Genomic DNA, 72,089 nt, shown 5'->3' on the forward strand with positions numbered 1-72,089 from the left:
CACTCAGTAAAACACACAGAAACTACAGCACATCCGTATTAGTGTTTTTCCCCCTATAAAATCCTACCGTCAAAGCCTTTTGACATCTGCCAGCATGTTCGCAAATATTGTCAAAAGGCCAACTTAGCAATGCTCCAGCCTTTGATGCACATGGCTGAAAGTTTTTTGTTTGTATCGATGTGTTTATTTTGTGGGGTAGCTCCCTAGGGTATTAGGGTTCAGGGAAGCGTATGCATGATAAACCCCGGGATTAAGATGGCCACAGGCCACCCAACCTGATCCCCAGTTTCACACAAAAATTTCATTTTCCCTATAAAACCTGTCCGAGATGGTCATGGATGGGCACATGCCTGCCCTATTTAGAATTAGGAGAAAGAGACAAGTGACATAACTGGACTATCTGTGAGTCGGTCCACTTTAGGGAAAAGGTCTTTACTGTTATGACGTGTGCTGCTCTGGGAATTGTGTGACATTTCACATGAGCATTAGCTCAACATAGGAGCTGTGCCGTAACTCATCAGCTTTATTGTAGGTTAGGGTGTATTTTACTGTTGAACAGGTCATGGGTCAGTATTAGAATCATTGGAGATAGTATCTGTTTGAATGTGCTAGTGCTCAATTCATCCGAGATCCCAGCAGCTACTGTATAGCACTGTCTCATGGACCATTACAGAAATGATATTCTGCCTTGAGCTGCATTCCCCTGAGAGATTGCAACATGAGGACAAACTGCTCAAATCATTACCCTCACGTCTGCTAACAGTTCTCACTGTCTGTTTATGAGAGCCTGCCTGCCTCACTCAGCCAGCAGACAATACTACTGTAGCTAGCTAGCTTACTAATGCTAACCTCACAGAGTACATTTTATTTTGGGTGGGGGGGTTACATGTACATTATCCATTTCAAATTATAAGTTTATAAAACATGTACCCGTAGGCTGCCACTCAAAAGAAGAAGAAAAAACATTAAGAAATACATATAGAGGTTAAGTGATAAGAAATGCAGTATAACAGGTAAAAGCTAATTCTTAAGTCTTATGCTAAGCTAACATATTCATACCTTTCAACCCATGTTCACTACTAAACCTTACACCCTACTAATCTACACGGTGACCTGTCTGTTAATGCTCACATCACATAGCCGGGCCTGCCTTTTTTCTAGGAATGCTTATATATAAACTCTGGCATCCCTGGTACTGTAATGCTAAAACTCTAGTTCTGACTGCCTGTCTGTGTTTTATCCTCATATTGGCTACAGTTAATTTGTTTTACTATCTTCTTGAGCTCCGGATAATTTCCATATCATTCAGTCAACCTCTAAAATTGGCTACTTTGGAGTAAAAAATGAAATAGATTAAATTGGTTTGAGAAACATTTATTTTATTTAACTTCAATAACAATTCATGGCTGGTGATCCCTGCACAGTGTCCTCCTCCTCCTCCCACCTTCCTGAGCTAAGCCCTGGACATGGCGAGGAAGGATTTCCCATCTCCATAGCCTTTCTTCTCCCCCATGGCTCTGCTCTGGAAAGATTCCTCTCTTCTGACCCTCCTCTCTCTCACTCTGTTTGTGGCGGAAGGGTAAATGCTACTCAACAGAAGCCCCCACTGCCCCATGCTCCCAGATCCCTGCTTATCATATTAGCCCAAGCCCTTGAGCTTCTCTGTAACAGGGTCTTCCTTGAACCGAGCGGGAGAAAACAGACCTGGGTGGCTAGATGGCCATACCATAAACCATGTAGACTCAAATTTGAAGAAACAGTAAATGTCCTTGGCTTGTACACCAAGATCACCTACTGTAACAGAGCTTCTGGAACACCTGTAAAGGAGGCAGGCTTGTGTCCCTTTCATTATTTAAAGTATTCAGGGGGATAAAACGGCATCTTTCTGCATCTAAACCTCTGAGCCCCACGAGAAGCAGTTTAGAGCATCTGAGGATAGGATTACCAATCGCTTATACACAGAGCCCACAATTTCCATCTCTCTCTCTCTTTCACCGCTTATCAGTGAGCAGTGGGGGGACTGAAAACAGCGCACATTCATCACAATCACCACAGACACACATTTAAGGGCATCAGACGTTCTAAGAGAAATTGAAAGTGACAGATATGCGCAAGTGAAGAGACCGGGGTCACCCACAAGTGGGGCGAAGAGAGCTTTGAAAAGTCCCATCGGTATTCTTATACAGTCACCTCAAATTATTGGCAGCCTTGATAAAGATGAGCAAAAAAATACTCTTGGGTTTTATAAGTTAATCTCTTCTTAAGAAAATTGTATTGTGGCCTTCCATGGCTTCAATGCGCCGAATACCACAGGTGTAGACCTTACAGTGAAATGCTTATTTACAAGGTCTTTCCCAACAATGCAAAAAAAGAAAAAAAAAGAACCCCCTCACCCACAAAGATCAGAAATAAAACACACAAGAATGAAGGTATATGCATTGACTACCAATACCATATCAATGTGCAGGGATACGTGGTAGTTGAGGTAGATAATTATGTATATGTAGGCAGGGAGTAAAGTGACTAGGCATCGGATAGATATTAATAAGAGTGAAAGTAGCAGCAGTGTACATTTTATATGTATGTATACGTGTGTGATCGTTTGTGTGTGTGGCGCCAGTATGTGTGTATGTGTGTGAGTGAGTTATGTGACTGTGTGACTGTGCATGTGTGTGTGTGAGAGAGAGAGTGTCAGTGCCACTCAGTACCTGTGCCACTGGGGTATAAAAATCAGGTAACACGCATGTAAAATCCATTTGTCATCCATCCCCATGGGAAAAGGCAAAGAATTCACAAACGAAAAGAGACAATGCTTTTTGACCTTCATAAATCAGGCAATAGGTACAAAACTTAGTATTTAATATTTTATTAGGAAAAACAACAAAACGATAGCTAACAAACTGCTATTTGTGACCGACCGCCTCGATTCGGTCTTAAGTAGCAACATTTGAAATGTGTTTTTTACATTGGATAAAAGTAGAGAAAATGGTATATCATAGACTGCAGTTGAGGAACAATGGGAAAGTAATTCTGCTTTGAAAGTTGATAAACTCGTAACCCCACTTTTGAGAAAATGGACCTTGAATGTTTTGGTACACCGAATGGAGAGCGATTCCTTGTCTACACCCATTCAGCATCGTTCACACCATCTTAAGCCTTAGCCCCACCCATCTATTTAAGGATTCACATGTTAGGCCATGTGGTAAACACTATATAAAATAAAATCTAAGTTTATTTGTCACATGCACAGGATACAGAAGGTGTAAACGGTACAGTGAAGTGGTTACTTGCATAGTAGCAATATCAAAAACAGAAAGTGTCCAGATAAAAAATATTGTATAAATATGTTATCATTATTAGATGACGCTTACCCGACACACTTGTCTAAATTGATGGGTCATGTGAAGGAAATGCTATAACCACCCCCCTGCCACATCTAGCTAAGTCGATGGGTCACTATTGTCTAGACATGTACACTTGTTCATGAAATACAGTAGATGGCCGTAATCACCCCCAGACACACCTGGTTAATTTGATGTGTCATGTAATAATCTGGCCGAAGTGGAGTCTTTTGTTTAGACATGTAGCTAGCTAGGTAGCTAGATAGATAGCTAAACAATGAACTGGAATAATCCCAACTCATACTACTACCAATACAAACATTGTCATAGCTGTAGTATGAACGTATATCTGAAAATGTAGCTAGACTCTTACCTGTATACATGGATGAACGCTTCATGGCAGACTGGAAACATTTAACTCTGTTTTGTTTGTAGCTACATCTTGTTTGGCCAGCGTTGTGTCAAGTCACTCCGGTTCACACTGACCGTGATGTGTGCAGAAAGTAGCCCATCACTTTTTCCAACTGATCTGTCGATAGCGCCTGCTAAATTCAGGGCATTAATGTTGTTGAGAAAAGTAGCAAAATTATTGTAGTTCTTGATGACTAACGTTATATCTTTCAAAAACATATACTGAACAGCTCACATTTTAGACAGAAGCATGCTACATGGCAGACTAATCCAAACTCATCTCCCGGCATGTCCAGCCCATCCATTATCTCAGCCAATCATGGCTAGCAGGAAGGTTCCTGTCTTTTTACATGGCTAAACCAACTAGGCTAGTAATTTAACAATTTTATTTGTATTTATGGATGGAATACAAGTTTGTTATTAAGGCACATGAAAGTTCACATTTCTGCCAAAAAACGCATTTTGATAAAAAATAAATGTTTACTTCAAATGCTGCTCCTGTGAAGTAGTGACGTGCGACATATGCCTAGTTTCCTGAAACGAGTCACATTTTAGCTATTATTTTGGGTACAAAACCACTTACCACTATTAAGGCAATAATTAAAGGCCATGAACAGTCAAAATCATGTTTTTCATGACATTTGATGATATTAGAAGGAAACCATATCAAAGTATGATGACCAATGTATGAAAAATGACAGTTGCTTCTACATGATAAAGTTTGATCATAAAGTTACTGGTCTCCTCCCCCATGTCAAACACTTGGATTCATTATTAAGGGGACAAGGTGACATCACCTTAACTCTCATTTTAATACACCAATGGTAAGATGATATTCTCTTACCTAATTTAAATAAGTACCGCCTTGTAATCAACATCGGAGAAGGCGTGTTTGAAGAGGGGTGTAGATTATATAGCTAGATAGCTACTCTACTGGTGCCAAAATGTGACTTTAGGGTGTCAGCACATATAATTAAGAGTTTACCCTATTAATCTATGGTGTTAGCTAGTTACTGGCTAGCTAGGTCTTCAGCCATTATTAACAAAAGGGGTGGGAGGGTCGTTCAAAACTCAGACGTAGTTGTCAACTCAACACATCCGTCAGTGCGGCTGTGAACCACATCACAAGAGACATGCCAAACAGGAGATCTATAAAAAAATACACACTACCGTTCAAATGTTTGGGGTCACTTAGAAATGTCCTTGTAGACATTGTTAATGTTGTAAATGGCTATTGTAGCTGGAAACGGCTGATTTTTAATGGAAGATTTACGTAGGCATACAAAGGCCCATTATCAGCAACCATCAGTTCTGTGTTCCAATGGCACGTTGTGATTGATAATCCAAGTTTATCATTTTAAAAGGCTAATTGATCATTAGAAAACCCTTTTGCAATTATGTTAGCACAGCTGAAAACTGTTGTGCTGATTAAAGAAGCAATAAAACTGGCCTTCTTGAGACTAGTTGAGTATCTGGAGCATCAGGCTCAAAATGGCCAGAAACAAATAACTTTCATCTGAAACTCGTCAGTCTATTCTTGTTCTGAGAAATGAAGGCTATTCCATGCGAGAAATTGCCAAGAAACTGAAGATCTTGTACAACGCTGTGTACTACTCCCTTCACAGAACAGCTCTAACTGGCTCTAACCAGAATAGAAAGAGGAGTGGGAGGCCCCAGTGCACAACCGAGCAAGAGGACAAATACATTAGAGTGTCTAATTTGAGAAACAGACGCCTCACAGGTCCTCAACTGGCAGCTTCATTAAATTGTACCCGCAAAACACCAGTCTCAACGTCAACAGTGAAGAGGCGACTCCGGGATGCTGACCTTCTAGGCAGAGTTGCAAATAAAAAGCCATATCTCAGACTGGCCAATAAAAAGAAAAGATTAAGATGGGCAGTCTGAGATATGGACCTGTGAGGCGTCTGTTCCTCAAACTAGACACTCTAATGTATTTGTCCTCTTGCCGTTTCCAGCTACAATAGCCATTTACAACATTAACAATGTCTACAAGGACATTTCTAAGTGACCCCAAACTGTATTTCTGATCAATTCAATGTTATTTTAATGGACAAAAAAATTGCTTTTCTTTCGAAAACAAGGAAATTCCTAAGTGACCCCAAACTTTTGAATGGTAGTGTATATCATTGATGCAATTTCAATGTTATTTGAGTTGCTTTGTGCATCACCAAATTAGCTTGAGATGAGTTTACTGCAACACTGCTCACTGCATCCAAGTTGCTTGATATAGGCATTTCAAAGAGCTGTCATTCAAGGTGAGCTCATGCCCACTCAGCCTGTCTTTTCAAGCTTTTAAGGACCTTTAATAAGTTTAAAACCACTGGAACAGTGGTAAACTTGCCTGGTGGAGGACGCATGTGTATCTTGTGAGGAAGATGGTTCTGTAGGCAAAGAAAAGTCCAAGTGCCACAGTTGGAGAATTACAGAAAGTGGTCGCATCTTGTGGTCACCAAGTCTCTTAATCTACAATTAGAGGCCACCTCCATGCCAATAGGCTCTTTAGAGGGGTTGTCAGAAAAAAAGCCTTTATTGAGAGTAACCAACTAATGTAAACACCTGTAGCTTGCTAAATGGTAATGGCACTTGGATTGAATCCAGGTGCTATGGTGATATGAGACAAAAATAGAGGTCTTAGCGGTGGGTTTGGTGTCAAAAAATGGATGCATGTGCAGAAATGAACCTCAAACCTACTGTAAAATATGGTGGATATTTGATGTTATGGGGCTGTTTTGCTTCCACTGGTCCTAGGGCCATTGTTAAGGTCAACGGCATCATGAACTCTACTAAGTACCAGGACATTTTAGCCAAAGACCTGGTTGCCTCTGTCAGAAGGCTGAAACTTGGCCACAAGTGGATCTTCCAGCAAGACAATAACCCCAAGCACACATCAAAATCCACAAATGGTTAGCTTAATTGACCACAAAATCAACATTTTGCAATAGCCATCTCAGTCTCCGGACTTGAACCCCATTGAAAAACTGTGATTTGAATTGAAGAGGGCCATCCATAAGCGCAGACTGGAGGATACCAAGGATCAGGAAAGATTGTGTATGGAGAAATGGTCTAAGATCCATCCCAGTGTGTTTTCCAATCTCATAAAACATTGTAGAAAAAGACTAAGTGCAGTTGTCTTCACAAAGTATTGAAAACAGGGATGCCAATAATTCTGACACCCTATATTTTTTAGAAAAAAATATGACTTGTTAAACTAAATATTTTTATCTGAGCAATTGTATTAGTATAAAAAAAATTATAAAGAAAAATTGGAGCATACAATATAGCTCAGTATTTGTATGCTTTATTTTATACAGTCTTTTTTTGCTCATCTTTACCAAGGGTGCCAATCATTTTGGAGGTGACTGTATGTACAGTACCAGTCAAAAATTTGGACACACCTACTCATTCAAGGGTTTTCTTAATTTTTTACTAGTTTCTTGTAGAATAATAGTGAAGACATCAAAACTATGAAAAAACACATATGGAATCATGTAGTAACCAAAAAAGTGTTAAACAAATCAAAATATATTTTGTATTTGAGATTCTTCAAAGCAGCCACCCTTTGCCTTGATGACAGCTTTGCACACTCTTGGCATTCTCTCAACCTGCTTCATGAGGTAGTCACCTGGAATGCATTTCAATTAACAGGTGTGCCTTGTTCAAAGTTAATTTGTGGAATTTCTTTCCTTCTTATTGCGTTTTAGCCAATCAGTTGTGTTGTGACAAGGTAGGGTTGGTATACAGAAGATAGCCCTATTTGGTAAAAGACCAAGTCCATATTATGGCAAGAACAGCTCAAATAAGCAAAGAGAAACGACAGTCCATCATTACTTTAAGACATGAAGGTCAGTCAATACGGAACATTTCAAGAACTTTGAACGTGCAGTCGCAAAAACCATCAAGCGCTATGATGAAACTGGCTCTCATGAGGACCGGCACAGGAAAGGAAGACCCAGAGTTACCTCTGCTGCAGAGTTACCAGCCTCAGAAACTGCAGCCCAAATAAATGCTTTACAGAGTTCAAGTAACATACACATCTCAACATCAACAGTTCAGAGGAGACTGCGTGAATCAGGCCTCCATGGTCGAATTGCTGCAAAGAAACCACTACTAAAGGACACCAATAATAAGAAGAGACTTGCTTGGGCCAAGAAACACGAGCAATGGACATTAGACCGGTGGAAATCTGTCCTTTGGTCTGATGAGTTGACATTTTAGATTTTTGGTTCCAACTGCTGTGTCTTTGTGAGACGCAGAGTAGGTGAACGCATGATCTCTGCATGTGTGGTTCCCACCATGAAGCATGGAGGAGAAGATGTGATGGTGTGGGTGTGCTTTACTGGTGACACTGTCAGTGATTTATTTAGAATTCAAGCCACACTTAACCAGCATGGCTACCACAGCATTCTGCAGCGATAAGCCATCCCATCTGGTTTGCATTTAGTGGGACTATCATTTGTTTTTCAACAGGACAATGACCCAACACACCTCCAGGATGTGTATGGGCTATTTGACCAAGAAAGAGAGTGATGGAGTGCTGCATCAGATGACCTGGCCTCCACAATAATAATATGCCATTTAGCAGACGCTTTTATCCAAAGCGACTTACAGTCATGCGTGCATACATTTCTGTGTATGGGTGGTCCCGGGGATCGAACCCACTACTCTGGCGTTACAAGCACCGTGCTCTACCAGCTGAGCTACAGAGGACCACAGTTGAGATGGTTTGGGATGAGTTAGACCGCAGAGTGAAGGAAAAGCAGCCAACAAGTGCTCAGCATATGTGGGAACTCCTTTAAGACAGTTGGAAAAGCATTCCAGGTGAAGCTGGTTGAGAGAATGCCAAGAGTGTGCAAAACTGTCATCAAGGCAAAGGGTGGCTACTTTGAAGAATCTCAAATATATTTAACACTTTTTTGGTTACTATATGATTCCATATGTTTTATTTCATAGTTTTGATGTCTTCACTATTATTCTACAATGTAGAAAATAGTAAAAATAAAGAAAAACCCTTCAATGAGTCGGTGTGTCCAGACATTTGACTGGTACTGTATGTGAACGTCTTTATATTATGTGTGTGCACCACCTCTGCCGCCTCACGTGCAATGCTGTCACTTTTTCTCTCATGAGACTTGCTATACAGTATATGTGTCATTTAGACTACTTGATTATTAGCATACTTATATAACATAATGGATCAGGTTCAATCTCCCATTGTCACGATCGTTGAGAGACGGGTCAGACCAAGGTGCAGCGTGGTATGCGTACATGTTTATTAGAACGAATAAACACTCGACAAAAACAACAAAAGCAACGTAACGTGAAGCTCACAATGGCTACACACACACAAGCCAAAGAAGAGTCAAGATCCCACAACTAAGGTAGGCAAAATGGCTGCCTAAGTATGATCCCCAATCAGAGACAACGATCGACAGCTGCCTCTGATTGGGAACCACACCCGGCCAACATAGATCTACACATACTAGATCATACACATAGAAACTCACACCCTGACCAAACCAACGAGAAACAACAGGCATTTACAGGTCAGGGCGTGACAGTACCCCCCAAAGGTGCGGACTCCGGCCGCAAAACCTAACTTAACAGGGGAGGGTCCGGGTGGGCATCTAGCCTCGGTGGCGGCTCCGGCTCCGGGCGTGACGTCCTCTCCCTTACTGCCTCCCCGTTGCACCCCTGGTCCGGTCTGGACCTCGGCACGATGCTTCCCCTCTCAGTCCTCCCACGATGCACCAAGCCCTGTCTGGACCCTGGTGTGGGAGGCCCCGACCCGGAGAGGCCGGCTGGGCCTGGACCGGCAATCCCCCCGCGATGCACCAAGCCCTGTCTGGACCCTGGTATGGGAGGCCCCGACCCTGGAGAGGGGTTGACGTCTGGTTCTGGAGTGGAGCCGCTGACCGGAGCTGAACTGGACCCCGGTGGAGCGGACTACTCTGGCTCTGGACTGGAGCAGCTGACCGGGGATGTACTAGGCACCGGTAGAGCGGACTGCTCTGGCACTGGAGTGGAGCCGCTGACCGGAGCTGAACTGGACCCCGGTGGAGCGGACTGCTCTGGCTCTGGACTGGAGCAGCTGACCAGAGCTGGACTGGGCCCCGGTGGAGCGGACTGCTCTGACACTGGAGTGGAGCAGCTGACCGGAGCTGGACTGGGCACCGGTGGAGCGGACTGCTCTGGCACTGGAGTGGAGCAGCTGACCGGAGCTGGATTGGGCACCGGTGGAGCGGACTGCTCTGGCACTGGAGTGGAGCAGCTGACCGGAACTGGACTTGGCACCGGTGGAGCGGACTGCTCTGGCACCAGCCGTACCGGGCTAGGGACACGCACCACTGGTCTGGTGCGAGGAACAGGCATGGGCTGCACCGGCTGGGAACACGCACCACTGGTCTGGTGCGAGGAGCAGGCACGGGCCGTGCCAGCCTGGGAACATGCACCACTGGCTTGGTGCGGGGAGCAGGTACGGGCCGTACCGGACTGGATACACGCACCACTGGTTTGGTGCGGGGAGCAGTTATGTATTTGGGCTGTTTCTCGGGCTTCCTTCGTTGTCGGCACTGTTGGCGCCGTACCAGGCTGGGGAGGCGCACTGGTGACACAGTGCGTAGGACTGGCGCAGGATATACTGGACCGTGGAGGCGCACTGGAGACCAGGAGCGTTGAGCTGGCACAACCCGTCCTGGCTGGATGCCCACTTTCGCACGACACGTGCGGGGCGCTGGCACAGGACGCACTGGGCTGTGAAAGCGCACTGGCGACACAGTGTATCTCTGCATACCTTGGTTCCTCAATGAACACACGCTCCTTACAGCGAGTACGGGTAGTTGGCTCTGGTCTGCCCCCTGGCTCCGCCAACCACCCCGTGTGCCCCCCCAAAAAATGTATTTGGGCTGTTTCTCGGGCTTCCTTCGTTGTCGGCACTGTTGGTTGCCGCCGTTGATCCTCTCCTACCTGGGCTTCTTCCTTCGCCCAGGGTCCTTTATCGGCTACACTCTCCTTCATTGCCTCCCGGTAACAGACGACCTCCTCCTCAGTAATTTTCCCCCAACCGAGGAGGACATCTACCAAGGTTACCTCCCGTTGAGTCCCAGGCGTTTGCTCCTTCTGGGCACGCTGCTTGGTCCGTTGGTGGTGGGATCTTCTGTCACGATCGTTGAGAGACGGGTCAGACCAAGGTGCAGCGTGGTATGCGTACATGTTTATTAGAACGAATAAACACTCGACAAAAACGACGTAACGTGAAGCTCACAATGGCCGCACGCACGCACGCACGCACGCACGCACGCACGCACACACACACACACACACACACACACACACACACACACACACACACACACACACACACACACACACACACACACACACACACACGCGCACGCACACAAGCCAAAGAAGAGTCAAGAACCCACAACTAAGGTAGGCAAAATGGCTGCCTAAGTATGATCCCCAATCAGAGACAACGATCGACAGCTGCCTCTGATTGGGAACCACACCCGGCCAACATAGATCTACACATACTAGATCATACACATAGAAACTCACACCCTGACCAAACCAACGAGAAACAACAGGCATTTACAGGTCAGGGCGTGAAACCCATCAATATTTTTGAATATCAATGTCATCATAAATGCATTTGGATAATGTAGCAGTAAAAGGATTGCGTTCATCTTCATTTATAATTTACGGTTATTTTCTCATTCATTGTTGGCCTTAATTAAGAAATATAGAAATGTAATTTCATTTGGCCAAGCTAGGGAAGGATAGCAGGAAGAGCTTGCTGGGTAATCAAATAATTATCGTCAGTGTGCATCTAGTGGGGCTTAATTACATGTGCAGGGCTATCCGTTCATTGTGCAGAACAATTAAGGTTGTTTGAAGTGCCATCATTGACTCCCATAATTAGTTTTGCAGAAGTACCACACTACTGAGCAAAGCAGAGCAGAGCAGCAGTTTCTCTTGGAGAGGAGAGGGAGTGGAACCATTTTGTTGTCAGCCAGAGCCAGCATCATGGATGTCACTGTAGTCTAGTTTGAAGATGACAAAGGTTAAGACAACAGGATTCTAATATCCCATAACTCTTTGCAACACAAATCTTTGCAACACAAATCCCAGATTTGTGATGACGTTGTCTTAACCTGTATATTTTCGACCTAGACTGTAATGCACCTCTTGACCCTGCTGCTCAAATTAGTAACCCAGCCAGCCACCAGGAGAGAGAAAAAAACATGCTAGTTATGTTATGAATCCCAATGCCATAGAGAATTTGATGGGGTATTAAAAAAACAGAAAGTAAAGCTAAAGGCCTCATTAACTTAATCCACATGGGTCAGAGACCAATTTATTCTGCTCCATTCATCCTATAAACAAACAAACATCATCCATCCATCCGAGAGGAGGTGAACCGACCGACCGTGACATTGATGTCGGAAATCTTTCCCATTTTGATGTGCTTTGAAATTTCTAGCCATAATGTACTTCGTTAACCCAGTCCCACAACATAAACGGACACAGACGCCAGAGTGGATGGGATGTGATGCGATGCATGTGAATGGATGTAGCCAGAGGGAAAGTTTCAAAGTGAATCTGTTCAACATCATGTCATGTTATATGTCATGTTATATTATGTCAGAGAGCCTAGAAGGGCTTGAATCAAATTATTTTGAATTGTCTGAGATATTGTTAGGAGTGACTGAAGACCCAGAGGCACTTACCGAGAGATGGAGGAGAGAAGAGAGGTGGGGAGGTGAAGGAGCCTGCTGCTCCGAGGTGGTTGCAGAAGAGACAAAATATGTATTTACTGACACTGCACGCATTCTCCCCCAATAGTGACTGTGATACTCATAGGAGTCAAAAATAGAAAATAGATCTCAGACTGAGGATAGAAAATAGATCTCACACTGGGAGGTTAAACAGGAGGCCTTTCAATGTGAACAGGCTGTGGAGGAGAAGAGACAGATGGATGATGAGAGATACAAAATGGGACGAGAAGAGAAAGAGAGAGGAGCGATGGATGAGAAAGAGGGGAGAGGCCTCTGCTGCAAAGGGCATTTTGAAATGGGCTAATATGCGATAACCAAACACTAGTAACTAATGTATATAGGGCGTTATCAATAAAACGTCACAAGAAGGTACAGCGCGTTTTATTTGCCTGCTGGGGGCAAGGAGTCCCCCAGCTACGCTAAAACCATTGGCAACTAGGTGCCGTTTTCAAGGGATTGTTAAATAAATGTTGTAATTTGGTTTTATTATCATCACCTCTTGAAGTGCAAAGCCAGAAGTACACTTTTCCGATAATTCCACATTTAGCTATATCATCAGTTATACAGCACGTAACTGCATGCTTTTTCATGATCAGTAAACATCAATTGATCATGTATTTTCAGATACGTGAGAGTAGCCTATCCATTTGGCATATAGCTAGCTAGCTAAGCAAATCATTTAGCTTGCTTCATTGGAGATTAGGTTTTTGGAAAGAGTTTGACATAGGCAAGTCCTCGTCCTGGTTAAGTTGTCAGTCAGACTACTGTCATCACCACTATAGATGGCAAGAAAATCAAACAATATTTTCGATATACAGCCATGTAATTTATCCCCTGAAAGTTAGCTTGTTAATTAGCCATATTGACGTGATCTGTTATTAGCTAGCTAGCCAATTTGACGTGGTCCATCAAGCAATGTAGCCTATTATGTCTGTCAGCAGCAATCCTGATTAAACACAATGTTGAAAAGGGGCTAATGTTAGCTAACCTCACGGTAGGCCTTGTTGGTTGGACAAAAAAAGTACATTAGGTCTACTTACCACTATGTTTATCTAACTGTACAAAGTTTCTACTGGTAACTTGCAAATTAAACAATATCAGCTAGCTAGCAGTACATTAGCAAATACGCCCTTCTGCTGCTTGACAGGCAGAGCCCACAAAGGATGGGAAATTAACCTAAACCACTCATACTTGTCAGGTATAGTTCACTTTTATTTTATATCACTCAAATATCCAATTAATGTTGGCCAATATTGAGAAATATCATGAGGCTAGCTCTCGAAAACTATAGGCGGCATTCTGCCTTCTCCCTACAGTTCTCAGCCATTAGCTTTGCCCATGACTGTCTCATGTGAACTACAATACCGAGGCTGTGTTTTAACATTTAGAAACATAAATAATCATAGCTTGCGATATGGCTTTTGAAACATATCTTTCATCAGCGAGAAAGAATATACACTTTCTGTAGCAGTTTGCACAGATCCATACAGCTATGGGTGCCTCCATCCAGCAAAACTACACATCCGCTATACTTCCAGAGTTACACACTTACATTACACACAGGTGTTCGGAGCATGCAAGATAGCTAATTAGCACAGGTGGTCGCCTCTTGTCTTCCGTCTGTTTTCCATAAACAAGCGCTGGGGGGGAATCATTTCTCGCTGATATGAAAGATAAGGTGCTTCCAAAACCGTACCGCAAGCGATGCATGTTAATGTAAAAACCGAGTGTTGGATCTTAACAGAAGACTCCATCGTCCAATTACTCTTATGTGTAATGTAATGGAACTGAGAGTCATGATCAAGGGCTGGCGTGAGGCTACCCTCACTTATCTGAAATTACATGATCAATTGATGTTTACTGATCATGAAAAGCATGCAGTTACTTGCTGTATAACTGATGATAGAGCTAAATGTGCGCAATTGTTTTGAATGGAATAATCGTACATTTGTAGCACTGACTATGCTCTTCAAGAGGTGATTATATTAAAACCAAATAGTTTAACAATCCCTTGAAAACGGCATGCAGTTGTCAATGGTTTTAGCAGAGCTAAAGGTCTCCTTGCCCCCCAACAGGCAAATCGAACACTCTGCACCTTATTGTGACGTTTTATTGATAACGACCTATAGAGCTCGCCAGCTTGTAGTCCTAAAAACTGGAAATGAGTTACCTCTGCTTCGTTCAGCCATTCCTATGGGCAAAATGAATGGGGAAAGAATAGGGTTGAATAAGGTGTGAGGTTAACACAGGCTTATGAGATCTTATACGGTTTGTTCTATGAGATAATATCAGTCAGTTAACATGACCTTTATGAATTATGAAGCCTCTATGTGCATTGTTAATTTTCTTATTACATAAATGCTTCAAAATTCACAAAAGGTGACAAAACGTATAAGATCTCCTAAGCCTGTCTTTACCCAAAACATTATTTTCAGCGTTTATCCAAAACCACTACAAAAACTCCATTCCTTTTCCTATAGACTTTGTTCAACGAACCATGGCGGAGTTAGTGCCTTCAAAAAGACGCCATTACTAATGCTCTCTATTTGGCCTACTGTACAGCATAGAGTAATATACAGCACAATATAAGAACTATAAATCAAATTCATAAATTGTGAAAATTAACAATTGACTATCACCCAGTGGCAAAGAGGAAGAGGTGAAGCGGGAGGTTTGATTCCGCACCAAAAATATTTTTTGTATGGAGGTCAAACGTCCCTCAAAGTGTAGCCTTTCACTACAGTCACGTGAGTCATACTGGGGTAATGATGCGTTCAAGGCAACTCAGAACTCGGAAACTCCAACATTTTAGACTTGGAAACTTATTGTAGAAAGATGAGGCCCGAGTCAGAGACGAAGGAAAAAGTGAGACATTTCATAGGAAAAATCAAAATCTGGTTCATATACAGTCAATTAACTAAGTAGACCAGACCCAGCTGCTATCACATTGGTGCCTATGGGAGAGCCAATGGAGAATGATAGAGGACTCTTCTTTGTATCTGTCCCATTGTGGTGTCTGTGAGCGCATGGGCAGCACCATTAAGTCATCTCCATTTTTAAGTAGTTCATTTTTGTAGCGATTTACTGCCACCTGCAGTTATGGAATGTTTTCTCATGAGGATGATTCATTGACTGATATCCCCTGATGACCTGGATGGAATTATGTGATCTTTCCTTAACACATAGGAAGTCTCACCCAGTTGATGACTTCCAAAATGGTGAAAGTCCCTAATGGCGCTGCCCATGCTAAAACTGGCGTTTGGGCACTAGAGTCCTCGGTCTATCTCTATGGGGAGAGCCACCCATGGTTTAAGCAGACCAGAACTGTGAAAAATTTTTCAGTGGTAAATGGCCTTTATGGGATATCTTTATTCATGCTGGCTTCATGTGCTCGTAGGAAATAGGAAACTGGGAACTGTTAGCTTGATAAGCTTGCTAACATTGCTAATAATAAAGTTATCTAGCTTGCTTAGCATTGACAATATGGTCAGACTAGCTACGTTATCCATATTGATAAGGTTGTAGTTGTCAAAAACACATTTGTTATCTTTTGGTTGAAAAGGTGAAAGGTCAGTGGTGAAACTGGGCAACTCGGGTTTCACACTTGTAATTCCGATTTGGAGGGTCATTCAAGCCTCATGTGGGTGCTAGCTAGTATGCTAGGTAGTGCTAGGTATCAACAGCCAATCCAGTAGAGGCTGGAAGTCATGGTAAGCTTAGATTGGTCACTTGCGCCACGATATTGCAGACGATTTGCATAAAGTACAGCTTTCCCCAACTGTAGTCCCACCCTGTTCAGCTCCCTCGCCCATGCTAGCTTCGCTCAACGGTCACCCTCCCACTTCGTTTCTCTTTGCTTTCTTTCCATTGAAAATGAATGGCTTCCAATGTTTCACCACGTGATGTGCTGTATAGTCAACACCCCCCGTGAGTTCGCCCGCCCCGGGATGCCGCAACCCAATTCCTCGCCTTGATCTGATTGGTCCGGGTAAGTTGTGAGCTCTCACTTTCACGTCTGGGTTACAAGCTTTGCCTCTTCCTCTCTGGTTGATCAACTGTATGATCACCCTGAAATGAGCTGGGCAGACCCAGGAATAAACCATTAACATTACAGAATGTATTGCATTGAAATATGAAGATCCTCATTTGCATAAAATAGTTAGCTTCCACTACTCTTAGAACTAATATATTCCAAGCTTCCTTTGATGTTACTACTACTGCTGGTGTTTCTGATGGGCTTCAGGGGTTGTCTTTGTTTGCAATACTCATACAGTAGCATTTATGTTTAACCACACATCTCACAGTATGATGTCTTACTGTACCAAAACCACCAGAGCAATGTGAACTGGGTGAGAGGGAGGAGTGGATAGATATGGAGAGGGTGGGGCTAAAGGTGGGTGAGAGGGCAGGGAGAGTATCAGAACAAAAGGACCCAGAAAATGGAGCAGAGAGGATCTGGGGAGCGAGAGCGAGGTTGAAGGATGGTGAAGGGAACAAGTTTGTGGGAGAATATGAATATGAATGAGAGAGGCAGAGGCAGTTTTTGAAAATCCAGTTCTGGTTGTTATAATCCTGCCCCAGCCGTTGGGATTAAAAGGGAGACTGTTAAACTGAATATTTCATGATTGTTATGAGTCAACCACACAGGGATTCAGATAATTAATGTTTCATTTTCTTGAAAGAGAAAGCAATGTTTCTGGCTCTGTTGAGGAATAGTCATGTTGGTTCCATGCCTGTTACCCATTCATGCGGTTGTTTATTTTTTTGATTTACATATTCAAGAACCTATTTATTTTGAAGTGTGATATATCTCTGGTACTTTGGTGACTGGATTGAAAGAGATTACACTGTATATTCATACAGTATAAGAAACATACATGTCTAAATGCTTACATAGACAAGTTGAAAAGACCGTTCCACTCATAGTCCGTCATCCCATATACTGGTTGAAAATGGCAGATTTAGTCATTAATAAGCGCCTAAATTGGAACACAGTGACTGTACAGTAACATGCTATACATGATGTCAGAGCTCAGGTTCTCCATTTAACAGCGCTGTATGGGTTTTGACTGACCACCATCCCCTCCCACTAATTGGGCTACTTTTTCACATTTGTTATTGTCTGAGTGAGGGAAATGCTGTTAATCGAGAGGAGTCGATATGTTCTAAAAGATGAGACGTTGAGGATTATAATAAATAGGCCTACCACTTTGATGTCATACAAGCAAACCACACACCCAGGAGTCCAAATGTGCACTTCACATTTCCATATTTGAAAAAACTCAAGTCGTTTACAGTGTCAACGTTTTTTTTTATACGATGGTCATTATGGCCAAACAGTTCTATTTTTGTTTCATCAGACCAGAGGACATTTCTCAAAAAAGTACGATCTTTGTCCCCATGATCACTATGTTTGATCCACAGTCACAAGAATGACATGCGTTATACCCTGGGTTGTCCTGAACAGAATGAGCCTATGTTTGTCGTATTGTGAAGAAAATGCGCCACAGAACACGCACTTGAATGAGCTCATGACTCCATTCCATGCACACCAAAATTACAATCTGTTTGTCTGAAGTGCCTTTTGAAGGCTTTACACTGTCAGATCGCATTTTAAAACTTAGCTAGTCATGTTGGCAATAGAATAAGCTTTCAAATTATGCCCACCTATCCCAGATGGCGATTTATACTGAACGTTTTTAATTGTGTGATGGGCTGTGTTCCAAACAAAAACCTACAAGTGTGCTTGCTTCAGTTCCTCAATGGCAAAGCTATGAGAGCTCAAAAAAAAGCACGTTATAGTTGAAGGCTCTTTCCTTAAGTCATAAAAGTGCATTGAAATTACTTAGGAACTATGCACAGTTTGGAGAGGTGTGTGTGGCCACTTGGAGACCAGTTAGATCTCTCACATAAACCCTTGTAATAGTTTGTTCTTATCTTGCACCTACTACAAAATGTCAATGAATAGTCTTATTATGTTTCTGAATGTATCCAGAGTATTTTCAGATTTCGTTATTGACAAACGCTGTAGAAAGTACAGTAAATGTAAAATGCACATAAAATCAACAGTGTAATGTTTGGATTCAGTCTTGTGTCAGGTGAACTGTTGTGTCCTCACCTTTAGTCTAATAATTTCCCCATAATCTCCAAACTGTTCCCTTTTAATTGCTAACATGGTTATGCATATGCTTTCCATATTTCTTCTGTAAGAAACATTTACATTTGGCCCTATCCATATAGGCCAATTTCCACGAGTGTAATGGGTTAAGATCCCAAACACACATTTTTGGCCAAGATGCTATAATAACACATGGAGGATATGTTTTGGTGCATTTGTTCTATAGATGAGCTTCAGTCATGAATTCCACTGATTGACTTTGTATTATTTATGTTTGGCACATTTAGCATGATATCTCTCTGGCTTGGCCCACTTTGTTGAGGGATGGTAGCTTTGTAAGATGGCGTGACTAACTGTGTCCAATCAGAGTGTGGAGCTACCGCCATCAAATTACCCAGGCCGCCACTGAGTGAGACGGCGAACGATTTCAATAATTCCCCACATAAAACACAGCTCACACTTCCGGGGAGATACACTGGAAGCAGACTCCAGTTTCTAATCCTCTGCTACAGCTCAGTTGGCAAAAGGAGAGAATTGGTTTTTCCTGTTTTTATCTTGGTCCACAGTTAGTGGGCTCAGGCATTCCATTACAGGCTCCTCTGTGTCCTCTCCCTCCCCCTCTTCCTCTCTCTCTCTCTTTCTCTTGCTGGTGCTCTCAGTGACACCTTTCCCTCCACCAGCTTCCAGTGCCTTAACCCACTATGACTGTGGACAAGCATATAGTTAATAAAACTGGCAGCCAGCAGGAAGGTGTGTAGTGTGTGTGTGTGTTCACCAAACCCAGAGGCAGAGGCTTCATATCTGACACTGATAACAGATGGGTGGATGATGCATTTTCTTCAGACCTCCCTCCAAGTCTCTTCCATGTCGAAAAGAACATTTACAGTAAACATCCTTCCATCACAACAATCGATCATTAAAACTGTGCAAGTAAATAACCAATGAGCTCTGAAACGATGATTACAGAGCTCTATAAAGCGTGCACTTATTTTGAGTATGGATGTTGTGTGATGTGCCACGGGTGAGGTGCTGGGTCAGTGTTTTACATGCAGGTGCATGAAGCGCGGGCAGGGAGGCAGGCAGCACTCTCTCTTTGCTGTCAGGGGTGTACCGAGGCATGACACACACGGAGGGCCACACTCGTACTCCCATGGCACCGCTCCGCCACGGGACGGCAGATAAAAATATTACAGGCCGTATCAGGCAATTAAACACTGAAACACAGCTAAGTGTGGAGGCTGCTTAATGGTTCTCACTCCCACAGAGGGGTTCAGCTGAGTGGGCAGAGCAGGAGGGCTCCAGGAGGGCTGCAGGAAGGGTGCTGACATGCCCAACACCAACACCTCTATACAACCCTCTGGACCTTCCAAGGGTTATGGATCTATCGCGTAATGGACGTAATGCACTGGAGGACATTATTATCAACTGGTTGATAGAGGTTGACATTAGCCTTGTGTCTTGGCACATTATCAACTGGTTGGTAGATTACTGTTTGATATGTTGACATCAACTGGTTGATAGGTCGACATAATGGAAGCTCCCAAAGCTGTAAAAGGACATTGTTATCAACCGGTTGATAGGAGTTGGTATTTGCTCTGCATCTTCTTGGCTCTCCCCATGTCTGACACTCCCTCCTCAGTGGGAGCCTATTGATGGACTATATATCTCCTTACACAATCTGTTCTCAGTCAGTCTGCAGATATTAGAGTCTCCATTGTGCACTGGGATAGTAGTGACACAGCTGTTTTTATCGAAGGGCTCAAATTGTGTACTGTGTGTGTGTTTCAGTGTGTCTAGCTTCAGTGTCACACATACAACAGTTTCTCTGAGTAGGACAGGCTCCATTTAATGATAGAGACAGATAATAGTTGTATCAGTGCTTTGTTAACGTTTACTACAGGCTGGTACAAAACGGGATAGATAATGACCACAGTATCACATTTCCACATCTCTGAGGGAAAAGAGAAGCACCTCTACCCTCAACTCAGGAAGCCTCTAGCACCTCTCACTACCTTATTTATTCCTGTCTCCTGCTATGATGTGAGTGCTGTTATCAGCTGCTGCTGGTGGAAGGACATCCACATCACATCAGGAGAGTGACACCTGACACGACTCTTCCTGGCCTGCCATGGATAGTGTGCATTTGGGTCAAATCCATATAGGTGTGTCTGCACAGGCGAGTGGCCACAGATGAAAGTAGCAGAGGAGGCTGGTGGGAGGAGCTATAGGAGGACGGGCTCATTGTAATGGCTGGAATTGAATAAATGGAACGGTATCAAACACATCAAACCTATGGAAACCGCACGTTATCCATGGCAGGCCAGGAAGAGTCGTATCAGGTGTCACTCTCCTGATGTGATGTGGATGTCCTTCCACCAGCAGCAACTGATAACAGCACTCACATCATCTATCACACACCCACCCACCCAGTCTCTCTCTCTCAATTCAATTCAATTCAATTCAATTCAATTCAATTCAATTCAATGGGCTTTATTGGCATGGGAAACATATGTTTGCATTATCAAAGCCAGTGAAATAGAGAATAAACAAAAGTGAAATAATCAATCACAAATTAACAGTAAACGTTACAAAAGTTTCAAAGGAATACACATTTCAAATGCCATATTATGGCTATGTACAGTGTTATAATGATGTGCAAATAGTTAAAGTAAATAAATCAACGTAAACATGGGTTGTATTTACAATGGTTTGTTCTTCACTGGTTGCCCTTTTCGTGTGGCAACAGGTCACAAATCTTGCTGCTGTGATGGCACACCGTGGTATTTCACCCAATAGATATGGGAGTTTATCAAAATTGGATTTGTTTTGGAATTCTTTGTGGGTCTGTGTAATCTGAGGGAAATATGTATCTCTAATATGGTCATACATTTCATTTGGCAGGAGGTTGGGAAGTGCAGTTAAGTTTCCACCTCATTTTGTGGGCATTGTGCACATAGCCTGTTTTCTCTTGAGAGTCAGGTCCGCCTATGACGGCCTCTCAATAGCAAGGCCATGCTCACTGAGTCTGTACATAGTCAAAGCTTTCCTTAATTTTGGGTCAGTCACAGTGGTCAGGTATTCTGACACTGTGTACTCTCTGTTTAGGGCCAAACCGCATTCCAGTTTGTTCTGTTTTTTGGTCAATTCTTTCAAATGTGTCAAGTAATTATCTTTTTCCTCATGATTTGTTTGAGTCTAATAGTTTTGCTGTTGCTGTCCTGGGGCTCTGTGGGGTTTGTTTGTGTTTGTGAACAGAGCCCCAGGACCAGCTTGCTTAGGGGACTCTTCTAGGTTAATCTCTCTGTAGGTGATGGCTTTGTTATGGAAGGTTTGGAAATTGATAATTAGAGGTTATCGTCCTAATGCTCTGCATGCATTATTTGGTGTTTTACGTTGTACACAGAGGATGTTTTTGCAGAATTCTGCATGCAGAGTCTCAATTTGGTGTTTGTCATATTTTGTGAATTCTTGGTTGGTGAGCGGACCCCAGACCTCACAACCATAAAGGGCAATGGGTTCTATAACTGATTCAAGTATTTTTAGCCAGATCCTAATTGGGATGTCGAATTTTATGTTCCTTTTGATGGCGTAGAAGACACTTCTTACCTTGTCTCTCAGATCGTTCACAGCTTTGTGGAAGTTACCTGTGGTGCTGATGTTTAGGCTGAGGTAGGTATAGTTTTTTGTGTGCTCTAGGGCAACGGTGTCTAGATGGAATTTGTATTTGTGGTTCTGGCAACTGGACCTTTTTTGGAACACCATTATTTTTGTCTTACTGAGATGAACTGTCAGGTCCCAGGTCTGACAGAATCTGTGCAGAAGATCTAGGTGCTGCTGTACGCCCTACTTGCTTGGTGACAGAAGCACCAGATCATCCGCAAACAGTAGACATTTGACTTCACACTTGTTGTTTGTGTAAATTGATTTTATAAAGTCGTATATTTTTTCCCCAACACCGCTTTCCATCAATTTGTATAGCAGACCCTCATGCCACATTTTTTAAATCAACAAAGCAGGCGAAACCTTTGCCTTTGTTTTGGTTTGTTTGTTTGTCAATTAGGGTGTGCAGGGTGAATAAGTGGTCTCTCTCTCTCTCTCTCCCCCCCCTGCCAACTGAAGGGCTGCTAAGTCAGCTACGGTATAGTCTCATCCAATGGGTACATGCTGCAGATACAGATATGACTCCCAAAGGATTGACACAATGCAAAAGCTCAAAGACTGCCATTACAGCCTTATAGCTCGTCTCTTCCTCAGCTCTATCCTTCTGCTCTATCACACTTTTTGTAATGGAAAGAAACAAACTGCAGCCCCCAAACATCAGTACACCCTGTTCCGTTGACAAAATGACTTATTGGTCCCCTGCACACTTTGCTCTCCCCCCGCATTCATCAAGCTCTCCTCCCAGCCTCCCTCCACCTCAAACTTCTTGTCCTCTGCACCTCCTCTCCTCACCAGCCTGGCGCTCGCTCCCTCTCCTCGCCTGGCTGTCACTCCTCCTCCCTCTGCAGTGACCTTGAGTTACAGATGGAGGGATGGTGGCTCCTTTAATACAGTGATTACTAGTCCCCCCAAATACACCCAGCACTAGATATACAGTATATTTCACTTATGGACAGCTGTGTCTAAGCGGAAATAGAAACCCTCTAAATCAAAACAGGATTATACAGTCTCTCCCTGCATGGACATTTTTTATTTCCCATTAAGCTCAAGTCAGAGATGAAATGTTGTGTTGTAGGATGAAGTCTATAGCTGCACAGCTATTGCAGCTCCATAAGAAGGGCACTTCTACTGACAGCTGAAAGCTAAGATGAAGTGATGTGATGGAGTGCAAAGACAAAAGTGTCTGTTGTGATCAACCACCTTCACACAACAACAACATGGCTCCTGCCATGGAGACCAACCACGGTGACTAACCATGTGACATCTCTGATAGCCACCCAGCGCCCCAACACTCCCCCAGCTCTGTCAGTGACAAAGCCAGGGACACAGTCAGACTGAGATGATGCATGAAATTTTAATCAAATAAGCACTCAGTGAGAAGTGATAGGAATGGAAGGCAATCGTCCTGGCTGTGGTGAATTAATGAAGCCCCCGCCTGGCTTCCTGCATGCCAACGTCCTGACTCGGCTCAACTCATCAGCAGTCTCTGTTCCTGGAGCCAACTCCATCTTTACTGTATGACATCTCATCTTCCAATCTCAAACACGATCCCCCCAGGGCCCCTGGTCCCACCCCACACCATGCCAACCCTCCTGTCCTTCAGCCCATCTCTGTCAGATCTGAGAGCGTTCCTGATTAGTCTTCAGTTCAGAGGCACGCATACCCTCTTCTTGACCTTGAGGGCCATGCTGGAAACAGAGACAGATGTCTTGATGAGTCTCAGCAAAGAAAGTTTGACTTTTCATTCCCTCTTATGGCTGGCAGTGTCACAGCTTGGTGGGAGAAAGCTGGGTCCCAGTGCCTGGCTTCTTCTCTGCGCCAGCCCTGCCTAGAACTTCCACAGCAGACCACCTGAGCCTCTGTTATTTCTCTTGCCCCATCAGCTGGCACTGCCACAGTGCCACCAGGCCCAATCCTTCCCTCCATGCCTCCAACATCCAGATGGACCAGGCCTCTCAGGTACGGCCCTGACTGACACTCACTCCTCCTGCTTCTCTCCCTCTCTCTCTTTCTCTCCCTACCCAACAGGGAGTGACATCACTACGTGCACCTTTCCTGCTGCACACAAAATGTACACACAAAAGTGTAACATTTCACCCAAGGCGGAGATGGGCATTCCCATGGCAACCAGGTCCTGTGGTATAGGCAGGGAGATTAGGCCAAGCCTGATGCCATTTGCATACAAATTGCCCAGCTGGTACCTTGTCGTTATGACAACGGCACACAGCTCCCAGAATGCCTTTGGAAGTGAGACACAAAGGCAAAGCAGCCGACCAGTCATTGATAAAATTTAAGTTTTTTTCACAATGAGAATTGTTTGCCGACAATGTTGTCATTTGAATCCAATCTCCAGGGATCTGTTTGAAATAGTGAAAATAGAGGAAGAGAGTACACTATTTAATGAATATGTGGAAAGAATATACCCATATATATTTATTTTTTTGGCTTATTATCATATAAAAAGTGATAATAGTCATAAATACATCAATCTGAAATATCTCGTAAAACCAATAATTTTATGTTGCACAACAATTAGAAAACAAAATAAATGTATGTTTCTCTCTAACCAGATGCTTTTTTTACCAGATGCTTTTTTTCCTAACTGGCCATTTCCAAAAATATAAAATTAATTTTTGGTTTTTGTTTGATACTTGATGATGCTTTTATAATGTAACACACAACAATAATCAATTTGAAATTCTCAGAGCTTTGCAGGATCCCTGAACACCACTTACAACATGTTGCCATCTAGTGGTGTGTTCTGGTAATGCATCTTACACAATAACAAGCCTCATAACTATAATATTTAGCCCAAGGGCAACAGAGCTCTCTCATTTCCATAGTCATCCTAGCTCAGTGTATTGACCAGCAGCTAAACAGCTGTGCTGGGCTGTACTGTTTGTTCCTATGGGAGCTTGTGAACCCCGCATAGCCTACTTGTTCACCCCAGTGGTCCCTGTGGGGCTCCAGTTTAACCATTGGCCTGTGTGCTGCTGTCAAGCCCTTGCAGGCTAATCAATGCCTCCCCAGTGGGGAACAAAACAGCCCCCTACCTCCTTCCTAATGGTTCCTGCCTCCCTGGGTTGACCTGCAGCATTCTGGGAGAGTGATTATGTGAGGTCAAGGTGAGTATGTCTGTACACATTAAACCCTCCAGTTCCCCATAATGTTAATGTTGCTGGAGAACCCCATTGAACTGTTCTGTTACAGATTGTCAGAGACAACCGGTATAAACTGCTTTGACCTGGTTGTGAGAGACTTGTATCAGCATTACATGGCTGTATTAACCTGTGGCGGTGCTCTGAAGGTTGTGTGTGTGTGTGTGCGTGTGTATGCTTACGTGTATGTATGAGTGTGTGTGTGTGTGTGTGTGCAGGGTGTGAGATACACCCACCTCTCGAGGGGGAGCAGAGTGGAGAGCTGACATTCCCAGCCTCTCCAGCATATAAATGCAGCATCATGCTCTCCAGGGTGAAGCTACCAGCTCTGTGGACTGGACACGCTGTGGAGCGCCTCTACATCTGACCCCTCAGCACTCCACAAGGTCACAACTGCTCTCCCCAGCTCAGACCCAAGGCCCAGTCACAGCCCCACTTACCTGACAACCACCATCTGTTCAACATGGCGACCCGGTGGGGACTCTGCGGTGTGGGGAAGATCAGCCACGATTTCAGTGTGGCCATGAAAACCCTCCCTCCTGGAGACCACCAGGTACCTCACTCCACCCAAACAAACGCATTCTATTTTCATTCACATGCTGGATGTCTCTCTTGCTCCTGCCTCTGTCTCTCTCTCTCTGTCGGCACTGACAGCTTACCTAGCAGTAATGAATGTCTGTGTGTTTTACCCAGTGGTGTAGAGTACTTAAGTAAAAATACTTTAAAGTACTACTTAAGTAGTTTTTTGGGGTATCTGTACTTTACTTTACTATACAACTTTTACTTTTACTTCACTACATTCCTAAAGAAAATAATGTACTTTTTACTCCATACATTTTCCCTGACACCCAAAAAGTACTCGTTACATTTTGACAGGAAAATGGTCCAATTCACGCACTTATCAAGAGAACATCCCTGGTCATCCCTACTGCCTATGATCTGGCGGATTCACTAAACACAAATGCTTTGTTTGTAATTATGTCTGAGTGTTGGAGTGTTCCCCTGGCTAACCGTAAAAAAAAGACAATTGTGCCGTCTGGTTTTCTTAATATAAGGAATTTGAAATGATTTATACTTTTACTTTTACTTTTGATACTTTAGTATATTTTAGCAATTCCATTTACTTTTGATACTTAAGTATATTTAAAACCAAATACTTTTAGACTTTTACTCAAGTAGTATTTTACTGGGTGACTTTCACTTTTACTTGAGTCATTTTCTATTAAGGTATCTTTACTTTTACTCAAGTATGACAATTTAGTACTTTTTCCACCACTGTTTTCCCCCTCTTGTTCCAGATAGTGGCGGTGGCTGCGAGGAGTCTGGAGCGTGCCCAGGAGTTTGCCAAGAAGCACAGCATCCCCAAGGCCTATGGGAGCTATGAAGAGCTGGCCAGCGACCCAGAGATTGGTGGGTTAACAGCTTGGGAGGGCCTGGCTGTGCAGCCACAGATAATGGCTTAGTGACGTAAGTGTTTGAAAATCAGCCTCCAGCCTGTGTACTGTGTGACTGTCCCTGCAGACATGGTGTACCTGGGCGTGCTGCACACGGAGCACTGGCGCGTGGGCCTGCTGGTACTCCAGGCAGGGAAGAACATGCTGTGTGAGAAGCCCTTCGCCATGAACTCCAGGCAGTTGGGGGACCTCATTGCTGCCTCCAGGAAGTTCAACGTCTTTCTCATGGAGGTGTGGGAAAGGCTCATCTCAGTCTGTTAAAATGATTTATTGCTTGATTCTCACAATTTGTACTGTTGTCACATTACCGTAGCAAATATCAGACCTGGGTTCAAATATTATTTCAAATATCTCAATTGCTTTCACATACTGTACATTCAAAGTAAGTATTAAGATATATTTTATTTGAAAAGACAAGTAGTTAAATATTTTAATCTATTTGGAAATACACAAATATACTCCCATACATTTAACCCAGGTATTTGAATATGTTGTTTAAAAAAGGTATTTGAAAATACTCTCAAATACAATTTGTACAAATAATCATTCAAATAAAAGTATCCAGATCCTCAAATACACATGTATTTGAACCCAGGTCTGACAAATATATGGCCGGATTTTGTTGATCATATGAGGGCTGTTGTAGAAATTACCAAGTTGAGGTATAGAAAGGAACTGTCTGTCTGTCCACTCCGTGAGGTGATGGTCTCTCTCTGTCTTCTCCCAGGCCATCTGGTCCCGTTATTTTCCCACTGCACAGGGAGGTTCGCAGGCTGCTGGCTGAGGACGCCATCGGCGAGGTAAAGCTGGTGAAGGCCTATTTTGGCTCCCCTCAGCTTCACATCCCCCGCTCGGTGGAGAAGGAGCTGGGAGGAGGCGCTCTGCTGGACATTGGGGTCTACAGCTTGCAGTTTGTGCTGATGGTGTTCAACGGGGAGAGGCCAGAGTCCATCCATGCCACTGGAGTTCTTCTCAACTCCGGTATTAATCTTGGCACCTACATGTAGTACCAAATGTCCTGTGCGTACTGGCCAGCTAACAATCTATCACAAGATACTACTAACTGGTCATGTAAGCCAAGTACTGGTCGTGTTAAACAGATGGTGGGACAGGGACAATGAGTTTGGAATTGGGCACAACCCAAGGATCAGATTAGCATTGGGGTCAGTATTAACTAGGCCTACAACAAGGATTAATTATTGATTGAAGTGTAAAGATATAACTTGCTGTTTGACTTGTTGATGGTTGACAGGAGTGGATGAGCCCATGGTGGTGGTGATGAAGTTTTCCAGGAACAGGCTGGCTTTCTGTTTCTTCTCCATCGCTGTTTCACTGCCTAATGACGCCACCATCAGTGGAACAAAGGGCACCATCAGGGTATGCTGCTACTGAATCAACTTTTAAACTGCCCAGTCTGTTTTATCTTCATTTAGGGAAAATGTAATATAGCGATGAAAGAGCCAACAAATGCTAAACAATGTCTGATATACAGTATGTCACTGATTGAGATTTCATTGAGATGTATTATTGATTTAATATACTGATGTAAACACATAAACCATAATGGCCATGTTTCATGTCCTCTTAGGTTCTAGGTCCCATGCATTGTCCCACCACACTGGAGGTGAATGGGAAGACAACACAGTACCCTCTACCTGAGCCCTCCTTACCTCTGAACTTCACTAACAGCACTGGGCTGCGCTATGAGGCTGAGGAAGTCAGGCAGTGCCTGCTCAAAGGTATGGTGGCTCCCAAGGTCTTACCAGAGAAAAACACAATGTCTCTGTTCTAAGATGAGTGTTTGTTTGAACAGAAATACAACAACTATCCAGTTGCAATGCTGTTGGTAGATCCTAGGAAATAAACAGTAAAACTGTCAAATAAACAATAACATTGTTGTTATACCTGCTGCTTCCAACCTGAGCCTTTGCTTACAATACAATACAGTCAGTCAATTTCTCCTTCTCTTCCCCAGGACTGAAGGAGAGCCCCAGAATGCCCCTGTCTGAATCGGCCCTGCTCACTGAGATTATGGATGAGTGCAGGAAACAGGTGGGAGTGGTCTTCAACCAGGACAGCCAATAACCACTCGCCACTCGACCATGGTCCATCTGACCTGTGCTACAGGGCCTGGACATGGACAGAGCTGTGTGCGGCAGGAGGGAGGGATCAAGCCATTGAGTGTGTATGATCCACTCATGACTTAGCCCTATACAGCTTGCACCTGATGTGAGACCAATTTGAACACAAAGGATGATAAAGACAAGGAAGCCTGAGTTAGTAGGCTACTGTGAGCTGCTAAGACTGACAGGTTAAATTAAGAGTACCAAAGTCTGTTACTGTGAAGTGTATGATTGATGGGTTCAATAAAGGACACTGATTGTCATGGTGAGGTTTATTTCATGAGGTGACAAGTTCATCCTAAGAGGGAGATCATCAGTCAGAATACATTCAAAGTGGAGAAAAAATGAATTGTCATAGACACATTGACAGACCAACCCATATTGAAACCTATTGTCTGAGTAAACAATGTATTTGCTTCCCAAAGTCATGGGTGGAAAACAAGGCGTGATGAGTCAGCAAGTTTATATATCGCACAACACAGGCTACCACATAGGCTACCTTGGCCAGCTCTAAGGTTTCAGCACACCAAGCAGTACATGGGGAAATAATGTAGATCTAAAAGTAATTTAAATATTTTATATTAAAGATTTGAAGTGTTGTAGGCCTAATCCAAAATATCAACATAAGTTATTCATTGGACACAATAACGATCAGCACCAAACCTCGGAGTCTGTTATGGGTGTAAGATGGCACGTTACTGCCATCTGTTGGGAAATGTTAATTACTGCAACACCAGTGTTTAATAACGTGTGTGCTTGATATACCCGGATGGCTTTGTAATATTCCGAACACAACTGGTTGGTTACTCGCATCAATGACGTTGTCTCGTCATTTCATCAAAACGTAGTCTGTCTCCACCTGCTGGCTAATAGTTACATGTCGTCTAAGTTTCTTTTACACACCAATATGGCAACCAGGTGGGGAATCTGTAGCGCCGGGAAAATTAGCCACGATTTCACAGTGGCACTGAAAACCCTACCTCTCGGAGACCATCAGGTACTTATACCGGTTTACAGTAGACAGTGACACTCACCACCACAGACTTTATTGTGTTCGTGTTCAAACCTCAGTTTGCTATCGTCAGCGTGGTTTCAAATTAACGTGAATGATCAGAACTGTTTTATGGTAAGAAATCAGAAGGTTGAACTGCACCCATGTAGTTAACTTTAAGTAGATTGGAAAAGTTATAATGTGACAGACCCACTGTAATGACGTTTTTGAGTTGCTGACATTACATTATTGTTTACTGCCACACGGTGTCCTCTGCACAGATTAATGGTTTACCGTAAAACTCGAACTAAATGAACACTGGTAATGTAATATAGAAGTGTGAAAGTGGTTTATTTAAAAGTACCATAGGCTACAAACATGTTGAAAATGTAAAATGATGAGTGAATGAAATAGCCCACCCTCTGGTCATCCCTAGATTGTTGCTGTGGCAGCTCGGAAACTACAGGACGCTCAGGAGTTTGCAAAGAAGCACAGCATTCCTCAAGCATATGGCAGCTATGAGGAACTGGCCAGAGATCCAGAGATTGGTCAGTGTCTTGTCTCAAACATAATCTAGCCATGCCATCAGGTGCTTAATATTTATCAGAAGAGTGTTTATTAGTGCTTTTTATTATGTAATTTTTCTAAACGGCCACATGTTCAGTAATAAGATTTATTCCTCTTCTAATTCCTTAAAATGTATCCTTAATCCTGTCTCCTCATTGTCACTGTGTGTGGGTAGAGGTGGTATATGTAGGCACCATCCACCCTTACCACCTGCCAGTTGGCATGCTCTTCATGAAGGCCAAGAAGAATGTGCTGTGTGAGAAGCCTATGGCCATGAACCTCAGAGAGGTGCAAGAGCTGGTGGCCTCTGCTAAGATGAACAAAGTCTTTCTCATGGAGGTAATACGGACTGTTACACCTGTGGCATTATTACCACGTCACATACCCAGCCAGTGTTTCAACAGCACACAGGTGAAGGCGGCCCTGTGTGTGTGTGTGTGTTAAAAATAATACTTTATTCATCTTTATTAATGTCTATGTGTGTAACCATAGTGCTCTCCCTCCTCCTCCTCCTCCTCCTCCTCCTCCCTCGATGCTCCAGGCAGTGTGGACCCGCTTCTTCCCGGCCTCTCTGGAGATCGAGCGCCTGCTGTCTCAGGGAGAGGTGGGCGAGGTGACGATGGTGAGGGCAGACTTTGGGGCGCCTCATGCACGTGCCCAGAGCGGTGGAGAAGGAGCTGGGAGGAGGGGCGCTGCTGGACATCGGCATCTACTGCCTGCAGTTTATATGCATGGTGTACAATGGAGAGAAGCCTGAGTGCATCCAAGCCACCGGTGTCTGTCTGGACACAGGTAGCGAGACAGCAGTGGGACACTTAGGAAGGAATACTAGTTGTAGCTATTGGGGGTACTAGTGGTGTACCTATTGTGGATAGCCTACTAGTCCTTTAGCTATTGGGGATAGCCTACTAGTCCTTTAGCTATTGGGGATAGCCTACTAGTCCTTTAGCTATTGGGGATAGCCTACTAGTCCTTTAGCTAGTGGGGATAGCCTACTAGTCCTTTAGCTATTGGGGATAGCCTACTAGTCCTTTAGCTATTGGGGATAGCCTACTAGTCCTTTAGCTATTGGGGATAGCCTACTAGTCCTTTAGCTATTGGGGATAGCCTACTAGTCCTTTAGCTATTGGGGATAGCCTACTAGTCCTTTAGCTAGTGGGGATAGCCTACTAGTCCTTTAGCTATTGGGGATAGCCTACTAGTCCTTTAGCTATTGGGGATAGCCTACTAGTCCTTTAGCTATTGGGGATATCCTACTCGTCCTTTAGCTATTGGGGATAGCCTACTCGTCCTTTAGCTATTGGGGATAGCCTACTCGTCCTTTAGCTATTGGGGATAGCCTACTAGTCCTTTAGCTATTGGGGATAGCCTACTCGTCCTTTAGCTATTGGGGATAGCCTACTCGTCCTTTAGCTATTGGGGATAGCTTACTAGTCCTTTAGCTATTGGGGATAGCCTACTAGTCCTTTAGCTATTGGGGATAGCCTACTAGTCCTTTAGCTATGGGGGATAGCCTACTAGTCCTTTAGCTATTGGGGATAGCCAACTAGTCCTTTAGCTATTGGGGATAGCCAACTAGTCCTTTAGCTATTGGGGATAGCCTACTAGTCCTTTAGCTATTGGGGATAGCCTACTAGTCCTTTAGCTATTGGGGATAGCCAACTAGTCCTTTAGCTATTGGGGATAGCCTACTAGTCCTTTAGCTATTGGGGATAGCCTACTAGTCCTTTAGCTAATGGGGATAGCCTACTCGTCCTTTAGCTATTGGGGATAGCCTAGTCTCGCAGATAGCTATTGTAGACGTTCAGAACGCTGTGGTCATATCTTTATATTCCTTCACTTTTCAAGATTTTCATCCTTGTGTCAACTCCCTGCTTCTGATATACAGTCCTGTGGTATCAGTGTCAGTCTTCTTCCTGTTGTTTGGTTTCTGTTGTCTGTTCTGTAATCTTTCTTTGGGTTCACTCAGAGGTCATTCCATTGCCACTGAGGTTTAAATTACAAGTGTCTTTACAACTGTTTAGCTTTAGGTTTACAATGGTTAGCTTGTAAAAGTTGGGCAACAGCTGTTTTAGTATTACATACTGAATCTGTAAATTCTGTGATTCTTTTACCAGGGAGGGAGTATGCCAGTCTTTCTAGTTTCTCTTAGATAAGGCTTCACAATCACCTCTTTATCACTTTTACTGGAGGAAAATATTTCTTAGTGCTATTCAGATAGTCCAAAAGTGAAATATGAATGACGCACTGCAATGACAGTGCTACTAAGCAAGTGCATGCTCCATACAATGTAGTGATGTAAACCAGTGTTTACTTTAGTTTGAGTGGATGAAATGATCTGTGAAAATGACATGATGGAAGAACTAACATAATGTTAGAGGGAGGGAAAGTGTGTCAATATGTGTTGAACATGTTAATACTGTAGGTGTATTTCTGTATTAACCATGTCATTGTGTTTGTGCTAGGTATGGATGAAGGCATGGTTGTCACGCTGAAGTTCTCCAGGAACAGAATGGCAGTGTTCACCTGCTCTATTGCTGTGGAGCTTCCCAACGACGCTGTTATCGTTGGCACTAAGGGCACCATCAGGGTAGGTTCTACAAGAGGACACACTCCTCTAAAAACACAATTGATGCGTTGAATCAATAGAGCATCATTGCTAATTCAAACCACCTACTAACCATAAAGTATAATAATACAGTATGTATTCTAATGTAGGGGTGTACATTGTATGTGTTAATTGACCTAGGTTCCTGAGCACATGTGGTGCCCTACCTCCCTAGTAGTGAATGGGAAGGAGACTCAATACCCTCTGCCTGAGCCCTACCTGCCCCTCAACTTCATCAACAGCACTGGGATGCACTATGAGGCAGAGGAGGTGCGCCAGTGCCTGCTCAAAGGTACACTGATGAGACCATAGATATAACATTGTTTTTTCTCTATCAACTATTCCCCATGTATGTGTGCAACATGGATTGGCTTTCAACTAGCTCCCCACCTCCCCTAAATGTTGATGCAGAACCATGTCTTGTTTACTCAGTATGAATTCACCACAAGATGGCAGCAAACCATCTGAAATGCCCTCAACATGTCTCTCTCGACAGACATTCAGTTAGCTCGAGACTTCTGTTATGTCGCCGAGACTATTCCACAGACAAAACAAACCACTGGCAAATTCAACAATAGGCCTTTTCCTTTTCATGAAATAATAATAATACAAATATTTGTCTGGAGAAACAGAATATTTGTGAGATGATTTGCATACCGCCCCAACAGATCCACAGATGGCGCAATCTCTATTGCACTCCACACTGCCCTTTCCCACCTGGACAAAAGGAACACCTATGTGATAATGCTGTTTATTGACTACAGCTCAGAGTTCAACACCATAGTGCCCTCCAAGCTCATCACTAAGCTAAGGAGCTTGGGACTATACACCTCCCTCTGCAACTGGATCCTGGACTTCCTGACGGGCTGCCCCCAGGTGGTGAGGGTAGGCAACAACACATCCGCCACACTGACCCTCAACGGTGCGTGCTCAGTCCCCTCCTGTACTCCCTGTTCACCCATGACCGCGTGGCTGCGCACAACTCGACGGTGGTAGGCCTGATCACTGACGACGATGAGCAGTGTGGTGCCAGGACAACAACCTCTCCCTCAACGTGGGCAAGACAAAGGAGCTTATCATGGACTACAGGAAATGGAGGGCCGAACACGCCCCCATTCACATCGATGGGGCTCTAGTGGAGCGGGATGAGAGCTTCAAGTTCCTCGATGATCACTAAGGACCCATCATGGTCCAAACACACCAACAGTTGTGAAGAGGGCACAACAATGCCTCTTCCCCCTCAGAAGGCTGAAAAGATTTGGCATGGGCCCTCAGATCCTCAGCTGCACCATTGAGAGCATCTTGACTGGCTTGAGAGCAACCAACCCCCTTTTTCCTCCAAACATAACGATGGTCATTATGGCCAAACAGTTCTATTTTTGTTTCATCAGACCAGAGGACATTTCTCCAAAAAGTACGATCTTTGTCCCCATGTGCAGTTGCAAACCGTAGTCAGGCTTTTTTATGGCGGTTTTGGAACAGTTGCTTCTTCCTTACTGAGCGGCCTTTCAGGTTATGTCGATTATAGGACTCGTTTTACTGTGGATATAGATACTTTTGTACCTGTTTCCTCCAGCATCTTCAAAGTCCTTTGCTGTTGTTCTGGGATTGATTTGCACTTTTCACACCAAAGTTTGTTCATCTCTAGGAGACGGAACGTGTCTCCTTCCTGAGCGTTATGATGGCTGCGTGGTCCCATGGTGTTTATACTTGTGTACTATTGTTTGTATAGATGAACGTGGTACCTTCAGGCGTTTGGAAATTGCTCTCAAGGATGAACCAGACTTGTGGAGGTCTATAATTTTTTTTCTGAGGTCTTGGCTTATTTCTTTTCATTTTCCCATGACGTCAAGCAAAATGGAGGCGGCTTATGGTAGAGAAATGAACATTAAATCCTCTGGCAACCGCTCTGGTGGACATTCCTGCAGTCAGCATGTCAATTGCACACTCCCTCAAAACTTGAGACATCTGTGGCATTGTGACAAAACTGCACATTTTACATTTACATTTTTACATTTTAGTCATTTAGCAGACGCTCTTATCCAGAGCGACTTACAGTTAGTGAATACATATTTTTTTTATACTGGCCCCCCGTGGGAATTGAACCCACAACCCTGGCATTGCAAACGCCATGCTCTATCAACTGAACTACATCCCTGCCGGCCATTCCCTCCCCTACCCTGGACGACGCTGGGCCAATTGTGCGCCGCCCATGAGTCTCCCGGTCGCGGCCGGCTGCGACAGAGCCTGGATTCGAACCAGGATCTAGTGGCACAGTTAGCACTGCCTTAGACCACTGCGCCACTCAGGAGTAAATTTTAGAGGTGCCTTTTATTGTCCCCAGCACAAGGTCCACCTGTGTAAAGATCATGCCGTTTAATTAGCTTATTGATATGCCACACCTGTCAGGTGGATGGATTATCTTGGCAAAGGAGAAATGCTCACTAACAGGGATGTAAACAAATGTGCACAAATGAGAAAAAACATTGTGCATATGGACAATTTCTGGGATCTTTGATTTCAGCTCATGAAACCAACACCTTACATGTTGCGTTATTTTTGTTCAGTATATATATATCAGCAAATCTATTTAACTGCATTGTTGGGAATGGGCTCGTAAGTAAGCATTTTGCGGTAAAGTCTAACCCGGTTGTATTTGGCATATGACCAATTGTTTGAATTGAGTGTTCCTGTGTTAGAATGACTTAGTCTGTCGGAAGACAGTGCAATTTCTGGTGATTATCTTGTCCTGTAGGCCTGAAGGAAAACCCCCATCTGCCTGTGACATCCTGGGGCGGTTTACAGCCATGACCAACACAGACCTCAGTCGAACACCTCCTTTGTTCAATAAAATTACCCAATGAAAAATTGTCTGTCATCAAAACACTTCAAGTACACTGACTTTCCCCTAATTTCTTGATATCATAGATCAAATATTCTATGGAGTCCTTGAAGTAGTAATAAGACCACATTACATTAAGTACATGAACTCTGAGGCACATTTGGAGTGTAAATTCTATGTAGTGTTAACACTTGGTGTCAGTGGTGAGTAGCTCCTGGGCTAACAAAACACAGCAAAATGGGCGAGCTGGTCTGAGATGGCGTGTACACAACCCAGAGTCTGTCTGACCCTATTATCCTCTTAAAACTACTGGTTATACAAACATGACAGGAACAAGACAGGTGCTCATCTTTTTTAATGATTGAAATCCAGTAATGAAGGACAACTCAGTACACCAGATTTTAACATTGTATTACCCTTAACATTGTTAGACCTTACACCCTACCATCAAAATCAAAGCAGTTGGACATTTAGACACACACACACTAGGTCACCAACAGACAGGAGCTAGAGGAAGGAAGAGAGACGTGCGCCACCCATCAGATGGGGTTGAGGGGGGCGGGGCAGGGCAGGAGGTCCACCCCCCAGTGCCCGCTGAAAGACTCTCAAAGTACTGAATTCATTCAACATTAAATTTGAGAGAACCATGTAGCAGCTTACATACATACAGTGGTTCTTAAGTGCCAACTTAGTTATGACAAATACAAATAAATGTAAGGGCTTTCTAATAATACTTTTCAACACACTAAACAAAAAGTAACTGTAGTCAAATAACATGGACACCCAATACATTATAGGATTTCTCTATGGTTAGACAAAATATACGTAGTATTGGATGCCCAGAATCTAAATTCACCATTCACAAAAGTCAAGTATTATACAGAATGTAACATTGTCTACAGTAGATTGGGAGTGCAGAGAAAGCAAGTATACAGAACATAATGTAAATACAGACAGCACTACAAGGGCTCTGTTTGGGAGAAGAGTTTAACTGAGACAGGGCCTTAAAGAAGAGCCGTTTGCAGCGGGTCGCCACCATTTTGTTCGCTTTATAGGCATGGGAGTGTGTGTTTTGTCCAAGTTACAGTACAGCAGGCTCTCTTAAGGTGTGCCCCGCCTCCCTCTCCGCTCTAAACAGAGGCGCCCGGGACGTGCAGACAGACAGGCCAGGTTGCCGCTCTTTCAGTCTGGTTTGAGTAAGAGTTATACATGGGTTTGTTTGTGTGAATAAATACAGCTGTTTCTGGTGGGCGCGTAAAGATGCCCTGGAGACTGGGGTACAGGGGGCAGAACAGAACACACCTACGTGAGGGAACCCTGGAAAGGAGTGGATTGTAGTGGGGAGGAGATTTCCTATTGGACGAGTCACCACACTGGCCTGTCCTTGGGGAGGAAGAAGAGGCCAGGTGTGTTTCAGTGCGTCTAAACTGTTGTGGGATGTACGAGTGTCTGAGCCCTGGTGTTTTGGACAGGGGGCAGAGGGACAAGGAGGGGAAGACAGTGGAGGGGTGAGAAGGGGAAAGGAGGGTAGTCATAATTCAAGGAACCACGACCACACGCATGGTGTTGGTGTAGCCAGAGCCTGGGCGCCAGCCGGTCAGGACGATCACCACATCTCCCTCCTTGAAGAACCCTCGCTCCTTGCCTGGAAAACAAAGAGCACAGGTGTCAATACCGTACACATACCAATGGAAAGTCAACATGGTCAATACCGTACACATCCCAATGGAATGTCAAAGAATGTCACCATACCAGGATTTTGAGATACCAAAACAATAAAGGCAAAACATTAAATTATCAAAAGTCAAAAGAATGGCACTTGATCCAGACAGAAACTAGGCTACTACACTGCTCTGGCAAATCTTTGGGCATTGAGTTTAATATTACATTTGAAATGTTCAAAATTGCAATTTTTTCCCTGAGACCGCCATGTATGCATTAATGAATCAATTAGACTTTGGTAAAAAACAATCCAACTACAAACATAATGGTAATCATTTATTTGAATAGTAAATCTATTGATAATCTTGGTAGATCAAGATGTAGCCTAGGCCTACTCATAGGATGCTGAGTTAGAGCTTATTTTGGTCTATGGGGCTACAGATGACAATCGGTTTACCTTCCATTTGTGACTTATTTTATTGTACTGATCAACAACATTTGCATAGAAGTAGCAAATCGCTTTTTTAAAAAGCGCACGCTGTTTCTAAGGAAGTCAGTCACGAGGCATATGCAGTCAGTTTGGCGAGGGAGAAACGATTAACCCAGTGAATGTTTTTGGTGACAATCAGCTTTGAAATCAGCCTATTTTGCATATGATCACAAACAAAGTTCTAGGGAGGTGAATTGATGTCAACTTAAGCTGTAAGCTAGCAAGGAAAGTTAGTGTGGGTGTGGCATCTTTCCCTTTCAAGACAAATCGATACATGGGCTCCGATACGTTGTAGTTTGAAGCTATTCTGTGCGAGTCTGTTTGATTAGAGGAACGACTCGATACAACACTAACATTTGTTGTATACAAACACATTCATTTTCCATTCTAAATTAAAACCTGCTGCTGATGGAGCTCAAGATCCTGGCCTCTCTGAGCTGGATCTGTCAGAGTTGACTCATATGCATGCATAAAGGATGTATTTGGTGGAAGTAGACACCCGAGCTATAAGGGATACTGGGCATCCACCCCCTCGGCACATTCCTCACTCGCTAGATGCGCAATTAAAATGGGGAATACAAATCAAATCTTCCCCGCCACCAAAAAAAATATAAAAAAAGGGGGAAAAAATAAAAAGAGTCTTCTGTGATTTAAGCATTGCCATCAATGTCATTGTTTCGCTATGAACAATTGTCATTGAGTGAAAAACTAAATAATTTAAAACCAAGAAAAATTAAAACAGAAAAAAATAGATTTTATAGGGCCCCCCTTAGTGGTTTATTAACCATTATTTTACCAGGTATATTGAAAAAAACTGTGCAATACTTTCTCTTGTACACTAATGACACGGAAGACTTGCAGGGGAGAGGTGTGGCCATTTGAAAGCTAGAAAAAAGGTAGATCGCAAAAGTATATATATATATATATTTTTAAGTAGCTCTCATCTTCTTACGGCTCATGAAAAGAGCTTTGAAATGGCTGCGGACTCTCACCCATTTCCATGGCGAAGTTGACCCGGAGGTCGACGTCCTCGGCCCAGACGTCGTGGGCAGGCTTGTTGTAGAGGACGGGGAAGATCCCACGATACAGGTGGGCCTGGCGGGCGGTCTGGCCGTTACGGGTCACAGCAATGATGGGGGCGCGGGGCCTGTACCTGGAGATCAGGTGGGCTGACCTGCACACAGACAACACAGCTCAGAACCCTTCAGCCAAGGACACACCCAAGGCCTGCTGCCATTCCCATTTCAGATTCTGGCAATATGGCTTGAACAAAACCTACACAAAATGCATTTCTGAAATATTAGGGAACTAATGATTTGATTAGTAGAGGACCTACTATAGTAAAATAAATGGTTTGCGTAAACCTAAAGTATGCATTGATGTCAATGGGAGATCATTTGAACTACATGTCCCCTGTAGCTCAGTTGGTAGAGCATGGCGCTTACGCCAGGGTTGTGGATTCGTTTCCCACGAGGGGCCAGTATGAAAAATGTATGCACTCACTAACTGTAAGTCGCTCTGGATAAGAGCGTCTGCTAAATGACTAAAATGTACGTCTAAGGATGTCTCATTGTGAACATTAAACAAGCCACAATCAAAGTTAACATTTCATCCTGTCAAACACTTCAGAAGCCAAGGTTATGTTGGGGTTGCAGACAGTCACTCTAGATTGGTCAAACAAAGTCAGCACAATGAGAGTTCAAAATAGTCTGGAAAATGTCAAGGTTGAGCAGTCAAAAGGGTCAGTTGATGTGAGGGTGAACACAACTCAATGACTCCTGCAGTGTTTTGTCAATACAGCTGCAGAACCTTCTACCCTGACAAACTGTATGATCTACCAGTGTAGGTGTTCCCAATAATGTTGAGGACTCAAGAAAGAATAATAAAATGTTCTACTTGTAGCTACAGATCTGTCTCTACAGAGTGGCCTCTGTGCATCCCCAATTAGAACAACCCAGTTCACATGTTCTGTGAGTCCCTTACCTGCTGCCTGTCCCTCTCCTCCCTGCCTTTCTCTTACCTGCCCGTCTTTGTGAGTACGATGAGGGCACTAGCGCAGCACTTGAATGAGGACTCCACTGCGCCACAGGCCACGGCCTCAGAGGGGTCCCGGGTCAGGTGGGTGGTGCGTCGCAGCTCCTCAAACAGCTGTCTGTGAAAGGTGGCTGCCTCAGCCTCCCGAGCAATCTGAGTGTGTGTGAGAGTGGGCCCGAGGGAGGGGGGTTACACTCATTCACACCACCACGACACACCACCGCGAGGCGCTCCTCGCACCGGAGAGGCATGGCAAACGCTTATAAGGTCCTGGTCCAGTTCATTTACAGAGATGCATAGGTGTCACGACTAAAACACTGGCTGTCAATAAGAGCCACTACCAGATATATAGCCAATTCTTATAATAATTCAACTTTCAGTGGTCTCCAGTTTGTTGTGACCGTAAGGACCTGTAAACATGTGCCATGCCCTCTCATTCAGTCCCTGTCTCTCCCTACTCTGACTTCACAGAAACCTCCTGAGTCCCCCTCCCAGCCAGCAGTGCTACAGCCACCTGCCTACCTTCCAGAGTTAGTGAGCACAATGAACGCAGAGGACAAGATCTTAAAGGAGGCTTCCACGGCTCCGATGGCGATAGCCTCGGCCGGGTCGGTGGAGTGCGGCGCCGCGCGGCGCAGGTCCTCGAACACCTGCCGATGGAACATGGCTGCCTCTGCCTCGCGAGCGATCTGGCACAGGCGAGGGCAAGATGTAGCAGACAGACAAGGAGAACGCCCGACAGACAGATAAGGAAAGAGAGTGATAGGAGGAGAGGACAGAGGGAGGGTAGGAAGTTTAGGTAAAAGGAATAGGATGAGGAGAGAGTAGGTAGGTAGAGGGAAAGGAGAGAAATGTAGGTTTAGTCAGTGCCGTTTAGTGAGACAAGAACATAACAAACATGTTAAAACACAGCCAATGGGCCACCACAGCCACTCCATTTAGCTATGGCATCTAACACATCACAGCATTATAAAACACAACCTAAACTGCGTAATTCTATAGTTAGAATTACATTCTGATACAGCATATCACCCAAACTGACTTTGCTCATTCAAACTAGTTAGCTGTGAAGAGGTTTTATGAGATGGGCAGATGACTATAGCCAATTGGTGTTATAACATGCATGCCTTACAGTCACACAGGTGAAGAAGCGATATTGTCAAACAGGAAATGAGACGAGTAAGAAACTGCTTTCAAAGTCCAATAGAAACAAAGAGGGAAAACATTCAAAGACAGTAAAAGAGAAGCTGTTAAGAGGCAGAGTTAGTCTGAGCGTAATGTTAGCCCTTGTGTAGGACAGTGCTTTCAGTTAACTCACAATGCATTCTTAATAGAGAGGTGAAAACATGTTTAAGAGTGTGAAGGACTTGATGCTGCAGTGAGCTCATAGGCAGGTGCTCAAGGACTGCTGAGTCACTCCTGCCTGCATCCAGAGAGGAGTGCAGCAGCAGAAATAGAGTAGGACAGTGGAGGTCAGCTGAAAAGGAGGGCAGGGTCAGTCACATTCTCCACCCATGTCCTACACTCTGTCCTGCTAAACCTAGTGAGCATCCCCAACCCATCTCACATTCTCCACCCATGTCCTACACTCTGTCCTGCTAAACCTAGTGAGCATCCCCAACCCATCTCACATTCTCCACCCATGTCCGACACTCTGTCCTGCTAAACCTAGTGAGCATCCCCAACCCATCTCACATTCTCCACCCATGTCCGACACTCTGTCCTGCTAAACCTAGTGAGCATCCCCAACCCATCTCACATTCTCCACCCATGTCCTACACTCTGTCCTGCTAAACCTAGTGAGCATCCCCAACCCATCTCACATTCTCCACCCATGTCCTACACTCTGTCCTGCTAAACCTAGTGAGCATCCCCAACCCATCTCACATTCTCCACCCATGTCCTACACTCTGTCCTGCTAAACCTAGTGAGCATCCCCAACCCATCTCACATTCTCCACCCATGTCCTACACTCTGTCCTGCTAAACCTAGTGAGCATCCCCAACCCATCTCACATTCTCCACCCATGTCCTACACTCTGTCCTGCTAAACCTAGTGAGCATCCCCAACCCATCTCACATTCTCCACCCATGTCCTACACTCTGTCCTGCTAAACCTAGTGAGCATCCCCAACCCATCTCACATTCTCCACCCATGTCCTACACTCTGTCCTGCTAAACCTAGTGAGCATCCCCAACCCATCTCACATTCTCCACCCATGTCCTACACTCTGTCCTGCTAAACCTAGTGAGCATCCCCAACCCATCTCACATTCTCCACCCATGTCCTACACTCTGTCCTGCTAAACCTAGTGAGCATCCCCAACCCATCTCACATTCTCCACCCATGTCCTACACTCTGTCCTGCTAAACCTAGTGAGCATCCCCAACCCATCTCACATTCTCCACCCATGTCCTACACTCTGTCCTGCTAAACCTAGTGAGCATCCCCAACCCATCTCACATTCTCCACCCATGTCCTACACTCTGTCCTGCTAAACCTAGTGAGCATCCCCAACCCATCTCACATTCTCCACCCATGTCCTACACTCTGTCCTGCTAAACCTAGTGAGCATCCCCAACCCATCTCACATTCTCCACCCATGTCCTACACTCTGTCCTGCTAAACCTAGTGAGCATCCCCAACCCATCTCACATTCTCCACCCATGTCCTACACTCTGTCCTGCTAAACCTAGTGAGCATCCCCAACCCATCTCACATTCTCCACCCATGTCCTACACTCTGTCCTGCTAAACCTAGTGAGCATCCCCAACCCATCTCACATTCTCCACCCATGCCCTACACTCTGTCCTGCTAAACCTAGTGAGCATCCCCAACCCATCTCACATTCTCCACCCATGTCCTACACTCTGTCCTGCTAAACCTAGTGAGCATCCCCAACCCATCTCACATTCTCCACCCATGTCCTACACTCTGTCCTGCTAAACCTAGTGAGCATCCCCAACCCATCTCACATTCTCCACCCATGTCCTACACTCTGTCCTGCTAAACCTAGTGAGCATCCCCAACCCATCTCACATTCTCCACCCATGTCCTACACTCTGTCCTGCTAAACCTAGTGAGCATCCCCAACCCATCTCACATTCTCCACCCATGCCCTACACTCTGTCCTGCTAAACCTAGTGAGCATCCCCAACCCATCTCACATTCTCCACCCATGTCCTACACTCTGTCCTGCTAAACCTAGTGAGCATCCCCAACCCATCTCACATTCTCCACCCATGTCCTACACTCTGTCCTGCTAAACCTAGTGAGCATCCCCAACCCATCTCACATTCTCCACCCATGTCCTACACTCTGTCCTGCTAAACCTAGTGAGCATCCCCAACCCATCTCACATTCTCCACCCATGCCTACACTCTGTCCTGCTAAACCTAGTGAGCATCCCCAACCCATCTCACATTCTCCACCCATGTCCTACACTCTGTCCTGCTAAACCTAGTGAGCATCCCCAACCCATCTCACATTCTCCACCCATGTCCTACACTCTGTCCTGCTAAACCTAGTGAGCATCCCCAACCCATCTCACATTCTCCACCCATGTCCTACACTCTGTCCTGCTAAACCTAGTGAGCATCCCCAACCCATCTCACATTCTCCACCCATGCCCTACACTCTGTCCTGCTAAACCTAGTGAGCATCCCCAACCCATCTCACATTCTCCACCCATGTCCTACACTCTGTCCTGCTAAACCTAGTGAGCATCCCCAACCCATCTATGGATCACCACAACATTTTGACTCAATATTATACTGGTCAAATCCAGATTGCTTTTGCTGACCCTGACAAACATCACATAAGACATAAAACATGAATAAATAAATATGTGAAGTAGAAATGTGTGGTTGACTTCCACATGACTTCCAGTAGTCCTGACCCTCCTGTTGATAGGTCTACACAGTTTAGGTCAGGACGAGTGGTAGTCAGGGGCTGATGAGACCCAGACTGAAGGACAGTACTGGAGGGTAACTGTAGGGGGCACTCGGTTCTCACCATGTGCTGTGTGCGGACAGCCTCCAGGGGGTAGTCTCCCTTGGCGGTCTCTCCACTCAGCATGATGCAGTCAGCTCCATCCAGCACGGCGTTGGCCACGTCACTACCCTCAGCACGGGTGGGCCTGGGCTTCTTGATCATACTCTCCAACATCTGTAGGAAGGACAGGGGTTCACAATGTCAGGCTACTAACAGTGTAATAACATGCACAACCTTTCACATCAGTACCACAACAAACGTGTGTAGCATCCCTGTTGAAATAGAAATGTCTCCTGTTTTTCAAAATAAGTGTCACAAGTAAACTGACCTGTGTGGCGCAGGTGATTGGCTTGCCGGCTCTGTTGCAGCGGCCAATCATCATCTTCTGGGCCAGGAACACTTTCTCTGTGGGGATCTCAATTCCCAGGTCTCCACGGGCAACCATGATGCCATCACTGGCTTCCATGATTTCGTCAAACCTGCACAGGGGACGGGAAACAGGATTCAGATTTACTATTCTGATTTAACATTCCTATCGCGTTTATGAACTATGATAAGAGATACTGCATGCCATTTAATATAATGTGCATTCAGTGATGGAACGTAAAGATTTTGGGCACTGGCCAGTCGAGCACAATTTCTACTAGCCAAGGGTCCAAAATCAGCTTGAATTTCTTTGCATTTAATGCCATCACAGACCTGCGGACTCCCTCGTGGTTCTCCAGTTTGCTGATGATCTTGATGTTCTTGCCCTTCTCTCCCAGCACCTTCCTGACAGCGTGCACGTCGGCTGCTTTACGGATGAAAGAGGCAAACACCATGTCCACGCCCTGCTCCACACCGAAGGTCAGGTCAGAGATGTCCTTCTCAGAGACAGCAGGCAAGTCCACAGCAGCACCAGGCAGGTTCACACCCTTCTTACTGCCCAGGGTCCCTCCGTTCTCAATCTCACACATCAGGTAGTCGTCGCCTGGGGACACACATTGGAGAGGACACCATTACATCTCCAGGCTAAACGAATAGGAAAGAACCATCTCGATCCTTTAACCACCCAAAGGGTCAGTAAGTGAGGGGATTCTAGGGCTCATAGATCCTCAGAGGAATATTCTCTAGTCTATTTAGTTCTTTAGTGGGAGCCAGACATGGACTCTTAGATAACTCACCGATCTCCTTGACCTGGAGGGACACAAGTCCGTCATCGATGTAGATCTTGCTGCCCTGCTCCACCACCCTGGTGATGTTCTTGTAGTCCAGCCACAGATTGTCTTCATCACAGTTCTCCTGGTAGGCATCATCCAGGGTCAACTTGATCATGTTGCCCTTCTTCAGCTCCACCTCAGATGTGCCACTCTGACACACACAGGACCATGGATGAGTCTCAATAGGAACCATGACTATTGGGGTTCAACCACTCAAATGGCTCATTGAAGTAAAAAGGAGCAGAGTTCGAAATTGGTCAAGGAAAATCTTTAGCCAACCCTTTACCATATCAATCTTGAAGTAGTCCAGGATATCTTTATCACAAGCCCTTCAATATCAGTTCATACAGACGTAGGATCTTAATCTGATCACCCGGTTACAGGAGAACTTTCCTGCAATGCAGGAAATGTAAACCTTGTAGTGTATTTGGGTTTAAAAAGGCTTCTGAAGTTTGTAATTTCTACTTTGAAATTTCAGGCTTGATTTTGCCTTAAGAAAGGATCAATCCCTACTAAAAAAGTATATTAACTATAATCCACATTTCCTGTTGTAGGATTATTTCCCAGCTGTAGCAAACTGGCTTGAATGAAGATCCTACATCTGTACTCAATAATCTTTACAACAAAATGAGTGTAGTAAACATTGGATAGGGCCTCCAATCAGTTGATGTGTGCTGGGAACAGGTAGTTGATTGTTTCGACTCACTCCCTTGATAAGTCCAGTCCTGATCTCAGGTCCCTTGGTGTCCAGAGCGATGGCCACGGGGCGGTAGTGGATGCTGCCGGGCTCAAAGCTCTCACAGGCCTCACGCACATTCTTAATGGTCTCACAGTGGTACTGGGGAACAGAGAACAGAATAAAAGAACATTTTCTAGAAGAAAATAATTTTTGAACAGGCTTGTACATTTAACACTAAAGCAATAACGCATCAGCCAGACATTGACATTTTATTTCAGTGATGACGTGAGAGATGGACCAGGCGTGGGGAGGGAGGGGAAAACTCATGTCGGAGGGTAGAAACCTAGTGTAGGTGTAATGAGTCACGCAACTGAGCATAATCAGCTGACAACATATCAGGGTAGGGCAATAAGACAAGATATGCCTTATAACTACTACCAACAACTGGGTCAGCAACGTGAGCGAAATATGACCGCAATCAAGGATGTGGTCTAGAGTCTAGACAAGTTACCAGTAGGTCAAACTATCTAGCTACCACTGAGAAAGTTAAAATGGTTTTCAATTATTAAGGCGAAGATGTTCTGAAGAGCAATAGAAAACGTTCTCCCTGGATTTCTAGGAAGAGGTCACTTAAATTGGTCATATTTTCAGCTACAACATACAGTACAGAGTAATTATTTTATGTAAACAGTGCGAATCAAGAAGGCAAATGCATGTCGCAGCGGTTGACATTAACGGTTAGCCGATGGCCCTGGGCAGGTAAACTGAACAGTCAAGCAGGTGGAATCTGTTTTGTGGCTGCCCGGGTTGGACAGGTGAAATTGTCCCGAAGACCACTGTTATTTCGCATTGATTCTACTGTTCCATTTGTTAATGTGCATTAGCGACTCACAACAAAAAAGAAACCAAGGCCAAGCCATTACACAGTTATTTCCCCACTCCATCTAGTTCACACACACGCTCCCATTAGGCCTGCAGAAATACTGCCTATAAAAACGTATCTAACTGATGGGATACATAAAACTGTAGACAAGCTACATTCCTTTTCCCCTCCATGTCTCACTCAATTCCGACCTTTCCCTCTAGTTTACACACAAAAGCTCCCATTAGGCCTGCAGAAATAATACCTATAAAAATATATAACTGATGGGGTACACAAACAAAACTGTAGACAAGCTACATTCCTTGCCACTCATGAACGCTTTATCACAAAAAAAAAAATTGACTGGTTGATTGAAGTAGGAAGTAGGCCTGTGTTCCAACCACAAGCTGCATTTTGTGTATTTTCCTGTGCCATTTTGTAAACTGCTAGTGTGCCATTTAGAATAGGTTACAACCCCCCTAAACCTAGGCAGGTTTCAGACTGAAATATGCAACAACAAAAAAAACATTGTTTTGGTAAGTCAAAGAGCATATTGTTTTGAGAATCATTAGTATACGTTGTTATTATTTAATAAAATCCTGCCCACCAAGTTTAAGCTCAAACTAAACATGGAAAACCAATTAACACCCACCAAATCTGGTGAATTTAAGCTCTCAACTCCTAATACTAAGGGAAAAACACCCTGTTAAAAACGGAAGTAAACTCTAAAAAGTTAGAAGCTGCACCTATTTCAAAAGCACGAGTCGTGGATCAACTGGCGCTTGCAGCCCTTCATTTAGGAAATCACCTCATAATGCAAGTGTTTCAGTTTAGACAGAATATTCATTTGATTTAGCTGCCCAGTGTGCTAGCTAGGAAGTGAGTTTACGGTTTCATTAATTTGCCATGAGAAAAAGGCTTGTGGAAAAAGCAACTCTCACGAGCCGCTCATCAGTGAAGGGATAGAATTCTATTTTTGGCAAATGCTTTTCACTTGACTACTGTAGAAAGTTGAGTTAATAAAGAATCCACATTATGAATACCTCTTCTCAGCAAGTTAGACATAATGGGCCTCCCAAGTGGCGCAGTGGTAGCTGTGCCACTAGAGATCCTGGTTCGAGTCCAGGTTCTGTCACAGCCAGCCGCGACCAGGAGACCCATGGGGCGGCGACTGGGAGACTCATGGGGCGGCGACCGGGAGACCCATGGGGCGGCGCACAATTGGCCCAGCGTCGTCCAGATTAGGGGAGGGTTTGGCCGGCAGGGGTATTCTCATCCCATTGCGCACTAGCGACTCCTGTGGCAGGCCGGGCGCAGTGCATGCGGACATGGTCGTCAGGTGTACGGTGTTTCCTCTGACATATTGGTGCGGCTGGCTTCCGGGTTAAGCGGGCATTGTGTCAAGAAGCAGTGCGGCTCAGCTGGGTTGCGTTTCGGAGAACGCACAGCTCTCGACCGTCGCTTATCCCGAGTCCGTATGGGAGTTGCAGCGACTGGACAAGACTAACTATCAAATTGGATACCCCCCCAAAAAAAAAAACGACAAATAAGAAGAAGAAAAAAAATAGGACAAAACAAAGCATGTTTTTGAGTTGTGTGATTTTAAAAAATGTTGGGACTGGTGTGGCTGGTGAATTTATTTTTATTCACAAGACACTATGACTGGTTCATCAAAAAGTGAATTTCATTCCCCCATGTTGGAGTGAAAGACAACTCAATTTATGGCATGTGCAAGTGTAAAACCAAATAAAAATGTTGGCCAAGTAACCATAATCTTCAGGCATGTGAAAACTGCTCCCAACTTGCCAGATGGGCAAGTGCCCATGAGAGCTTATTGTCAACCCGATTTATGCCTAGTCCCTATTCAGATTAGACACTCCGTGCCATACCCGTTAGCAGTTGTAAACTTGTGGTTACCTCTTTGTAAACCTTATTCACAGACAGCATGACCAGGACATGTACTCATCAAGAGAACACGGTTTACAAAGAGTTAAATACGCTACTACAACCTGCCTGTCCACATGTACATTACAACTATGCTGATGGTTTTGAGTGGCAGTGCTAGAGTTGCCCTTGGAGACAGCTGCCCCAGACGGATCATGATGCTTCTCCCCATCTGGGTAACGTAACCGGAGCTTTACCTAAGCACTTAATTGGCAGGTAATCAGACAGGGCTTCATTTCCATTCTCTCCTTCCCAGTTATACTGCACTGTTGTTACTGTATCACCACAAACAGCCTTGGCATCAAAGGGAGCCAATAGTGCACAGTGCCAAATTAAACCAAGATAACTACATTCTCAGCATATGCCTTAGATCAGCTAGTCAGACGAAAGCCAGGTAATCTGAGAACTGGGTATAGTTTCAACAAGTGGAAATGTCATTCCATGAAGCTATAAATAAAAGACGTGGATGTGGCCTTCCTAACATTCTGATAAGCCTCCATGATGCGGCACAGTCAGTAGAGGGCCAGAAGACAGGATGACAAGGCGAGTGGCTCAGGCCCCCTGCCTGAGAGTAGCAGGTTAAGACAGAGGAAGTGTCTTTGGCCTGCTGAGTGACCTCTACATAACAGGGAATTGGAGCAGGTGACGAGTGGGAGTGACTCCACCTGTTGCTACAGGCCAGCACCCTGGGTGGGGTGATAAAGCTACAAGAGGAAGGCACAGATTAAATATTTATAGTGGCACAAGCCACCTCAGGTTAGGTTTCCACTGCTGTCTGCGCCATCTCACAGTTTAGTGCCTACCTTTGATCCTGCCAGACAACTCCACCCTTGAAATGCACAACCTGGTTGGCACGCAGTACATCACACGTTCAACGACATCTTCTGAAGGTAGCGGATACGTTGCAAAGGAGCATGCCTGACAGACAATGACGAGTGGCATTAAGAAGAGCCATTGGAGCAGCTAAACTTGACCTAAAGCTCATCAAAAACAGCCCGTGTGTGCTATTTTTTATTTATTTTTTAACTAGGCAAGTCATAAATAAGAATCTCTTCTGAACTATGACGGCCTACCCCGGCCGACGCTGGGCCAATTGTGCGCCGCCCTATGGGACTCCCAATCACGGCCGGTTGTGATACAGCCTGGAATCTAACCAGGGTCTGTAGTGACGCCTCTAGCACTGAGATGCAGTGCCTTATACCGCTGCGCCACCTGGGTAGGGCTGTGTAGAAGTGTGTGATCTTCCTCCACTGTAGCAGTCTAGGTGTCTAGACATGCTAGGGAACCCACCTCGTGAGATCCATGGGAGAAGTTCATGCGAGCGATGTTCATCCCAGACTTGATCATCTCCTTCAGCATGTCCACAGAGCGGGAGGCTGGCCCTGTTATGACAGATAGGGGTTAGAGGTCGGGTTTAAATATCAGCATACATACACTAGTGTGATGTCATACAGTAGGCATTTCATAGCATCATCCTATAGTAGAGGGCCTTTAAAATGCTGATGTAAAAATAGTATAGGCCTACAGACATTTGAAAGCTAGTATCCATCGGGGGTGCGTGTGTTAGGCTGGGCGATATACTGGGGTATTTGGAAATAGCCACGGGATGTTTTTCAATACCGTCAAAGCTATTTCTTTGAAGTTTTGTTTTATACATTTGAATATTTGTAGATACTTTAAGTAAATACCTGCAGTCAACTTGTGATAAAGATTGCGTTCTTCATTTCAACTGTCACAATTTTATTATGAAGCTTACCGGTAGTCCCCAGTCACGTGGTGTTTACAAGCACACAACGACGAGAGGCAGCACGCGCCAGGTCATCTAGTTACAGTAAGGAATTCACAACTAAAAGTTTGCCAGCTAGATATCTAATAACTATTAATTAACTGTCTAAAATGTGCTAAATGCTCTGCAGTTGTGCATTTGGTTTACTAATTTAGTAGCTAGTTTGCAATCTAGCTGAAGCAGGATGTCGGTCCTCTATATAGTTTAGGTCAGAGACAAATAAATGACAATGCGTTCGTTAGCATTTAGTTAGCATTCTCTATGGGATTTCACATGTATGTGTTAGCATTGCTAACCGGCGGATTACAGAGGCTCAGTGGGGTTTGAAAATAGCGCCCCTTGTGTTCAGTGCCGGTATTACCGAATATCCCAGGATGGCACAAGGTTGGTATGAAGGTTTGACAATCTGGATACCTCCCAAGCCTAGTGTGAGAGTGTGTGGCCACTGACCGATAGTGCAGATGATGCCAGTGTTGCGGGCGGTGGTGGGCTCAGAGTCGATGTCCAGCAGGCACATGTGCTCCAAGAAGGTGTCGGCCATGGCAGCGCCGAGCTGCTGCGTCTGGACGAAGGCAGAGCCCATGTCTTGAGACTTTGAACCGGGCATGATGGCAGAATTTGAAGAAGTCCTGGAGGAGGAGAGGGAGAGAGAAGAGGTGATATGAAAGGCATACTACTAAGACAGTAAGGGGCCAATGGTTCACGCAATTCAGTTTCTCCAATCTCTAGCATTATCAGGTCATGGACTGGACTGCCACATTAAACACAGGACCACACTGGTTCATGAAACCATACACTTTAGATCCAGTCTACAACACAGAATTGCCTAATGAATTAGCACACAACAGCTTATTGAGGCACAGTGTGTGGCTTTGAATCAATTGAAGTCTGTGCAAATAACTGTTTGTGGAATGAGGAACCTATTCAGAATACAACTACAGCTGAAAAAAACAGGAAGTGTGATTGAAGCCCCTTCCCTGCTGGTTCGCATGCTGCACACAGACAGACATGGGCCTAAATACAATTGATCTATAAACATGCCTGGGCTACAGATTCATGTTGAGGCTATTCCTAACCAGTAACATTCCACAGAATTCTCAGATTGAGGAGCACATTGAGCGGTTTGTACATTGTGTTCTCCCCCTCCTCCCCTGGACTGAGTCACCCATGGCAACAGCAGCCCGCAGCCCTGGCTGACGCAGTGTTTTCATTACTTCCTCCTAGCCCAGGACAGATCACTTTCAACATGGCTCAATACAGAGCTGTTGAAAACAAGGGGACATTGAGAAGAACGGCCTCAAACCAAATAGGTTACTTCATAGTATTAGAAAGTTATCATGCTCAAGACTCTTCCCTTTTCTAGTGTCCATCTTTACAGTATTACACAGCAGGTTCTTCTGTAAGTCAGGCCAAATTCTCAATGGCTTCATGGCAGGCTAAAAAACAGTCAATGAGGTAGCTCGGTTTGTGTAAGGTGGAGCATCTCTACTTTGAGAGTGTGGAGTCTGAGTCAACGCTGCAGTCTGCTACAGGGGCTCTGTTGCCATGGTTATATCACCCAGGAATGTGGCAATATATAGCCTACATACCACATAAAAGGTATGACGAGGGGAAATCACTGGAGGGCTGCCCTGGACACAGACAGGGTTACCAAGCAGTAGCCTAAACACTAACCAGTGGAGAGTTTTGACTTTCACCTAGTCTAAATTATACAGTGACACTTGCATGAACATGCTCACTGATTGCTTCTTCAAGGTGGAGCTTCTAGGAAATACTAAGCTTTCTAATATGCTACATCTGTTGGTCTACCTTGGTGCATGTTGTGGTGAACAGATGCCAGTTTCACTAGTCTGGCAGACCTTTAAGACACTACTTAAAAACAGATGAGATAATCTGAAGAATGCATAGGGACAGAGAGAGCACGTTATTCTCCTCAATAGCGCCGCTTACTGAAAAGCACAATCGTGTCACATATTTCCCCTCAAAATTACTAGCCTAGCTTGAATTAGCCGAGGCTAGATTGTTAGCCTAACATTTGCATTAGCCAATGTTGTATTCCGCACCCCAAAACCTCCTTGTTCTCATTCATTTGGCTACAGATTATCCTCTCTGCAAGTAGGCTATTCAGTAGGGCTGGGAATTGCCTGGGACCTTAGGATATTATCACGATACTTCGGTGTCAATACGATATGTATTGCGATTCTCTCTGTATTGCGAGTCGATACTGTGATTTTATTGCGATTCGACGTTCCAAACATATTGCTCAGCACATGTCTGCTGCAGAGGGACGAGAGAGCCATAAGAAAACAAGTAATCAGTCATGGAAATAAAAGCCCTGAAAAAAAAAAAATAGGCTCCCTATTTAATAAGAAGATTGAGAACAAGCTATGAAGGAAAAATACTGGAGTTTTGGTGCAGGTACAGCCAACTAGCACAAAAATAATATTGCGATATTGTCCAAAATAATATCCCGATATGTAACTATCGATCCCCCACCCCCGCAATCACTAGTATTTAGGGCAGGCTACCTCTAGAACCAGGCCTACACACAGCTCATCTCCTTCAGTGTGTAAATGCATCGTGACAGGGCCATTCCACACAGCAGCAGTAAAACCAATAGGCGGCAGCTCAGTGACATCACAGAGCCAGCAGCCCAGTGTTGTACGTGAGCGTGGTCACATCCTGCTCTCTCCAGACTCCCAACTGCACACACAGAATGAGACGGCAGGGGCTAGGGGTAGCCCCCAGACAGAGCACAGTGTAGACTGCATAGGGAGGCTGCTGAACAGAAATCATACAATGTCTTATCTCAAATGAGGCCTAGATTATTATCCCTGGAACACACTGTTTACAGCAGCCGGCAGAAAGCCCAACAGGGTGATTTTATTGTGCCAACACAAAGGCTGGTTAGGTAACCAACAACAACACTTGACAAACTCAAGAGGTTGCCGATATCAAGTTCAACATTTGCAAATGAAGTATGCACATTGAAATCAGTGCCATAGGCTACATAAAATGCATACAGTGCCACTTTATAATGCAGTTGTTGTTTATATGGTCAATTTGGTTTAATTCCTTCCTTTGAAATCAACCGGGACTTGTTTGGAATTATCCTACAGCCTCTGAGGTGGTCCTGACATGACCCAGCCTGCTAGGCTTCCTCAGTGAAACACTCCCTACCCTGTGACGAAACACAAAGCTAGGCTGATGATGGCTCACCAAAAGATGCTCTACAGTCCAAGGCCATGCCAAGACAGTCTAAGCCACCCTTTATTACTGAGAGACACCATTCATAAGCCTGTGACAAAGATGTAAAGTATGTTAGGGCTGACCTAGGGCCAGTGAACACACCAGTAATAAACCTAAGTGACCCAGATGCATGTCTAATTTTAGAGCTGCCCGCTGCTATCAATCCTTTCCAACAGCACCGCTCACTGGAACAGAATATGCATCCCTGCTCTCCATGCCCTTCCTTTCTGTCTATGCCTACATAACACCCCCCCCGCTTCACTCACAAATTCACACATGCATGCCATGCACACACTGCGATGCCTCCACTGTGCATTGGCAGCATAGCAAGAGGTTGCCTTACAGGATTTACGTTGCATGACATTCTAGGAGCAGCCATGATGACACTGACGTAGCCTATAATCCTGCACTGGTGACCTCAGAGAAGCCCAGCTCTCTACGCTACATTGATTCAGTCTCGTCATCCAGCTATGTGACGTTACGTACCAGTAGACCTTTCTGTTCCTCCTGGGGACGTATAAGCACGTAGCTGCCACAGACCTCCAGAGGATCCCCAGTCTGTGTGACCCCCGGTCCCAACAGAGCGCAGCAGCAGAGCTAACCGGACAAGCATGGACTCCTGGTAGAGTGACTTGCCTGCCTATACACGGCTCAGGAATAAATCCTCTTCTCTTCAGTGAAGACAATGTGCTGCAGCACACACAGTACAGGCTGCTGCATCCATGGAGCAGGCTGCCTGCCCTGATACTGCAGATATACATGAGACCTTCAAACCCACCGTTTACCACAGCCATACTATGCTTGCAGCACTAGGTCATATTACCCCCTAGGGCTCTAAAAATGGTGGATGTGTATTCTAATAATAACACAGGGTAAGCCTGTGTAGAAGAGAAAACACTGCCTGGGATTAGTGCATTGCATCATGCTGCCCTGGGGTGGCAGTAGTCATACGTCACTGGGTGGGTGACACCATTGCATTCTGTGCTGCATTGCACAGCAGATAACCATGTTCTGCTGGGCTGCAGACTAGCGTTACTCAGCACCTGTAGCCACTATGCTAGTCTCACATTGCCAGACAGCGAAGAGCAGGAGGCAAGGCTACCACTATGCATGGCAGACTGCATGGAGAGACACCAGATGCGGCAGGCCTACTGCAGCAAAACAGATTGTCACTGTAGACCTACACCCCTCAACACTGCAGCAGGTTAAGGACAGTTCACTGAGGAGCCATGGCTATATTTCTTCTTACTCAACTCTCAATGGCAGTGGAGTACGAGACCAGGAGTATGATGTGCAGAATAATGAGTAATAGGTGGGGTTTTCAGCCTGGGGGGCTTCTTATTCACCTCATTGCGAATAAACTTCAGAGGAAGAGGTGCCTAGTCATTCTTCCTGTGTACCGTTAGGGGTTATTTCATGATTTGACACTGAGTCATTTCCTGCTGTAAGTTTCCAAAGTGACACCATACTGAGAGTATTTCAGACAATTACTGTGGGGCCTGCAGCATACGTGCTTCCAGCCCAGTACTCTGGGTATGCAGATTGCCGAATAGGGCACTAACGTATACATTATAATCTAGGCCTCTCACACCCCTACGAGATGCACTACGTTGGAACATACCATAGTATAGCCCAGCCCCTTCCTTCCACAAGATTCCTAACCTACTGAGATATGCTACTATGCCCTAGCGCCCCAAAATAGAAGCTGGCTCCCTCAAGTGACCTGGCTGATGCAGTGTAAAGTATAGGGCCAGGGTGGCTTGTATTTCCTCCTACACTAACACAGGGGCCAGAAGAATCTGTTCCATCCATAACAATGGCTGAGCATCTCAGGAATAGTCCTAACCAGACATAGGAGGAGCACTAAACCTTAATTTGAAGCCTAAATTAGTTCTGAGACTGACTAACCACACATTTCAGATATGAAATGTGCAAATTGTTAAAGCTAGTCTAGGCAGGCTTAATCAAAAACCAATTGAAACAGTATGAAGCCAGCAAAGCAAGATCTCTTGTAGGCCTATATGACCATTTGACATGGAAGTGGGAGAAATGGAAGAACTCTGACCAAGGTCAGGGTTTGATGCAGGCTAGCTGATAGAGCTATAGTAATGATGTATGACTAGTCAATAAACAGGCACTGCAGAGGTATTCTAGAAGGTTGCACAAACTCATCCCAGAGTCAAAGCCTATCCATTCTGACATAGTGCCCTATAAAAATCTGTTTCTTTTGTCACGATTCAATTTTTTCCCCCCTCCAGGTTCACTCTCAAAAATCACTTTTTAAGTAGAAAAACTAAAATTGGATGTTCTAAGTCCACAACAGTGCTTAAACCACACCAGGAGTCCGCTTTTGATGTCTGGGGGAAAAAAATCTAAATTTCGGGTTGTAGTTATCCTTTAATTCCAGTACACACCTAGCAAAACTCAGTTTTTTTGCGGTGTTTTTGTAGCCCACATCTGATAGTAGTTTGCAAAACAAAAACCCACTGGATTGATGCAAATTATCATTGTAGCATTCTGCCAGGTAAGTATAGGCTACTTTAGTTAACATTTAATTGAGAAAGTTTTTGGGAAAGCCTTAATGTTACTAGCATCATCGCTAACTGCAACACAAAGTAGTTAAGCGCACCGCACATACAGGGGGGAATTCTCCGTGCCTCTTCAGAAATACGAGGCACTGATGCCTTCTGGTAATGTCTTATGATAAACTTGTGCAAATTAATATTGATTCCCCTACTAAAGTTCAAAGCATTTGAATATTGTTGAATTCCGTTTTAATGTCTGGATTCGTTCCGCGTTCTCCGGATCGGGAATTTTATAGGGCCCAAGAGTTTGACAGGTCAGTGAGGGCATACTACTGCAGTAAAGGTGCTTGTTCTAGACTTATTTCCAACAAAAGGACACCAGACAAAAGGATCCGTTACCAACGCAGGTGCCACAGTGAGAATAACAGTTTTGTTCAGGAGGCCGGGTGGACCGCACATCTCATAATTATTATTAAAACAACCGATTAATTAAATTGGTAACATGAGATTGGTCCCAGTCATCAGTTTGCAATACAGTGCATCCACTGATGCGCCACAGGTCACGTTTCCATCTCTGCGTCACATTTTCAAGAACTCGAGATATCGCGAAGAGAAACTGGCCAATGGAATGCCAAGTTCATCGGGCAACCACACCCACCACGTAAGACAAGAAGACAAACTCACTCGTATTCTTCCCGTTTTAAAATAAAAATATTTTAGACTGACATGTTAGTTCATGACAAATAACACCACTCAGAAAATAGTTGTTAACTAGTAAGTTCACCTGTATGAATAGTTAACTGGAGAAAGCTGCCTCTCACTGAGTTAGTCACTGACAAACGACACCATTCTTTGTATGACTACAACACCATTGTTTGAAAGTTGAAAAGGTTTAACATGGTTCCAAGTGACCATTACAGTTAAGACTTACGTTAAGTGACCTCTTACTAGGTAGCTAGACAGTTATATTTTGGCATACATCCCTTGCCTGGACTATGCCACAAAAGAAACCAGCTGCCAAAACAGAATATTTGAACGTCAATTGAATAAAAGGGACATTTGGTGACAGAAGTCCAGCAAAACAAAAGTACATCATGTCATTAGCTAGCTACAGCTCTTGTGATAATACTCACCTTATCTCGATGCACGACTGCTAGACTGACGTATTTCTCTTATACCCAGCAGCTCAAGGTGATCTCCCAAACTAAACCGGAACTAGTTTTGTGCGATCCATCACGTATCCATCCGCGATAAAGAAGTAGGTCCTATTAAAATTATATCATGAATTCAATCAAAATATATGGTTTCAATCATTCATACATATTTAGAATGTATTTATGTATGATTTATGATGTATTCTTTGAAGAAAAAACCCGGTAAACTAGGGCTTGGAACTATAAACCAAGGGGAATAAAGGAACATAATGGAAGTGCGGTGATGCGATACCGCTGATGTCCAATCACGAACCTGAGAAGCATCTCTGAAGCATGGGGCCGACATGTGACTCAGGGATGCGGTACAATTTCTTGAACATCTCATCGGAATGGGTACCATAGCGTCTTATATTCAATTACCTGCATTTCAGTGACACTATGCTCAATCTCACTGTATAGTCGATAGTTGCATAAATATATGCGGGAGATGTGAAAATCCCAGGAAAGAGACACCAAAAAATGCATGTACATCCTCGAAGCCGCAGTGCCTCATGGGATGCACCATGACTGAAAGGTTATATTATTGTGTAATTAACAAATATGTCAGAAAATGATCGTGTCTCGCTCTCAAACAAATCAGTACCTCTCTCCTTTCCAGTCTCCACTCATCTCACCCACACACATAGTATCTGATGAGGATGACGACGATATTTTACATAACTGTAGTTACCACCACGATACTACTAATCATGCAAGGCAGTTCCCCACCATATCACTTTAACAGTTACATTTTTCATTCAGAGACTTCAGAGGGGTCTGTCAGCAGCACCAGTTTAACCACAGATAGAAGGATAATTTATAATCAACAGCTCCCTCTAGTGTTCATTATGAAGAAGAGCTTAGCTGAGGCTTAGCTTGCTGTGGCTAAACTACAGTTGAATATTCCTTCCCACAGTACAAACCTTTGATAGTTTCCCTCTTTAACATTTTCTCTTACTTTTATATCATGCTGTATATTTTTGGTAAAGTAGTTATATAAACAGAAACCCTTTCACTCAACGCGAGCTCTTATAACAGATGGGAGTGAGACTACATGACTAAAATGTAAATGTACATGTCCTGCCTAACCCTCATCAAGCCAAGTTAGAGGCAAATTCCTACCTGTTGTCACTGTTGAAGTGTTCTAACTGTGAAGCGATTGTCTACATGTCATCATGTACACCATTTAGTCCTGGAATGTAACCCCTCCCTCCCTGTCCCCTCCTACAGTAGTCCTCACCTGATCTCAACGGTAACGTTGCTGCAGCTGCTGCCACTGCCCATGTTGGCTTCTCCCTGGCCCCGGCCAGACTCTGGCTGTGTCCTGCACTCTGCTCTGCTTCCTTAGACCAATGGACACCTGCCCAGGTGAGGGACATTCCCTCCAACCCAATCACCTGGTCACGCTGGCCAAGCCCCCACCTGTCACAAGGCATTATCGTCTCACACATCACCTCTATGAGGTACAGTAAGATAACCCTCACCCTGGTGAAATCCTCAGTCAAATCCTATAGATGTATAGATATTAAATAAGCGGCTGTGATGATATATTCATATTTTGATTTGTGAGATTATTTGCTGTCTGACTATGATGATAGTTTATTTTCATATAATGTCAAATCTTCATCAAGTTTTTATAATGTTTCATTGAAGTGATCCTCTGAGAAGGTTTGTACACTTGTCCTGTATAATTATGTCTGTGCAGTAGAACTGAGTTGATTAATGTCCTACAGTGCATTCAGAAAGTATTCAGACCCCTTTACTTTTTCCACATTTTGTTACGTTACAGCCTTATTCTAAAATTGATTAAATTATAATTTTTCCCCCTCATCAATCTACACAATACCTTATAATGACAAAGCGAAAACAGGTTTTTAGAAATGTTTGCATATGTATTAAAAATTTAAAACAGAAATACCTTTTTTACATAAGTATTCAGACCCTTTGCTATGAGACTCGAAATTGAGCTCAGATGCATCCTGTTTCCATTGATCATCCTTGAGATATTTATACAACTTGATTGGAGTCCACCTGTGGTAAATTCAATTGATTTGACATTATTTAGAAAGGCACACATCTGTCTATATAAGGTCCCATAGTTGACAGTGCATGTCAGAGCAAAAACCAAGCCATGAGGTCGAAGGAATTGTCCGTAGAGCTCCGAGACAGGATTGTGTCAAGGCAGGGATCTGGGGAAGGTTACCCATTTCTTTTCAGCATTGAAGGTCCCCAAGAACACAGTGGCCTCCATCATTCTTAAATGGAAGAAGTTTGTAACCACCAATACTCTTCCTAGACCTGGCCGCCCGGCCAAACTGAGCAATCGGGGGAGAAGGGCCTTGGTCAGGGAGGTGACCAAGAACCCAATGGTCACTCTGACAGAGCTCTAGAGTTCCTCTGTGGGGATGGGAGAACCTTCCAGGACGACAACCATCTCTGCAGATCTCCACCAATCAGGCCTTAATGGTAGATTGGCCAGACGGAAGCCACTCCTCAGTAAAAGGCACATGACAGCCCGCTTGGAGTTTGCCAAAAGGCACCTAAAGGACTCTCAGACCATGAGAAACAAGATTCTCTGGTCTGATGAAACCAAGATTGAACTCTTTGGCCTGAATGCCAAGTGTCACGTCTTGAGGAAACCTGGCACCATCCCTACGGTGAAGCATGGTGGTGACAGCATCATGCTGTGGGGATGTTTTTCAGCGGCAGGGACTGGGAGACTAGTCAGGATCGAGGGAAAGATGAACAGAGCAAAGTACAGAAAGATCCTTGATCCAACGACCCTAAGCACACAGCCAAGACAACGCAGGAGTGGCTTCGGGACAAGTCTCTGTAAGTCCTTGAGTGGCCCAGCCAGAGCCCGGACTTGAACCCGATCGAACATCTCTGGAGAGACCTGAAAATAGCTGTGCAGCGACGCTCCCCATCCAACATGACAGAGCTTGAGAGGATCTGCAAAGAAGAATGGGAGAAACTCCCCAAATACAGGTGTGCCAAGCTTGTAGCATCATATCCAAGAAGACTCGAGGCTGCAATCACTGCCAAAGGTGCTTCAACAAAGTACTGAGTAAAGGGTCTGAATACTTATGTAAATATGATATTTCCGTTTTTTATTTTTAATACATTTGCAAAAATGTCTAAAAACCAGTTTTTGCTTTGCCATTATGGGGTATTGTGTATAGAGTCAAGGGGTCTGAATACTTTCCGAATGCACTGTATATTTGTCTTTAGGCAGAGAATCTTTACAAGGGTCACTGCACTTTGGAATTCCTGCCATAACACATCAGCAAAGAGTGAGACAGTGCTCCTTACTACGAGTGGACACACAGCAGAGCCGAACGGACAGTTTGTCCAGAGCCTAATCTCTCCATTACATTGGTCAGTACTTACCACGATGCAGGGATCTAACCAGGGTAAACACTGATTAAGACCGTTGCACAGAGGCTAATTGCCATTGTCTCAGACTCTGATTCAGCCACTGTACCGTATCCTAAACAATAGGCTGCTATGTAATTGCTATACACAATGCAATATACATTAAATACTGTATCATTGCTTCTACATTTCATGAGTTAATTAGAATGTAATACGTGTAGTGTTTGGTGGTTTCGTTCCTGAGGTTTCACTGTATATCATTTTTTCATTTAATCTTTTAGAAAATACGATTTGTGAGCGTAACAGACAGAATGGTCCTAAAATAGTCTCAGACAACACACACACACACACACACACACACACACACACACACACACACACACACACACACACACACACACACACACAGTCATCACAGCACTAACAGGACTGCCATTTTCCTCCATTTTTCTCACCCCCTTCTCCCCCTTAGCAGAAACATAGTCAGCTGCAAGTCACATGACCAGCTGCTAGCTCCAACTGAGCATGCTCAGGCCCCTAAGTGTTGTCAGGCAAAAAATAAGACGGCAGTATGAGCAGAGATCTGCAATAGATAAACACAGACATAGAGCAGCCACCGGGAAGCAGAGAGGCTGATACCGACAGGGAGAGAAAGGGAGGCAGCAATTTTGGCATTTACAATTCTCACTGCTGTTTTTAAATCATTTTATTTTCATTTTTCATTCAGGGGGGACATAGCAGGGATATAAAAGCAGGTGTTCCCTTTAAGAGGGAAAGGATCAGGACCAAGGACAGCATCCTCCATCTCCAGCTCCTGTATAGGTAAGTGTGTCGGCCGGAGGAGAGGGGGAGTGGGGGAGGGGTAAAGCTGCATGTGTCTGCTTGTGTTTAATTCTCATTGAGGGGATGAGGGGAGGGGGTCAGTTTGCATCTCTATCGGTATGTGAGACGACAGAGAGAGGCGAGAAGGGGGGTCGGGGACATGGCAATGCCAGTGGGAGAGGGAGGGAGGGGGGGGGGTTACGCTCACAAATCGTATTTTCTAAAAGATGAAATGAAAATATTATATACAATGAAGCCTCAGGAACGTATTACATTCTAATTAACTCATGAAATGTAGAAGCAATGATACAGTATTTAATGTATATTGCATTACTGAACATCCATGAAATATGGAAACCCTTTAATACCAAATGAACGCATGATAAATACACTATAGTTGAAATGTTATGTGGTCTCGCTAGTGGTGGCTTCTGGTGAAACAAAATGGCTCAGTTTTGGGGAGAGATGAGCTTGCTGAACTGAGTAAGCACAGAAGAAGAAGAAGGGAGAGAGAGAGAGACGGAGAGGAAAAGAGAGACAGAGTGTTTCTTCATTTTTATTGACTCATAAGTATCTGGCAGAGGAGGCACCGTTGGATTTGTTGTTGACTCTAACAGGCACAGGCTGTGTATGTGTTGTGAGTGTGTGTGTTTATTAGTGTGTTCTGTGCCAACAACCTGTATTCAACTATGAGCATCGTACAGGAGGACAGGAGTCCATTACCATTATGCAGTTTAACTGACGTAATCTTATTTTTGTGTTGGATGTGTCACTCTAGTTCTTTTGTCATCTATGTTGTGATTTTGTCCAATGTAGAAAAGGTATTGCCCTCAGTGCATGTTGTGTTTAGCTTAGGGGACACAATGTCTGATGTGTTTACATCTGAATGTAAAGATATGGCAGCTGAAATATGTGGAGGGAAGTACAGTATAATCTGGAATGCTATTATGTTTTTGTTGGGAGTTTATAAAAGTACACACCTGGTACCATCTAGCACAGTGATCTCATCCTCTGAGGTCATTGTGAGGTCTGAGAGCCTAATGACTGATGATGATTGCTCTGTTGAAATATCACAATTTTAGGATGCTGAGAAAATGTCAAAAATGCCCTGAGAGAAATATATCCATCCCTGGCTTTAACTCCTAATTCAGCCAGGTAAATCTTTTGCACAATTTCAATGATTATTCCTAACAAAGACTATTCCTAAACTTGACAGTGCAGGTAATACAATGAAGTGATTTTATCAAATGGGCTACCCTTCCCTTACCTTTTGTATACAGATTGAAAAGGTCAGATGAAGATTCTGTTGAAGATTCAGATTACCTAAACATAAAATTGTGCTCAAAGCACAACACATAAAGCCTCTCTCTCCCACACACTCTCCGTCTCCACAGTGATTAATGGGACGGTGATAGACGGCAGAAGTGGCTGTTGCTAGGATACATGGCAAGGTGGAGTGCAGATGATTAAAGGGGAAAAGGTGGCCACCATTATGAAGTGGCAATGCGGAAGATGTCGTTGCAGCATTATTTTGTAAACTGTGTTTATTACAGGTATATGCTTTGTGAAAATGCTGAAATAAGAGACAAACTGTCAGCTTATTGTTATTGTTCCTCCTGTCTCTCATGCCAAATGATTAGGTACCACAGTTTGAGAGGAAGTCCGAGTGACCAGGCCAGACTTCAACCTCAGTCCCTCCACCTACATGGAGCTCAGCTGTTATGGATGGGAGAAGCCTAACCCTGTCTGAGAAACCCCTATGAACAACAGACCCAATGGTGAGACAACCTTTATAACACCATATCCAATGGTAGTATCATAGTCGTAATACTGTAGTGAACTGAGTTGATAGAGTGTCATCTGATGTCTCTGTTTATCATCAGACTGCAGTTATCATAATAGATACAGTCAGAATGGCTCTGTCATTGATGTATGTAGATATACAGTTGAAGTCGGAAGTTTACATACACATTAGCCAAATACATTTAAAATCAGTTTTTCACCATTCCTGACATTTAATCCTAGTAAATATTCCCTGTCTTAGGTCAGTTAGGATCACCACTTTATTTTAAGAATATGAAATGTCAGAATAATAGTAGAGAGAATTATTTATTTCATATTTTATTTCTTTCATCACATTCCCAGTGGGTCAGAAGTTTACATACACTCCATTCATATTTGGTAGCATTGCCTTTACATTGTTTAACTTGGGTCAAATGTTTCAGGTAGCCTTCCACAAGCTTCCCACAATAAGTTGGGTGAATTTTGGCCCATTCCTCCTGACAGAGCTGGTGTAACTGAGTCAGGTTTGTAGGCCTCCTTGCTCGCACACGCTTTTTCAGTTCTGCCCACACATTTTCTATAGGATTGAGGTCAGGGCTTTGTGATGGCCACTCCAATACCTTGACTTTGTTGTCCTTAAGCCATTTTGCCACAACTTTGGAAGTATGCTTGGGGTCATTGTCCATTTGGAAGACCCATTTGCGACCAAGCTTTAACTTCCTGACTGATGTCTTGGGATGTTGCTTCAATATATCCACATAATGTTCCTTCCTTATGATGCCATCTATTTTGTGAAGTGCACCAGTCCCTCTTGCAGCAAAGCACCCCCACAGCATGATGCTGCCATCCCTGTGCTTCACGGTTGGGATGGTGTTCTTCGGCTTGCAAGCGTCCCCCTTTTTCTTCCAAACATAACGATGGTCATTATGGCCAAACAGTTCTATTTTTGTTTCATCAGACCAGAGGACATTTCTCCAAATAGTACAATCTTTGTCCCCATGTGCAGTTGCAAACCATAGTCTGGCTTTTTTATGGCGGTTTTGGAACAGTGGCTTCTTCCTTGCTGAGTGGCCTTTCAGGTTATGTCGATATAGTACTAATTTTACTGTGGATATAGATACTTTTGTATCTGTTTCCTCCAGCATCTTCACAAGGTCCTTTGCTGTTGTTCTGGGATTGATTTGCACTTTTCACACCAAAGTACGTTCATCTCTAGGAGACAGAACGCATCTCCTTCCTGAGCGGTATGATGGCTGTGTGGTCCCATGGTGTTTATACTTGCGTACTATTGTTTGTACAGATACCTTCAGTCGTTTGGAAATTGCTCCCAAGGATGAACCAGACTTGTGGGGGTCTACAATTATTTTTCTGAGGTCTTGGCTGATTTCTTTTGATTTTCCCATGATGTCAAGCAAAGAGGCACTGAGTTTGAAGGTAGGCCTTGAAATATATCCACAGGTACACCTCCAATTGACTCAAATGATGTCAATTAGCCTATCAGAAGCTTCTAAAGCCATGACATCATTTTCTGGAATTTTCCAAGCTGTTGAAAGGCACAGTCAACTTAGTGTATGTAAACTTCTGACCTACTGGAATTGTGATACAGTGAATTATAAGTGAAATAATCTGTCTGTAAACAATTGTTGGAAAAATAGCTTGTGTCTTGCACAAAGTAGATGTCCTAACCGACTTGCCAAAACTCTAGTTTGTTAACAAGAAATTTGTGGAGTGGTTTGAAAACAAGTTTTAATGACTCCAATCTAAGTGTATGTAATCTTCCGACTTCAACTGTATAATAGATATATAAGGCCTGATGCCTTGCTGTCGATAACTACTTAGCCAAACAAAAACATAATAGTGAATCGTCATACATGTTTTACAAATGATGTATTGAATATCTGTGGCTTATTTCATGTCTAGTTGTACTTTGTTTATCCAAATGGATCTCCGTCCATCCCTTTGACGTGATATAAAAAGCTTTATTTTGAAGTCTTTGAAGAACTGGCAGCCAAATGGACAGAGAGAGAGAAAGGATGGGAGATGAAACGATAATAATTGTGTCTGTATGCCTGCAGGACATCAAAGGCCAGTCCTGGACTGATGAGGAATCAGATGGGGAGAATGAGTCTGAGCAGTTCCTCTATGGGATCCAGGTACCCAGGCTGTCACCACATCCTCCCAGACCTCCTATCCCTCCCAGAGGGCAAACCGGACAAAACTGGTTGAAATTATGTCATAATGACATCATTTCAACCAGTTTTGGCCGCTAGGCTTTTTGGTCCAATACAATCAGAACCAACACTTGGGATCTTCAGAACACCCCCTAGGGGTCTTCAGTAACTGCAATCTTATTACATAAAATCCTATGTGAAATACACAATATCTTAATCTTTCAATCAGCTTTTTACTCAAAGTTATCTCTAAAGGCTCAAGTTGAAAGTACTGTAAATCCAGTTCAGTTTTAAAACCCTATTCTCCAGTAGATTAAGAACATCTACCAAGAGATGAGAGCCTGTTTGTAGGCACTAACGTTTGTGTGTGAAAGAGATAGATAGAAGACAGAATTAGAGATAGAGAGACACACAGATACACAGTCCTGTGAGACAGCAGAACAGGGGACTGGCCCTGTACCTTGTCTAATACTACAATATTTTTATACACAAATATCAGTGCAAGCTCATATTACTGTAAATGGATGCTACAGCAGCAGTCCTATCTCCATGAATAATTCAGTGGTCTGACCTGTGCCCCTCCTGGCCTCCAGGGGAGCTGTGCTGCCGACCTGTACCGACACCCCCAACTGGATGCAGACATCGAGGCAGTGAAGGACATCTATACTGACAGTGCTGTCTCTGTCAGGTACTACAGTACACACACAGCATCTACAGCCAAGACTGTAAACCAACACCACTAACTGTTATTATCATTATCAGTAAATACTCCTTTACAGAGAACATCAGACCCACTGAGATATCAAGTTTCTTACTATGGAAAAGCTGATCAGTTTATGTGATTATTAAATCTGTATGTTTGCTATTCTTCCTCTTTCAGAGAGTATGGAACCATTGATGATGTGGACATTGACCTTCAGATTAATATCAGTTTCTTGGATGTGAGTTTTAATTTTAATTTTCTCTGGGCATTCCAGTATTACAATTCATCGTACTAGACAGTGTATGTGTATATCATAGTGTGTGTGTGTGTGTGTGTGTGTGTGTGTGTGTGTGTGTGTGTGTGTGTGTGTGTGTGTGTGTGTTTGTACCAGGAGGAGGTGGCAACAGCCTGGAAGGTCATCCGAACAGAGCCCATCATTCTGAGACTGCGCTTCTCTCTCTCCCAGTACCTAGATGGACCGGGTGAGCAAAGCCCCAGTGGCCGTGGTGTGTGTGCATGTGTTCGCCTGCCTGTGTATGTGTGCCTGTGTGTGTTTAATCAGTGCTGAGCTCTTCACTCCTATGTGTTGCGTAATAATGAGTCATCTATTCTCAGAACCGTCAGTGGAGGTCTTCCAGCCCTCCAATAAAGAGGGCTTCAGCCTGGGCCTGCAGCTCAAGAAGTGAGTTCTACCCGAGTCACATGCCACTCAGCACGATTACTCAAATTCTGGTTCAGAGAGGCTATCCATGGGTCCTACGCTCATTTCACAAGATTTCTACCTTTTTCAATGACACCTATACAATTTACACTATATATGCAAAAGTATGTGGACACCCCTTCAAATTAGTGAATTTGGCTATTTCAGCAACAGCCATTGCTGACAGGTGTACAGTGAGGGAAAAAAGTATTTGATCCCCTGCTGATTTTGTATGTTTGCCCACTGACAAATAAATGATCAGTCTATCATTTTAATGGTAGGTTTATTTGAACAGTGAGAGACAGAATAACAACAAAAGAAACAGAGAAACGCATGTCAAAAATGTTATAAATTGATTTGCATTTTAATGAGGGAAATAAGTATTTGACCCCCTCTCAATCAGAAAGATTTCTGGCTCCCAGGTGTCTTTTATACAGGTAACGAGCTGAGATTAGGAGCACACTCTTAAAGGGAGTGCTCCTAATCTCAGCTTGTTATGTGTATAAAAGACACCTGTCCACAGAAGCAATCAATCAATCAGATTCCAAACTCTCCACCATGGCCAAGACCAAAGAGCTCTCCAAGGATGTCAGGGACAAGATTGTAGACCTACACAAGGCTGGAATGGGCTACAAGACCATCGCCAAGCAGCTTGGTGAGAAGGTGACAACAGTTGGTGCGATTATTTGCAAATGGAAGAAACACAAAAGAACTGTCAATCTCCCTCGGCCTGCGGCTCCATGCAAGATCTCACCTCGTGGAGTTGCAATGATCATGAGAATGGTGAGGAATCAGCCCAGAACTACACGGGAGGATCTTGTCAATGATCTCAAGGCAGCTGGAACCATAGTCACCAAGAAAACAATTGGTAACACACTACGCCGTGAAGGACTGAAATCCTGCAGCGCCCGCAAGGTCCCCCTGCTCAAGAAAGCACATATACAGGCCCGTCTGAAGTTTGCCAATGAACATCTGAATGATTCAGAGGAAAACTGGGTGAAATTGTTGTGGTCAGATGAGACCAAAATCCAGCTCTTTGGCATCAACTCAACTCGCCGTATTTGGAGGAGGAGGAACGCTGCCTATGACCCCAAGAACACCATCCCCACCGTCAAACATGGAGGTGGAAACATTATGCTTTGGGGGTGTTTTTCTGCTAAGGGGACAGTACAACTTCACCGCATCAAAGGGACGATGAACGGGGCCATGTACCGTCAAATCTTGGGTGAGAACCTCCTTCCCTCAGCCAGGGCATTGAAAATGGGTCGTGGATGACCCAAAACACACGGCCAAGGCAACAAAGGAGTAGCTCAAGAAGAAGCACATTAAGGTCCTGGAGTGGCCTAGCCAGTCTCCAGACCTTAATCCCATAGAAAATCTGTGGAGGGAGCTGAAGGTTTGAGTTGCCAAACGTCAGCCTCGAAACCTTAATGACTTGGAGAGAATCTGCAAAGAGGAGTGGAACAAAATCCCTCCTGAGATGTGTGCAAACCTGGTGGCCAACTACAACAAACATCTGACCTCTGTGTTTGCCAACAAGGGTTTTGCCACCAAGTACTAAGTCATGTTTTGCAGAGGGGTCAAATACTTATTTCCCTCATTAAAATGCAAATCAATTCATAACATTTTTGACATGCGTTTTTCTGGATTTTTGTTGTTGTTATTCTGTCTCTCACTGTTCAAATAAACCTACCATTAAAATTATAGACTGATCATGTCTTTGTCAGTGGACAAACATACAAAATCAGCAGGGGATCAGATACTTTTTTCCCTCACTGTATAAAATCGAGCACACAGCCATGCAATCTCCATAGAAAAACATTGGCAGTAGAATGGCCTTGCTGAAGTGCTCAGTGACTTTCAACGTAGCACCGTCATAGGATGCCACCTTTCCAACAAGTCAGTTCGTCAAATTTCTGCCCTGATAGAGCTGCCCCGGTCAACTGTAAGTGCTGTTAAGTGGAAACATCTAGGAGCAACAACGGCTCAGCCACGAAGTGGTAGGCCACACAAGCTTATAGAACGGGACCGCCGAGTGCTGAAGCGCGTAGCGTGTAAGAATCGTCTGTCCTCGGTTGCAACACTCACTACCGAGTTCCAAACTGCCTCTGGAAGCAACGTCAACACAAGAACTGTTCGTCCGGAGCTTCATGAAATGGGTTTCCATGGCCGAGCAGATGCACACAAGCCTAAGATCACCATGCGCAATGCCAAGCGTTGGTTGGAGTGGTGTAAAGCTCACCGCCATTGGTCTCTGGAGCAGTGGAAATGCATTCTCTGGAGTGATGAATCATGCTTCACCATCTAGCAGTCCGTCAGACGAATCTGGGTTTGGCGGATGCCAGGAGAACGCTACCTGCCCGAATGCATAGCGCCTACTGTAAAGTTTGGTGGAGGAGGAATAATGGTCTGGGTCTGTTTTTCATGGTTCGGGCTAGGCCACTTAGTTCCAATGAAGGGAAATCTTACCGCTACAGCATACAATGACATTCTAGACGATTCTGTGCTTCCAACTTTGTGGCAACAGTTTGTGGAAGGCCCTTTCCTGTTTCAGCATGACAATGCCCCTGTGCACAAAGCGATGTCCATACAGAAATGGTTTGTCTAGATCGAACACCTTTGGGATTAATTGAAACGGCGACTGCGAGCCATGCCTAATCGCCCAACATCAGTGCCTGACCTCACTAATGCTCTTGTGGCTGAATGGAAGCAAGTCCCCGCAGCAATGTTCCAATATCTAGTGGAAAGCCTTCCCAGAAGAGTGGAGGCTGTTATAGCAGCAAAGGGGTGACCAACTCCATATTAATGCACATGATTTTGGAATGAGATGTTCGACGAGTAGGTGTCTACATACTTTTGGTCATGTAGTGTATATTATGGACTTAAATGTACAGTAGAGTCAATAACATCTGATAATTGCGGCCAGATTCAGTGATTGTGACTGGTTGTGCTGTTTGCCCTATAGGATCCTGAGTACGTTCACATCCCAGCAGTGGAAGCATCTCAGTAATGAGTTCCTGAAGGCCCAGCAGGAGAAGAGACACAGCTGGTTCAAGGCCGGGGGAACCATCAAGAAGTTCCGCGCAGGACTCAGCATCTTCTCTCCCATCCCCAAGTATGGCTCCTATTACAGCATCTAGTACTATCACGGCTACTATTATAGTTTCATATTCATTATCCTGGTCAGATGTCATCATCACTGTCATCTCAGTAGTCAATGGGTACGTTTACATCCATTCAATATTACAATTATTGTGAATACTCTGAATAATATCATATTTCGATTAAAACATTTACATGGTTTGCAAGAAGAACGATTTCACTTACAATCCTCTATACATGGACTGCGCATAATCAGGCTTCCTGATGGAAAAAATGTATTGCCATAATCAGCTTAATATCGAATTATTAGTGTGCATGTAAACATGCTCACTAATTGGTTGCTCTGAACTTTCGTGTTCGTATAATTTTCTTGCGTAGGTGTCTGAATGTCTGTCTGTATGTGTATGTATACAGTACTTCCAGGTCTATACAGTAATGGTCTCTGGGTTGTGTGTGTGTCTGTGTGTGTGTGTGTGTGTGTGTGTGTTCCCAGGTCCCCAAGCTTCCCTCTCATCCAGGACACGGTTCTGAAGGGGAAGCTGAGTGTTCCAGAGCTGAGGGTGACCCGGCTCATGAATCGCTCCATCTCCTGCACCATGAAGAACCCCAAGGGGGAGCTGTTCAGCTACCCCTCCAACAGCCAGGTCGGAGCCCACCGCCCCTCACCACCACCACCACACACCCCTCTCCTGACTGGCCCTCTTACCCCTACACACATCAGCACAGACAACACAATATTTATTTATTTTTTATTTATTACGTTTATTTGGACAGGGTAATGTACAACAAAAACATAAATCTCAGAAGTGAGAAGGGATGCGTTGCACCAGAGTTTGCTAACAACTAATTTAGATCTGCAGTCCCCGGGCAGGTGAACATATAAACATGAAGACATTATATACAAAAGGACAACATACATTTTCAAAAGAGCAGTCAGGACATACAGACACGTTGCAAAACAGAGGTCAAGACATTACACATACTGTAAAAGTCATTCCACATATTGCTGTTGGACCTGATGATATTTGAGTTGTAAAACACATAAACACATGTCTAAATATTGCACAGAGCCCAGTTATTGCACCTAATGAAATTGCACGTGTGTGTATTTTGATGTGTATTCTATTGCATTAAAAAAAGTCACTGTGGCCTTACAGCTAGCTAGAACAGTCAAACACAATACATCAGAAATATCAGAAAATGCATGAATTCAGTAACAAGCAACTATTTCCCCATTCTATTATCCATACTATCTAAAAAAAAATCTAATTTTGAACTACCTGAGAACTTTGACTGTTCCCCTCCCCAACCAACACACCTACAGTACTGTACCTACCTTCCTTCCTGAGCCTCTCCCTACCCATCCCTGACATGGCTGGCACCGTGTCCCATAATGCTTTGTCTTCACTGTACCCATCAGACTGTGGCTGTCCCGGCGGCCAGGGCCCCAGCGCAGATTACCACGAGGCAGCTGATTGAATTGTTTTTCTCATCCCAGGCGGGCGGCCACTGCAAGAACATCCCTACCTTGGAATATGGGTTCTTAGTCCAGGTAGATAAAACCTCAAGGACAATGCTAGAGCCCTAATAGGCTTTAGTTCACTCTAAACATCCTTCCAAAACAACTCCAAAGCACAAACACTGATAGGACTATCAAGAGTCAATTACCCTTACAGTAGTTAGAGGACATAGAATGTGCTTAAAGAAGGTCTCCACCTCTGTGTAATTGATTCATTAATTGATTCGG

At 44.2% G+C, this 72,089-nt stretch overlaps 3 protein-coding genes and 1 pseudogene across 10 annotated transcripts in view; 3 read left to right on the top strand and 1 right to left on the bottom strand.

Annotated features, from left to right (window-relative positions):
* The first annotated feature begins 25,357 nt into the window (after positions 1–25,357).
* LOC121582303 lies at positions 25,358–29,326 on the top strand (annotated as a pseudogene).
* Positions 29,327–29,920: 594 nt separating this feature from the next.
* Positions 29,921–36,040, top strand: dhdh.2 (dihydrodiol dehydrogenase, tandem duplicate 2). The gene is given in 8 exon segments (XM_041898017.2): positions 29,921–30,060; positions 30,491–30,602; positions 30,797–30,960; positions 31,163–31,263; positions 31,265–31,413; positions 33,087–33,211; positions 33,371–33,521; positions 35,985–36,040. Coding segments are annotated over 8 exon segments (978 nt in total). The 5' UTR covers positions 29,921–29,940.
* Positions 36,041–36,411: 371 nt separating this feature from the next.
* pkma (pyruvate kinase M1/2a) lies at positions 36,412–57,728 on the bottom strand. 3 transcript variants are annotated; one of them, XM_041897947.2, is made up of 11 exons: positions 57,628–57,728; positions 51,171–51,349; positions 50,225–50,316; positions 46,156–46,287; positions 45,414–45,600; positions 44,950–45,220; positions 44,579–44,729; positions 44,272–44,424; positions 40,780–40,946; positions 39,216–39,397; positions 36,412–37,716 (listed from the first exon to the last, which is right to left on the bottom strand). In XM_041897947.2, exons 2-11 carry the CDS (start codon positions 51,325–51,327, stop codon positions 37,610–37,612), a joined length of 1,599 nt encoding a protein of 532 aa, XP_041753881.1. In that variant the 5' UTR covers positions 51,328–51,349; positions 57,628–57,728; the 3' UTR covers positions 36,412–37,609. The 3 variants fall into 3 exon arrangements, with proteins under 3 accessions (XP_041753881.1, XP_041753880.2, XP_041753879.2); XM_041897946.2 differs by lacking the exons at positions 40,780–40,946; positions 57,628–57,728 and adding exons at positions 40,244–40,410; positions 54,456–54,778; XM_041897945.2 differs by lacking the exon at positions 57,628–57,728 and adding an exon at positions 54,456–54,778.
* Positions 57,729–61,600: 3,872 nt separating this feature from the next.
* LOC121565233 (protein mono-ADP-ribosyltransferase PARP6) overlaps positions 61,601–72,089 on the top strand; it is a 25,972-nt gene continuing 15,483 nt past the window's right edge. For 3 of the 6 annotated variants that reach the window (XM_045214678.1, XM_045214681.1, XM_045214679.1), the window contains exons 1-10: positions 61,601–61,884; positions 63,525–63,662; positions 65,742–65,819; positions 66,431–66,525; positions 66,718–66,778; positions 66,932–67,022; positions 67,156–67,222; positions 70,206–70,355; positions 70,836–70,986; positions 71,763–71,894. In XM_045214678.1, coding sequence (XP_045070613.1) covers positions 63,660–63,662; positions 65,742–65,819; positions 66,431–66,525; positions 66,718–66,778; positions 66,932–67,022; positions 67,156–67,222; positions 70,206–70,355; positions 70,836–70,986; positions 71,763–71,894 — 828 coding nt within the window. In that variant the 5' untranslated portion in view covers positions 61,601–61,884; positions 63,525–63,659. The remainder of the gene's footprint in view (positions 61,885–63,524; positions 63,663–65,741; positions 65,820–66,430; positions 66,526–66,717; positions 66,779–66,931; positions 67,023–67,155; positions 67,223–70,205; positions 70,356–70,835; positions 70,987–71,762; positions 71,895–72,089) is intronic. The other 3 variants (XM_045214682.1, XM_045214683.1, XM_045214680.1) reach the window with 2 other exon arrangements.

Source organism: Coregonus clupeaformis, unplaced genomic scaffold (assembly GCF_020615455.1).
Source record: "Coregonus clupeaformis isolate EN_2021a unplaced genomic scaffold, ASM2061545v1 scaf0296, whole genome shotgun sequence".
Taxonomy (NCBI): domain Eukaryota; kingdom Metazoa; phylum Chordata; class Actinopteri; order Salmoniformes; family Salmonidae; genus Coregonus; species Coregonus clupeaformis.

What these genes read in the sequence shown, in the direction of transcription:
- pkma (XM_041897946.2), bottom strand. Translation starts at nt 54,763, where the DNA reads ATGGCTGTGGTAAACGGTGGGTTTGAAGGTCTCATGTATATCTGCAGT. An exon ending in GGACTGGACTTATCAAGGGA is followed by an intron (nt 45,601 to 46,155) that starts GTGAGTCGAAAC and finishes TGTGTGTGTCAG; the next exon opens with AGTGGCACATCTGAGGTGGA. An exon ending in AACCACGAGGGAGTCCGCAG is followed by an intron (nt 44,730 to 44,949) that starts GTCTGTGATGGC and finishes TCCCCTGTGCAG; the next exon opens with GTTTGACGAAATCATGGAAG.